The 63937-nt window shown below is 44.7% G+C and overlaps 2 protein-coding genes across 2 annotated transcripts; one reads left to right on the plus strand and one right to left on the minus strand.

Moving 5' to 3' along the window:
• Positions 1-30200: 30200 nt before the first annotated feature.
• Positions 30201-34945, plus strand: LOC123098462 (cell number regulator 13). The gene is made up of 8 exons (XM_044520449.1): positions 30201-30522; positions 30645-31322; positions 31883-32301; positions 32558-32664; positions 33078-33149; positions 33410-33516; positions 34130-34223; positions 34606-34945. The coding sequence occupies exons 2-8, from the start codon at positions 30924-30926 to the stop codon at positions 34653-34655; spliced, it is 1248 nt and encodes a 415-aa protein (XP_044376384.1). The 5' UTR covers positions 30201-30522; positions 30645-30923; the 3' UTR covers positions 34656-34945.
• Positions 34946-36247: 1302 nt separating this feature from the next.
• Positions 36248-43069, minus strand: LOC123098463 (ABC transporter G family member 22). The gene is made up of 9 exons (XM_044520450.1): positions 42058-43069; positions 41729-41946; positions 38865-39020; positions 38589-38772; positions 38195-38515; positions 37821-38108; positions 37415-37699; positions 36898-37005; positions 36248-36747 (listed from the first exon to the last, which is right to left on the minus strand). The coding sequence occupies exons 1-9, from the start codon at positions 42703-42705 to the stop codon at positions 36526-36528; spliced, it is 2430 nt and encodes an 809-aa protein (XP_044376385.1). The 5' UTR covers positions 42706-43069; the 3' UTR covers positions 36248-36525.
• Positions 43070-63937: the final 20868 nt, after the last annotated feature.

Here is a 63937-nt window from a genome sequence, read left to right on the forward strand (position 1 = left end):
ACCATATATTGCGCTACTCGTACTACTACCTCCCTCCTGGTTTACTGGTCCGCTTCGTAATTTGTGTCAAATTTTGACCATAAATTTCACTAACTAAATGTTAATGCATGTCACAAAAAATTATATCGTTTTATTCATATTTGAGCATAGTTTCCAATGGAATAATTTTTGGTGACATGCATTGACATTTTGTTAGTTAAACCTATGGTTAAAATGTGACACTAAATACGACTAGTAAGTAGTACAGTAGCAGTACTAGTATAGGTCGGTCAAATTATTCATCATGTCCTCACATTGAATTGGCATGACAACATGCTGCACGTGAGGTGACACAAGAATCCCGACGGCGTGTTCGGGTATTGTGGACTTCAGATTTGGAGTACTACCACTTATCTGTCGAAATCTTTCACCATTCACTTAAAACAGTCGATTGATCATACATTGAGTACCATATAACTGAAATTAACCGATGCAACTCCAAGAAGGATTGGCCGGTGCTGCCGGCTGGCGTCAAGTTCGATCCCACGGATCAGGAGCTGATCGAGCACCTTGAGGCCAAAGTGAGTGCTGACAGTGTGAGATCTCACCCTCTCATCGATTTGTTCATACCAACCATCGACAGCGAGCACGGCATATGCTACACCCATCCTGAGAAACTTCCAGGTAAGACACCGATCGGCCATCTACTTGCACAAACATATTCCTTTGTTTATAGCTCTATTTTTCTTTTTAGACGCAGACCTAGTGAAGCAATTACAATTTGACAGTTAATAAAAAGTGAAACAAGTGACTGCAACATGCTAAAGATGTTACGAAAATGCCAACTACGTACACTAAAACCTGTATTCGACAATACTGCAGGTATCACACTGAGTGGCCTAAGCAAGCATTTCTTCCAGCGCAATTCCAGGGCGTTCAAAAGGGGCACGTGGACGCGTCGCAAGATACAGTCGGAGTGCGGCATGCACGCGATGTGGCACAAGACCGGCAATACCTTGCCGGTGATGGTCAATGGCCGGCAGACGGGCAGCAAAAAGGTTCTGGTGCTGCACACCAACAAGAACTTCGACCATTCCCGCAAAAAAAAGAACTTCGACCAGCAGAGGACCAACTGGGTGATGCACCAGTACCACCTCGGGGACCTGGAGCAAGAGAAGGAGCGGGAGCTGGTCCTCTGCAAGATTTTCTACCAGACGAACACTAGGGCCAGTCTAAAAAGATTATAAGTTAGTTTGGTATTGGTACTTGTACTACCTTGTCGTCCGCAAGTTGGTATTGCTGTTAACGATCTTTCGGTATGAACTTGGCATTTGCTTCCAACCATCATGCCGAGGGTCGACGTGGATAAAGCTGAATCATTTGTTTCGAAACGAATTTTCAGGCACCTGATTTTTATTTGATGGGTAGCATAAGCACCTGCCGTTCGAATTCCCAGTTCTCCAAATTTTTCGAAACAAGTGCATGCACTTATTATCACGATGAAAAAACAATATACCTGCTGCATCCCAGTTATCAGTCTGTACTTGCAGAATTCTCTCGTTTATTGAGCAGGTATATTGCTTTTTCAGGTCGAGCAAGTTTCAACTGGGCTGTAGACTGCCCAGGCTTGGTTTTGTTTTTCACAGGCCTAGCCCATGACGACAACAGGGCACAAAGATCCAGCAGGTATCTACTGGCCTCTGGCCCGCTAGCATTAGTTATATTTTGTCTTACAACATCCGGAAGCAGTTTTTTTACTAAATCAAACACACAGCCCAGTTCTATTTTCCTCTTGAAACGCCATGTCCTACTTCCGTTTTCTAATCTCTACCTATAGTTTTACTAGTTCATATACACGTATCATTATATTGAAAATACATAAAGTTCCCTTTTCATATTTACATCCTTATTTTTGTTGTTGTTTTCCCTCCCGGCGCTGTTTTTTTACCACTGGTTTTCCCTTAAACCAACTCAATTGTCCCACGTCTTGTTTGCCTACAAAAACAAAACGATTTTTTTGGCAAATCAATAAGTTCTTAAAAAAATGTTTATCAATTCGGGATTACAATAGTTCAGACTCCACCGAAATATGCAAAATAAGGTTGAACTGTTTGACCGTGGTCCTGGGCAGAAAATGGGTTGTAATAAATTACTTAAGGATTAGCAAATGGGCTACAAATTATTAAAAAATAGCAAATGGGCCCTATGTTGTCTGCCACAGATTTGGAGGCTGACTTGTGGGCCTACTAAGTTCATGCGTACACAAGGTTTCTCAAAAAAAGAAACTTAGTCAACAATCGACTCTACCAGCGTCAGACCGTTAGATGTCAATCTAATGGCAATCGTGCTTCTTCAGTCTGTGATCTTCCTGCTCCAGCCGCCCAAACCAGCGCCGGCGGAACCACCTGCTCCCGCCTCCCGTGGTCGGCTGTGCTGCTGGGCAAGCCTCACGGCCCCACCATACTTGCATCCCTGGCCTGGCTATCCCTCTACTCACCCACACCTCCTGTTATTTTTCAGTGACGGCAGCCGAACCAGTCAACCCTCATACTTCCCATCGCGTGGGCAGCCACTGCCGTGTCTTCCCCGGCTCTGTGTCGTTCCCTTCGTAGGCCTCGCCGCCGTCCACCGCCCTGGTGCTCTCGGCGCGGCGTGGTCGACGAACGACATCCATCGGAAGTGGACTGTACGTGGAGAGGCTGACAGCTGGGTCCACGGCCGCACACAAGGAAATGCCTCCTTATTATGCGCAAAATAATGATTCCTCCACCTGACATCTGGGACCAACCGAAAGGGCCTCTGTATTTCGCGAAAAAAATGTTCCCGCCGCTGACAGCTAGGACCCACCAGCTATATCTTCGCACGCAAGGAAGTGCTTCCTTATTACGCACAAAAAATGAATACTCCCCCTGCTAGCTGGGACCCACCATATGGGAGGCTGACTTGTGGGCCTACTAAGATGACAGGGACGGAGGGCTTTGTCAACTTAGTCAATATGAATGATTCTAGCTCCAGTGACCGTACGATGTCCATCCAACGGCCGTAGTGCTTCTTCAACCTCTGGTCTTCTTGCTCCAACCGCCCAAACAAGCGTCGGTCGTGCCGCCTGCTCCTGCCTCCCGTGTCCGGCTGTGCTGCCACAGCTAGCCATGCCATCCGTCTATACTCACCCACACCTCCTATTATTCTCCGATGACGGCAGCCTCACACCGCAGCCGAAGCAGTCAACCCACGTACTCCCCTCCGCGTGGGCATCCACTGCCACGTCTTCCCCGGCTCCGCGTTGTCCCCTTCCTAGGCCTCGCCGTTGTCCACCGCCTTGGTGCTCTCGGCGCGGCGTGGTCAATGTGGTCAACGACCGACTTCCATCGGAAGGGCAATGTACATGGAGAGGCTAACAGCTGGGTCCACGGCCGCAGCAAGGAAGTGTCTCCTTATTACGCGCAAAATAATTATTCCTCCACCTGACAGCAGGGACCCACCGGACGGGCCACCGTATTTCACGAAAAAAATGTTTCCCCCCTAACTGTTGGGACCCACTAGCTACATCTTCACACGCAAGGAAGTGCGTCCATATTACGGGCAAAAAAATGATTCGCCCCCCTAACTGCTGGGACCCACCAGCTACATCTTCGCACGCAAGAAAGTGCGTGACATTCAGGACCCACCTGGTCGAAGCGTACATAGTGTTGTTATTCTGGTCGCGAACGTGTACGTACATACGTTCGGTCTGTCTGCAGGCTGCAGCGATGAACCGTGGGCGTGTAAGGAAGGGCACGTGTCATAGTAGAGGCGCGCACGTGTCGTAGTAGAGGCGCGCACGTAGCATATACACATACGTACATCGGCCAGGGTGCAAGAAAGTAAATACATCCACGTACATACATATGGGTGGGGTCTCGAACGCCTACTCGTGCATACGTACGGCTAGGGCTCATGTACATGGTTGGGTCGGAACGGAGAAACTGCATCGTTGTCATGTTCATGGGGAGGCAACGGAATGCATCGTGTTCATCGGGAGGCAATGGAATGCGTGCTGTTCATCGGGAGCCAACCGGCTTGGACGGAACAGCCGATGGAAACGAGGCCAGGCGTACTGCAGAATGGAGGAAACGGCCTTGTGTTCAACCGGCCACGGTCGAAATGGGGTCCTGTTCATCGGGAGGGGTCTGGCGTACCACAAAACGGAGGAAACGGACCTCCTACAGTGGAAACGGGGTCCTGTTGATCGGGAGGGGTGTGGCGTACCGCAAAACGAATGAAACGGACTTGTGTTGGAGCGCTACGGTTGAAACAGGGGTCTTGTTGCGTACCGCAAAACAGGACTCCACGGGATACTGTTCATCTCCACCGTCGACCTGCTCCAGCCTCCACGGGCTACTATTCATCCACCGTCGACCTCCTCCAGCCTCCACCTGCGACTGTTCATCCACGGGTTCCTGTTCATCCAGCCTCCACCGCGCGCTCCTCCACCAGCTACTGTTCAACCAGCCCTCTCCATGGGGTCCTGTTCAACCACCCCTCCACGGGCTACTGTTCATCCAACCCTCCACCGGCTACTGTTCAACCAGCCCTCCATGGGGTCGTCCTGTTCATCCACCCCTCCACGGGGTCATGTTCATCCACCGGCTCGATCGATCGGGGTCCTGTTCATCCAGCGGCAACGGCCCCTACTACCACGGGGTCATGTTCATCCAACCCCCCACCGGGAACTGTTCATCCAAACCCCCCCAACAATGCTCACTGTTCATCAAGGGAAGGAGGCAGCAGTGTTCGATCGGCTTCAGTTAGCAGAAGTAGTGAAGGAATCACTCGGGTTCAGTTAACAGCAAGGGATTGATCGATCGCTCGGGTTCAGTAACGCGTAGCCTGCAGTGCAATCGCTCGGGTTCAGTTAGAGCCCAACGCCTCGCTCGGGTTCAGTTAGAGCCCAACGCATTGCACACACGCGCGTACGTACGAGAGAAACGTGCATCGCTCGGCCCCCGACCACCCACCATAACCGGGAACTCCCCGATATTTTCCTCGCCCTCACTTCTACCATAGTTTTTTCCGTCATGGACGGCCCAAAGAATGTGATGCATCTGCGTCTCCGGCCCGCCCAGGATGAAAAGCCCATTTTTTGTCATGATTTTTTGTCATAGAAGTAGGAGCCCACCACATCTATGATAATACCGGGTTTTGTCACAATTATCGTCATGGAAGTGTCATAAGTATGACAGAAAAAATTTCGTTTGGCCCAAAATGTCATGGATGTGTCTTTTTTTGTAGTGATTGCATTGAGAATCAAAAGAGAGAACAAACCATCCAGCTACTGCCTACTGACCCGTAGGTGTATGGTGAACTACTCATGCATCATCAGAGGAGCACCAATGAGGATAATGAACCCCTCTGTGATCGTGTTCCCCTCCGGCAGGGTACCAGAATAGGGCTCTAGATTGGATCCTGTGGTTCTAGAACTTACGACGGCTGGAATTGTGTTTTGTCGACTCCCCTAGGGTTTTTGGAATATTTGGGAATTTATAGAGCTAAGAGGTGGTGGAAAGGACTCCAGTTGGCCCACCACCCACCTGGGCACGCCAGGGGCCTCTGGCGCGCCTCGGTGGGTTCTTGGCCCCACAGGCGTCCCTTCTGGTGATTCCTTGGCTCCCAAGTTGTCTTCTGGTCCAAAAAAATCTCCAAAAAGTTTCGTGGCATTTGGACTTCGTTTGGTACTGATATTCTGCGAAGTAAAAAGCAACCAAAAAACAACAACTGGCACTGGGCACTATGTCAATAGATTAGTCCCAAAAAATGATATGAAGTTGCTATAAAATGAATGTAAAACATCCAAGAATGAAAATATAACAGCATGGAACAGTCAAAAATTATAGATACGTTAGAAACGTATCAATATCTCACCCAAAACTTGAAAACTTCAATCACACAAAACTTAACGGAACTTCGTGAAATGTGTTAGTATAATAAAACAAATCATTCACTTGGGTACTATCAAGACAAGGTTCATCATTGTTTCCACATAATTCCTACTTTACTCCAACATTTCCACAATTCATATTGAGCAATATAAGCCATAGAAACTATAAAACAAGCAAACTATGCATTGAAAAATGAATCAATCGAAAAAAGAACAGTATATAATGATATGAATAAGCACCATACGTATGCAACTCCAAAAATTCTAAAAAAATTAGGAAAACGTAGAGAATGTGGATATAAATCATGTGTAAAAAATTTAGATCAAAATCATGTTCCAGAAAAATATAGGAATTTTTGCACTGAACGCAAAAGTTTCTGTTTTTCACAGAATCGAGTCAACTATCATCCACACTATCCCAAGGGCTTTAGTTGGTACTTTATTGAAACAAAAGCTATAAAACATGATTGCTATAGTATATTAGTCATGTGAACACGCAGAAACAGTCAGTAAAAGTATTGGGTTATCTCCCAATAAGAGCTTTTCTTTAATGCATTTTTAGCTAGGCATGATGATTCCAATGATGCTCGTATAAGAATAGTAATTGCAACATGCAAGAGAGCATCATGAATCACGTGGCAAACACATTTAAGCCTAACCCACTTCCTATGCATAGGGATTTTGTGAGCAAACAATTTATGGGAGGAAGAATCAACTAGCACAGGAAGGCAAAACAAGCATGACTTCAAAACTTTCAACACATAGAGAGGAAACTTGATATTACTGAGATATGTAAAAGCATATGTTCCTCTCTCATAATAATTTTTAGTAGCATCATGAATGAATTGAACAATATAGCTATCACATAAAGCATTCTTTTCATGATCCACAAGCATAGAAATTTTATTACTCTCCACACAAGCGAATTTGTTGTCATTCATAGGAGCGGGAATATCATATGAAACTAGAATACTATAAATTGTTTCCACATTAAAAGAGTATTGTTCAGTAAAAGGGTATTCATAATTATAAAAGTAATTATCACTACTTTTCATAATATAAGTATCATCAAAATAATCATCGTAAGTAGCAACTTTGTTCTCATCATAATCAATTGAAACCTCTTCCAAGATAGTGGAACCATTACTAAATAAAGTCATGACCTCTCCAAATCCACTTTTATCATTGTAATAAGATTCAACACCGTCCAAAATAAATATTGCAATCATCATTAATAGGAGGCATGCAATCATCATAACAAATTTGATCATTAAAAGTAGGGGGCTAAAAAGATCATCTTTATTAAGCAAAGCATCCCCAAGCTTGTGGTTTTGCATATCATTAGCATAATCACTCTTTCCATTAATATTATGAATAGCGCCAATAGTAGCAATTCTGTCATCATAATTTTCCAAGTTGGAGCAAAAAACATTCTCAAGATTATAAGAAGTGTCACTATCTTTCCAATCATAATTATCACAATTAATAATAGGCATAACAAAATCATCCTCAATAGTTCCTTCGGACATCGAGCCATAGGACAAAGAAGCAATATCATCATCAAGTGTATCATCTTCCACAATTATATTTGATTCATCCTCATGAGGTGCAACAATAATAGGAGCAACTTTATTTGGGAGAGATACCTTTTTACCTCTACTTTTTCATGTTTTCTTCTTCTTCACCACATCGTGTGTGGGTTTAATCAATTTTTTCGAGCTTCTTATTGATGAGATTGGTTGGATAGGAAGCTCCTTCTCGTCACCTGTTTCATCACGAGAGACAATAGGAGGGAAAGTGGAAATCTTTACCCTTTCATTAGCATTCATTTTGTATTATATTGGTTTTCCTGTCTTTCTATAGTTGGCAATATAAGCATTCTCATTGCAATTTACCACACAAAACATATAGATTTCTTGTAGACTAGTTTCAGTATAGTCTTGAAAATGAATGCTTCAAGCCAACTATTCTTATGTGTAAATTCTTCACACCCCAAAAATAGACAAAGTTCATTATAAAATTCAAGTGTGATCAAGTTATTACAATATTTGGCCACGATTCGATCATGAAAAAGTACGCATTGGAAATTAAAATGACCAACCCTATTGCAAAGTTCACAAGCATGGGATGAACAGAGCATAATTTTGTAGCAAATTCATCTATCACTCTAAGCCACCAATTGGTTTTATCATGTTTATGCTTCTTACAAAATCTATCATCCCTATAAGGCATGTCTTCACAAACTTTATGCACTCCACAAAAATTGACATGCTTAAAAGAAATCTTTTTCTCATGACTAGTACAATCATCATTAGTATTATGGATATTCATAGCAAGCATAATAACAGCATTGCAATCATGCTCATCATTCAAAGTATTTATTCCAAACATTTTATTGAATTCTTCTTCTAACGCTTTGGCACAATTTTCCTATCCATCATTTTCAAGAAACACATCATAAAGATAAAGAACTTGATGCAACTTCTATTCCATTTTCTTGTAGTTTTCTATTATAAAACCAAACTAGAAAATAAACAAGAAACTAAAAGATTCAATTGCAAGATCTAAATATATACCTTCAAGCACTCACCTCTCGGGCATAGTTTTGTAGGACAGTAGCAATTTTCCCTCAAGTGGATGACCTAAGGTTTATCAATCCGTGGGAGGTGTAGGATGAAGATGGTCTCTCTCAAATAACCCTGCAATCAAATACAAGAAATATCTTGTGTCTCCAACACACCCAATACAATGGTAAATTGTATAGGTGCACTAGTTTGGCGAAGAGATGGTGATACAAGTGTAGTATGGATAGTAGATATAGGTTTTTGTAATCTGAAAATATAAAATAGCAAGTGATAAAAGTGAGCACAAGCGGTATTGCAATGCTTGGAAACAAAGCCTAGGGTTCATAATTTCACTACTGCAATCTCTCAACAGTGGTAACATAAATGAATCACGTAACGATCCCTCAACGTGTGACAAAGAATCACTCCAAAGTTCTTATCTAGCGGAGAACATAAGATAAAATTGTTGTAGGGTTCGAAGCCAGCTCAAAGTTATCTTTTCCAATCAATCTATTGGGCCATCCCTATAAGTGTCACAAACATCCCTATAGTTCGTACCAAAATAACACCATATGATACGCATCAACGAACTCTAATGTCACCTAGATACTCCAATGTCACTACAAGTATCCGTGAGTTGATTATTTCATATGCATCAAACAACTTCAGATTCAGAATATTCAATCAGACACAAAGAACTTCAAAGAGTGCCCCAAGGTTTCTACCGGAGAATGTAGGACGAAAACGTGTATCAACCCCTATGCATAGATTACCCCAATGTCACGATAATCTGCAAGTTGAATACCAAAACATATATCAAGTGAATCAATAGAACACCCGATTGTCACCATGGGTATCCACATGCAAGACATGCATCAAGTGTTCTCAAATCCAAAGAAGTATTCAATCCGATAATAGTGAGACCTCAAAGGTAAAAACTCAATTCATGACAACAAGATACAAAAGGGAGAAACACCATATGATCCAACTATATTAACAAATCTCGCAGAACATCAAGATCATGTCATTGGGATGATGAAGATGGCCTCCGGTGATGATTTGCCCCTCCGGCAGGGTGCCGGAATAGTGCTTCGATGGAGGTCGCTTTGGTACAGAGACTTGCGGCAGTGGAAGAACTCATCTAGGTCAAGTTTTGGAGTTTTTGGAATTTATAGGAATATTTGGCGTCGGTTTCACGTCAGGGGGGCCCACGAGGGAGCGACAAGCTCAATAGGCGTGCCCACCAAGCTTTTCGCTTCCTCGTGAGGCTTCTGGTCCTTCCTCGAAGCTTCGGGGGTCTCTTTTTGTCCATGAAAAATCACTGTAAGTTTTCATCCCATTCCGAGAACATTTATTTCTGCACAAAAAACAACACCACTGTAGTTCTGCTGAAAACAGTGTCAGCCCGGGATAGTTCCATTCAAATCATACCAAAACCATATAAAATTATTGTGAACATGGCACGAATACTTCATAAGTTATAGATACGTTGGAGACGTATCAGTGTTCACTTAGACGGACGTGCTTTGAAGGGACTCGGCGAGGTTGCTCCTGTCATTGATGGATCCCTGAAGACTGTAGATGTCCGAGTAGTGGTGTTGGCTTCTTCTTGTGGTGCTTCCTCTTGAGACTGCTCTTCTTCTTCATTGATAGTGAGTTATGCTTCATCAACTTGTTCTAGTTCAGCGGCCTCTTGGTCATGCATAATCATCGATCAATTGTTGTAAATGTTGTCTAAGAATTGCTAGGCTTGTGAGTGTGATTGCAATTTACAACCACACTAAAAAGCTGCTCAAACTTTTTGTACGTGTGAAACTGCGGAAAACGAGGTAATCACCATGCGTCTTGAGAATAATGCTAGGACGTATTGTTTTGCATGTTCATCTAATGCCACTGATACAAGAATTCGAACTAACCGGACTAAATTCATTCAAACACGACCATATTTCATATAAAGATGCCAAATTTCATTACATTTCAGACATTCTTCAACTAAAAAGCGTTGCTCGTCCAGCTCTGTAGGTATAATTAATTAACCTAATCTATGATCTACGGCGCCCATTCCCCGTGTCCGGCTGAGACCCGAAAACTAAAGCTTCTTCTCCAGCTCCACCTCGCCGCTCTCCAGCTCCGCCTCCGGAGCCATGGGAAATGAAGCTGTCCGACTCCACATTGCTGCCAAGCAGCTAATCGGCCATTGATATTCAACCCACCAGGCTTGGCTCAACCTGAGGGGAGGAGCGGTGGCCTTACTTGGACCCGAGTGGCGGCAACCTACCGTCTTCTACTCTTCCTCGTTTTGTGTGTGACACGGCCTTGTTACTAGCGGGGTGGGACCTTGGCGGAGCTGGTGATGTCGTCTGCCTCGTTGCCGGTGGCGCATGGCCTCGGCGGAGCTGGCAATGTCCTCCGCCTCGTTGCCGGTGGGGCGGGGCCTTGGTGGAGCCGGCGATATCCTCCGCTTCGTCGTAGGCCTCGCCAAACAGCGACTCGCATGTCTCGTCGCCCTCCTTGTAGGCGGCTGCAACGTCAACCACACGTTGGCGGTACCGCCAGCGTGCGAGGCGGCTCTCATGGGTGGAGCGGTACGACTCAAGCAGCGCCTCCTGCTCCTCAGCGATCTGCTCCTCCGCCTGCAGTTACTCCTGGAGGAGCTGGTGATTCTAGGCGGCGTCGGCTTGCGCCTCCCGGAACTACTCCTCTTGCTGATCCCTCACCATGTCCATGTATTGGGCACGGGCCTCACTGATGGTCATGGTGCAATGCACCGGCGAGGATGGCGCGGAGGAGGAGGTTGGCGCCAGCTTGTCGACGACCACGTTCTCCATTGGGACGTCGTCATTCTCCGGCTGCCTGCCGGCCAGCCAGCCAGTAGCAATGTCAGACATCTCCTTCTTCCGGTCCGTCGTCCGCCCGTCCCGGAGAGCGGTGGAGCGCGAGGAAGCCACGGTGGGAGTGGTGTGGCGAGGAGAAAGGGAACAAAGGCAGATGACTGCGGCTATGGCCATGGCAGCAGTTTATATAGCAATGGTGGGCCGTAGAGGGACAGACGGGTGGTGCCGAAGCAGCCGCCTTAGCAACCGCATGTCATTAATGTGGACGGCGGATGGGAGACAGTTGTGTCATTTTAATGTGGAGCAGTCACTTGCACCGGGAAGCGACGTTGACCGTTTTGGACGGGAAGCACACGCGGGCGAGGAGGGGGTTTGGGTGGGCCAAGGTGGTCAGGTCCAGCAGTCGAACATGCTGACTCGCCAGCAAGCTCGCCGAGCTCAGCGACGACTACCAGACGATGGACGAGGCTTCCGACCAGGAGCCGGCGCCACCGCCCGCGTTGGTTCATGACGTGTTACCATAGAGCAAGTGCGAGCGCACTTCGACGCCCTAATGGCAGAAGAGCTACTAGCGCTGCCAGAATCGGTGTTCCAGCAAGCGCGGGAGGACCAGTGTTCCAACGAGCACCGGCTCGCGGAGGGATAAATTGCCGGTGAATAGACGAACGACAATGCCATCGCGGACATGGGGGCGATGATCCTAACTTCCTAAATGAGCAGCGGGTGCTGTACCAGACCATCTGTAGGGCCTGCGAGGTCCTCTCTATCATCCTCCGCCTTGTTGCGCTTGTCGTGGCGCCGCCGTCTCATGTTGTCAATATGGTCAGCAAACGAGAGGAATTAGGAGATGACTGTACGCGGAGAAGATGACAGTAGAGACCCACCACGGCCATGACCGTACGCAAGCAAGTGCCTCTGTTACTACAAGAAAAAGTAAAACTTCCTCCTAATGGTTTCATGACATCTGGGTCCCATCCCATTGTCAACGTAGTCAATAAAGGAGAGAATTGCACAAGGAGTGGCTAACAGTAGAGACCCAGCAGCTCGTGCAGTTTTTTAGCGATATTTTTCGTTCCTGAGATGGAGCAGGGTATCAACTAAGTTGTGCGGTGGTTGTGGCCCGTGTAGCCCGGGCTATTATTTTATTTTGACCAAATAACCAGCCCAGGGTTTTTTTCCTTTTTGAAAAGGCTAGCCCAACTTTATTTTTTCTTGACCGAATACCCAACGCAGGCCAACTTGTTTTTCTTCGCTCGGCTGGGTTGCAAAGATGAGGAGGGATGCATTCGCCTTGCCCAGAAGATGGACTTTAAGTAATAATAAATGGGTTGTAAATATAAAAAAACACAGCAAACTAGTAATTAGTTTCAAAATTTATTTTTTATGGATTTTGAGATTTTTAATTTCATTACATTTTTGTTGCGCGCACAAAATATCATTGGATTTTAACCTAATATAGATTTATTTTGAAATTAGATTGAATGTGACTCAGAATTCTGGGATAAAAATAGCTCGGATCACACCAAAAAAATTAACCCTGGTCCTGGCTAGAAAATGTGTTGTAATGTTAACAAACAGTAAATGGGCTGCAGTAAATTTCATAAGAATTAAAAATGGGTTGTAAATTATTAAAAATAGCAAATGGGTTGTATGTTGTCCGCCACAGATGTGATGCTGACTTGTTGGCCTACTAAGTTGACATGTACGCAAGGCTTTGTCAACTTATATTCAACACACGATTCTAGCAGCAGTGGCCTTGCATGTCCATCCAACGGCTGTCGTAGTTCGTCAATCTCAGATCTTCTTGCTTCAGCCGCCCAAACCACCGAAGGTGAGACCGCATGCTCCCGCCTGCCATGGCCAGCTGTGCTACCGCACAGACCTCACATGCCCACCCTACTCCCATCGCTGTCCAGGACATCCCTCTACTCAGCCACACCTCATGTTATTCTTCAGCGACGGCAGCCTCACACCGCAGCCAAACCAGTCAACTCCCGTACTCCCCTCCACGTGGGCATCCACTACTCTGTCTTCACCGACTCCTGGTCGTTCCTTTCCTAGGCCTCACCGGCGTCCACCGCATTGGTTCTCTCGGTGCGGCGTGGTCAACATGGTCAACAAACAACAACCATCGAAAGAGGGATATACATGGAGAGGCTAACAGTAGCGATCCACATGGTCCATGGCCACACTTGCCTCCTTATTATGCGAAATAAAATGATTCCTGCCCCTGAGAGCTAGGACCCACGAGCTACATCTTCGCATGCAAGCAAGTGCTTCATTATTACGTGGGAAAAACAAGCTTCCTCCACCTGATAGATGGGACCCACCAGACATATCTTTGCACGCAAGGAAGTGCCTCCTTATTATGGGCAAAAAAATGATTCTCCACCTGACAGTTGGGACCCACCAGCTATATCTTTGCACGAAAGGAACCGTTTCCTTATTATGCGGGACAAAAAAAGCTTACTCCCCATGACACTGGGACCCACCAGCTGCATCTTCAGACGCAAAGAAGTGCCTCCATATTATGCGCAAAAAAAGATTCCTCCCCTGATAGTTGGGACCCACCGCCGATATCTTCGAACGCAAGAAAGTGTTTGCTTATCCCCCTGACAGTTGGGACCCACCAGGTCCAAGAGTACGTACCATTATCTGTCTGGTCGCAAATGTGTACGTGCATACTGGTCGATCGGTTTCTATGCAACCATGAACCGTGGGCGTGTAAGGAGTGGCAAGTGTCGTAGTAGAGCCCCCGACGTAGCAGTTCAAGTAGCCCCATCTAAATCGTGTACACGTACGTACAGTCACGCTGCAAAAAATGCAACCACGTACGTACATACATGCGGGGTCTGGAACGCGTACTTGCGCAACGTATGGCTAGGGCTCAGTACATGGAGAGACAACGGACGGCAGCAATGGCATCCTATTCATCGGCAACCAACCGGCTAGGTCGAAACGGAGAAACGGCATCGTGTTCATCGGGAGGCAATCGACTAGGCCAGAATGCGTCGTTCATCGAGATCCAATCGTCTTGGACATAACAGCCAAGGTCATGTTCATCGACTCGGGGTCTGGCGTACCGTAAAACGGAGGAAACAGAGTTCTCTTCGACCACCTACGGTCGAAACGGGGTCCTGTTCATCGGGAGGGGTCTGGCGTACTGCAAAAAGGAGGAAACGGACTTCTATTCAACCGCCTACAGTCGAAACGGGGTCATGTTGATCGAGAGGGGTCAGACGTAGCTAGCCTATGGTCGAAATGGAGTTGTTCATCGGGAGGGGTGTGGTGTACCATAAAACGGGACTCCACGGTCTAATGTTCATCCACAGTCGACTTCCTCCAGCCTCCACCAGCTATTGTTCATCCACCATCGACTTCCTCCAGCCTCCACCGGCTACTGTTCATCCAGCCTCCACGTGGTCATTTTCATCCACCACCAACCGGCTGGGATGTGGTGGCCTCCTCGGGATCCTGTTCATCCAACGCCAACCGCATACACGGTTGGGGTCCTGTTCATCCACAACCAACCAACCAGCCAGACTCACCACACGTCTCGACTGGTTTTATGTACGTATCTGGTGCGCGCAGCAACATGCACTGTTCATCCAGAGGCAACCCAAAAGGCTAGCTACGTCTCGCATGGGGGATCGATAAGCTTCAGTAAGCAGCGAGAAGGATCGATCAGGTTCAGTTAGCAGGGAAGGAGTCGGTCGGGTTAAGTTAGCAGCGAAGGAATCGTTCGGGTTTAGTTAGCAGTGAAGGAATCGATCGATCGGCTTCAGCACATAGCAGTGTGATCGCTCGGGTTTAGTAAGCAAACGCCTCGCTCAGGTTCAGTTGGCGAACGCCTCGCACACACACACGTACAAGATAAACGCACAAACCACACTGCATCGCTCAACCCCTACCACCCAGCGTAACCGGGTACTCACCAAAAATTTCCTCGGCCTCACTTCTACCATGATTTTTTACGTCATGGACGGCCCAAAGAATGTCATGCAGGTCCGTCTCCGGCCCGCCCAGGACAAAAAAACTCATTTTGTCATAATTTTTTACCATAGAAGTAGGAGCCCACCACATCTATGATGATACATGTTTTTGTCACAATTATCGTCATAGAAGTGTCATAACCATGAAAGAAAAAGTTTTCGTTCGGGCCATAATGTCACGGATGTGTCTTTTTTTGTAGTGCTAGCAGGCCATACGACCACGCATACGAGCGTGTGTGGTCATATGGAACGTCGTCTTTTGCGTTGGCTCTTCGTGTGCGCCTCCCACTTGATCTCCTCTATCTCCTCTTTACTCCTTTCCATGTCTTGACTTGATTTCGTCCAGAAAAAACCCATTTCATGTGGAAACTAAAAAATAGGTTATTTGGATTCCTTTGCATTCATTAGTCATTAGTAGCAATATCGGAGCGAATATCTTGGTTTTTATGAAATATCTCTATGTAAACTCGGGTTTGATGAGCTTAAAATAACAGTCATCAGTTATATAGGCGAAATATTCTGAGGACCTAAATAATAGAGAGCTCTAATATTGATTAAGAGGCCCGTAGAAATTATGTTGGGGCTTTGGGCTAAAGAAAATAATAAAGGCCTAATAGGAAAATTTATTGGGCCCAATTGTGGGAGGCACCTCCTTACGGCTTGTTGGTCAAGCTAGAGGGGAAGGGGAGTTGGACGAGGACTCCTCGCCCTATGCGGTTCTCTTCCTCCCTCCTCTAATTCTTTGGTGATGCTGAACTCTGGACGACGAAGCTCTGCCGGATCATGAAGCCCGTATGCATGCAATCCGTACAGAGGTCGTGCTTTCGGTCTTCGATTCGAGGGATCATCATGGATGGACCGAGGGACTTCAAGAACGGTCTACACCAACTCTTCTTCCACTAAACTCGAAGTTAGTAACGATCTGATCTAACCTTGTGTGCATCTTCATAGTGATCCGGGAGTATGATCCGTATGGACAAAAATATATTTTCTACTACGTTTTCCAAAAAGCTACATGTAGATCCTGCATGGGCATGTGAGGACTTGCCCATGCAGCTCATATCGGCCACCACGTGCTCCATGCCGCCTCTCTATTAAAGAAACATGGGATGCCTACTACAACGCCCACGCCTCGGTTGTCTACCTTGGCAAAATCTTAACGCATACCTACATCGAAAAGGTGTTGTGGGCAGAGAGCGGTCGTGCCATCTGCCACCACTACGAGGAGAAACAAGCAGAACTGGTGGTAGAGAGGGGATTAAGATAATTAAGTGCACTCATTTTAAAAAATACCTACATAAAGAAAATGTTTAATGTGTATTTTTTAAAAATGTTAAGTTTGTGTTAAAAAATCCTTGTCTTTTTAAAAAGCATTCAGGTGTATTATAAGATGTTCAGCATACATGGAAAATTTTGCTTTATGACAAAATTATTAATAACTAAAAAGTGAGAGCAAAACATAATAAACAACAAAACTAAAAGGGAGCAACTGAAAAACCAACAAAAAAGGAAAACCAAAAAAGGAAAATAATAAAAATAACTGAAATTGAAAGATAAAAGAAAAAGGGAAAACACAAAAGGGGGAAATAGAAACATCGGGGAAAACCCTACAAAAACTGATTGAGAGAAAAATACATGGAAAACTGGCTGAGAAAGCAAAAAAAAAACTCAGGAAAAATAAAAGAGACTGGAAATTTGTTCACATGCTAGGTAACAGGAGACGACGAACTTGGATGGAGCGAGCGCTGATGTGCATAACTCTGTCTATTTGACACTCCACCGTCCATAAAAAAAATTGACAACCCACCAAGACTCTTTAAAAAAAATAGTACAGGTTTTTTATTAATAAATATGCACAAATTACAGTCCTTAAAAAACTACAATTACACATAAAAATACAACAACCTACTTACAAAAAAGCGCAACCAAGAGTTTAATTATTATTTTTCCGTGCCACCGTATACACGGTATAATTGCAAAAATAAATCCCGATAAAGAATCCTTTCTGTCATTTTCTAGAACTTCATCCGTTCTACCTATACTCTCGGATAACCCATAACATTGGTTTTCTTGAAACCCACTATCTAATCCAAGTTTTCTTGAAACCCCAATCCCAAAATGTAAGACGCTTTTTGATACTATCACAATCTCAAAAAACGTCTTATATTTCAGGACGGAGGGAGTAGTATTTTGTAAAAAAAAAATTGCTCACCAAACCCAACACAAAACCATAGGAGCTATATCTCACTAAGTGCAAGTGCTCCTTCCGTCTCGCCTGAATCTCCGTCTCTGTACTATAGCTACTGGGCAGCCCATTTCGTGTATTTTATTTCATTCCCTGTGTTTCGTTCGGGTTCGCGGGGTTTAGTTCGTGGTTTTCTTTTGTTTTTCTTTTTGTGTGGGTTTCTTCTCCAGTTTTTGCCTTTTCTTAGTTTTTGCTGTGGCTTTGTACTTTCTTTGGGTTTTTATTTCTTCGCCTTTTTTCTTTTTCTTTTTTGCTTCTCTTGTGTTTTCTCCTCTGTTTTTTGCACTGTTTTTCTCCGGTGGTCTTGTTTCCTTTTTCTCTTTGGTTACTTTTGTTTGATTCTTTTTTACTTTTTCATTACCTTTATTTTGCTTTTCTGTTTCTTTCTTAGTTTCATCAGGTTTCTTTGTTTGTCTTAGGTTTTGTTTTTCTTTTCCCTCATTTTTCTTCGTTTTCTCATGGGTTTCATGGTTTTCTTTAGGTTTTTCATTTTCTTTCTTTTTGAGATATTTCTTTCGTTTCTTTCTTCCGTTACTTTGGTTTTCATTGTTTTTTCTACATTTTTCATACATTAAGAACACTTTTATACAGGTATGTGTGTGTGTAGTATTTAAAATGTATATATGGGAAATATTTGTTTTTCTTTTGGTTTTCATTTGTTTTTTGTATATATCGGAAATATTTTTCTGTACATATTTAATTTTTTTTAATAAATGGTTTATAATTTCTAAAAAAATTAAAATGTATTTTTGTAATATATATGTTTAGAATATTTAGAAGTATAAAAAAGTAAAATCAAAAACAAAAAGGAAGAAAAAAAAGAAAGTGGACGCCTGCGCACCTCGGCCAACCCGGTATGCTGTTCTCTTTAGGCGAGGCTACCATCGAACTCGTGTCGAGCGACGTATAGGCACGCCCACTGTCTTCTTTGTATATGTTGCTCTCTTGGACCAGTATAGAGGACTAGAGGTCCATCAAAGCACATAGAGAAAAAAAATACCGCGAGGATGTCTTCCTTACTGCAAGAACGATCCTCGTCTCATCGATGGCGCTCCTCTAATGAGCCGACGCAATATTGTAGCGTCCTGTGAGTGGTTTTTGGAAGTTTCTGTCGACCAGTTTGAATCTGTTTTAGAAGTTTCCGTGTGGGATTTTTCTTCTTTATTTTACATGTTTAGTATCGATTTCTTTGGGATTTTTTCTTTTTTTTTCAAATACATGTTGAATTTTTTACATAATATATATTTTCATATACATGTTAAACATTTTATAAGTTCAGGTTAAACATTTTTTATTCGAGCAAATGTTGGAAATTTTGTGTTCTTATATGCAGGTTGAACATTTTTCAGACCCACGTTGAACATTTTAATTTTCCTGTTAATTTATTTTCCAAATAAATGTTGAACATTTGTCAAATGCACATGGCACATTTTTTTAAATACATGCTGAACTTTTTTAGAACACACAATGAACATTATTCCTAAATGCCATGGACATTTTTTGAAAACATGCAAAATATTTATCAAACGCATATTTTACAACAAATATTGTACATTTTTTGTAAATTTTATGACCATTTTAAATAATGCGTGAAACATTTTTTATGTACAGACTTCTTTTTAATGGTACAAAACATTTTTCCAAAATTAGGCTAATAGTTTTTTACATTGTATAAACCATTTCTAATGGGCCAGGAAGTTATTTTGAAAACACAAGAAGTTTTAAGTATGGTGAATAATTTTTCGAATGATATGATTTTATGTTTGACAAATCAATAAAACATGTTTTACATTACGTAAAAAAATTATGTATGGTAAAATTTTCTGAAATTATGTAAAGTCAATTAGTAATATATATAGGGTAAAGCTATTCCAAGCGTGAGTGTAGAATAGCTTATTCTACACCCCAGTAACGTTATGTATAAAATATAGTAAAACATTGTATAAAATGTATTAATTCTGAAGAAAAAATTACTGTCCAAGTTTTTAATTTCCTACATTGTCAACAAAATTACTATATTCTGTATGCTACGTTACTATATTTTGTGTAGAGCATTACTATTTTACACCCACGCTTAGTTTAGTTTAGTGTGTGTGTGTGTGTGTGTGTGTGAGTGTGTGTGTGTGTGTGTGTGTGTGTGTATATATATATATATATATATATAGAGAGAGAGAGAGAGAGAGAGAGAGAGTATTTCCGGTTATAAACAAAAGGAAAATAAAAAACAAAAATAAAGGAACGAAAGAAACCCGCCGCTGTCGACTGGTCCGGCCCATTCAGGGAGTCTCTTGAGGCGAATGGTTCTACGTCTCGCCTATTGCAAAACGTAGACGCTCCAGAAATATACACTCTTTTCGTCATTTCAACTGGGCCCAGTCCGAGAGAATAGACCATCCCCACCCACCCCCCACTACCCCACCCCCGTCGAAATCCATAGTTAAGCCCTTGCTGTAGCAAAACTAAAAAAGTCATAGTGTGACTTATATCTCTGCAATTTATGAGTGACATATTTGTCGAAAAGCGACTCTTGAAACTCGAAAATGGAGCAGTCTTTATTAGAAAGATGTTATTGTTCTAGCTTTCATTAATATCAAATCTTTAGTTAGTTCATGAATCGGCCCGAGCTGCTCCTCTTGACGAATCCGCGTTCAGCGATCAACAACTCGTAGCTTCCCACAACAATCCATGCTCCGGGCAATGCTAATGCACGCAGGTCACGAGGCCACCAACAGGCAGCAAAAGTGATCAAGGTCCAACACCGACTTGATTTGCAGGCCTGCCAATTTGAGATCTGGGAAGAGCAGACAACCGAAAAATCCAACGGGATTATTAGGATTGGTGCACGACACTCCCACCCTCGTACAATCACGTGACATGTACTGCCAGTGTCAGGCCCACTCTGTCAACCGTGTATTCTTTTGAATTGTTCATACTAATGCAATAAAATAAAACTTGTAAAAAAATCCATTTTAATAAAAAAATGAACAATCTTCGTTTCTTAGATTAGGGGTCTGTTCTATATGGTCAATATCTAATCACATTGATTATTCATCTATTTATTCCAAGGCACATATAATAGATTTTATCCTATTCTACGTTCTTGCCAAATAAGCAGGTGAAATAGACACAAACCACATGAGGCACATATAGGGGCTATCCAGGTGTTCCAAAAAGCCCGAAGAATACTCATTGTTTTTCTTATAGAATATAGCTACAATTGTCACATTGATCTAACATGGTATAGCAATTCTTTGATCTGTTTATTGGATACAAAGATGTAGTGCGGCAAAAATGGCAGATATACCTATGAATCTACCATAGTAAAACATCAGCATGTCAGTCTGGTAGACACTCTTCTTATTGATATAGCACTTACTCCAAAGAAGCCTCGGTTGAACGGATTAAGAAAGGCAATCATTCACGTTCATCTTCCCAAGTGTACCTAAAGAGATCACAGTAAATATACCATCTTTTTTAGCTAAAAAAGAAGCATATATTAGAATTTTATAAAAGAAAAACATCCTCAAAATTCTCACAAAAAAGCAAAACGACAATTCGTCTATGAGGTACATCCTCCTTTTATTTGTAACATTGGATATCAGTGTCCGGCTTAAAATGATCGGGAGTGCTAAAAATTCTGACGTCTGGCTTTTAAGTATGGAAAATTGAACATTTTTATGGTGATTTTCTTTAGCCACAATTTTTGTCAGGGTTTGCCATGCTTGCTAAAGGAAAATACCATCCTTACGACAACATAAATTATTGCCATAGAAACATTTGATTTGCCATGCTAAAAAATTTGATGTTCGATTTGTAACAAAACACTAAAAAGATACCGACGGTGCAATGAGATTGTAAAAATTATGTTGGTAAGGACATGAAACAGTAAAAGCATCACCTATTATGATGTTAATATTTGTATTGACTTCATTGTATTAATTTCATTAAGCAATATATTCCCTTTTCCAAAAATACCATATAAAATAAAATGGTTCGCTAGGAACCAACATAAATATTAATACAGTGATGTGTGGTTTTAATTGTTACGTTCCGTGACTCAAACTATATACAGCTCAAATATTTTCATGGCATTGCATGTTTATTTTATAGTAAAGTACGCTCAACCAAAAAAAGAGAATGAAGCTAGAAGTCCCATATATTATTATTATGAACAACCGACAACCTGAATTTTGCCTTCATAAACCATTTTAAGTCAGATGTGTACTAATCTAATGTCACGTAGATACAACACATATGGTTATAATTATGGTGTTCTTTTTGGAAATGAAACATTATAATTATGCTTCCGCAAATTAAAGCTGATCAAATATAGTTCAATCAAATGGGATTAGAACCATTCTAACCGTGTAATATGAATATTATCACATTATGATTTAATTTTTATACACTTTTGACACATTTAAGATGATACCCTCGCAACCTGGTTAATTACACATAAAATTGCAACTACCTACTTCTGAAGAGTGCAACCAAGAGTTTGCTTTTTCCTCGCCACCGTTTACATGGTATAATTACATTTTTTTCCCTTTTCCATTCGTAAAGCATCCTTTCTACCTTTGTTTAGAACTTGCATCCTATCTACTTATATACTCTTGCATGACCAACGACAATGGTTTTCTTCAAGCCCGCTATCTAGTCGTGACTGTTAGAGTAGTCATTATGGTATACGACTTCTAGTCCAAGTCAGTTTTGTACCCCTACCTCAAATCGGTTTGTACCCTCTTATATACTCTTGTATGCCGCACCAAATCATCAATAAGCAACAGTTTTATTCAGCTTTCATGGTATCAGATACCGGTCCCAGGGTTTAGGGTATGGCTCCGCCAACGCCACCGCCGCCGCCGCCGCCCGGCTACTTCGAGCGCCGGGCCGCACTCATCGCCAAGGCTGCCAACGCCGCGGCCGCTTCTCTCTCGGCCTTCACCATAGCTCCACAAAACTACCCTGCACCCATCCTCGCCGCACCAATATCTCTTACTGACACAATCTCCGACGTCAGCCCCTACATCCCCATAGTTCTTGATCTCGCCGCCCACAACTACTACCATTGGAGACATCTCTTCGGTCTCCACCACGGCCGCTGCAACCTGCGCTCGCATGTCGCCGCCAACTGTCTTCCCCGCCCCGACGATCCGCAATGGTTGAAAGACGATCTCGCGATCGTCCAGTGGTTCTACACCCGCATCACCACCGAGATCTTCAACATGCTCGATCACGACGCCGCCACCGCTGCCAACATCTGGCACTCCCTCCGTCAGCTCTTCCAAAGCAACACCGATGCTCGGAAAAACGCTCTCCACACCAAGCTTCGCAATATGGTGCAAGGAGACGCCCCGGTGAACCTGTTCTGCCAGCGCGTTAAGACCATTGGTGATGAGCTCCGCGAACTCGGCGATACAGTTAGCGACTCACAGCTAATCAATATCGTCGTCGTCGGCCTCAGCGAAGACTTTGACAAGCAAGCCTCATTCATACCGATGATACGGCCCCCTCCTACCTTCGCTGAAGTTCGTTCCTTGCTACAACTCGCGGCGGAAACACAAGCTCGCAAGGACTCTCGCCCCAAGGTCTTTCATGCTGCGGCTCATCCTCCTCTGTCGTCTACACCAGCGCCGCCGGGCCATCCGCATCGTCATCTGTTCAACCGCCCCCAGGCTGGCGTCCTAGTCTGAACTACCGCGGCAAAAACCCTATCTACAGGCCGTCGTCGACTCGTTCGGTTCCGCCTACGACATCACCAGCACCGAGTCCTGCACCACCCACCAGTGCTCCATCTGCGGTTGCATGGCGGCCTCCTCATGATCCTTGGACGGGGCTTGTTCAAGCATGGCCCATGCCCTGGTCCGCTCCGTCCACCCTCGGTGCTCCGCCGGCATACTCAGGTGCCTGGCAACCCGGCCTTCGGCCGCCTACTGGTGCTCCCGGGGTTCTCAACCCCCGACAGCCGGCCAATGCCTATCACGCCGCCCCGACGTATGCTCCTTATGGTCATTACACCACCGAGGGCGGCGCCTACTACACACCTCAGCCGGCCCTGCTCCCGACGCCACCCCCACCACAGCCGGCCAATGCCTACTACACTCCCCAGCCGGCCCTACTGCCTTCACCATCGTATCCGCCGGCACTGCTTCCGACGCCACCCTCACCTGCGACGCTGAGCTGGGATCAAGCTGCCTTTCTCCAGGCCATGAATAACTTTGCTGCACAAGGAAACTCAGGTACGGATTGGATCTTTGATTCAGGGGCCTCTGGTCATATGTCTGCATCTAGTAATTGGTTATCTTCTTGCACTAAATCTCCTTTCCCTTCCATTATCCTTGGAGATGGATCATCTATTCCTATATATTGTGTTGGTCAGGCTCAACTTCCCTCTTCCACCAAACCTCTTTTACTTCGCGATGTTCTAGTTGCACCCGCCCTCATTAAAAATCTTATCTCTGTTCACCAATTTACTTGCGACAATCTAGTTTCGGCTGAATTTGACCCTTTTGGTTTATCTGTGAAGGATTACCTGACCAAGGCCGAGATCGCTCGCTTCAATAGCTCCGGTGATCTTTATTCTCTTAATGGAGTTCCTGCCGCCACCCCTCCAACATCCATGCTGGCCTCCGTCGATCTCTGGCATCGTCGCTTGGGCCATCCCAACCCCGCCGTCTTAACTTCTATGCTTAGTGAATTTACCATACCATGTAATAGGGACTCCATAATTCTGTGTTTTGCGAGTCTTGTCAATTAGGCAAACATGTGCGTCTTCCCTTTAGTTCCTCTAGTTCTTGTAGCACTTATCCCTTTGAATTAATACATTGTGATTTATGGACCTCTCCCATTGCAAGTGTTTCGGGTTTTAAATACTACCTTGTTATCCTAGATGATTTCACCCACTTTGTCTGGACTTTTCCTCTACGCAACAAATCCGAGGTCCATTCTCTTTTTCTTAATTTTCAACGCTATGTGTCTGTTCACTTCTTCCTCCCAATTCGCTTTATCCAATGTGACAATGATCGCGAGTTTGATAACATTAAAAATTGTACTTTCTTCTTACAACATGGCATCCTGCTTAGGTTCTCATGTCCCTACACATTCCCTCAAAATGGTAAAGCAGAACGCTCTCTTCGCACCCTCAATGATATAGTTCGCACTCTCCTCATTCAATCATCTATGCCTCCCAAGTTTTGGGCTGAAGCCCTACACATGGCCACCTTCCTTCTAAATATTCGACCTTCTAAAACTAAACCCACCACTACTCCCTATTATTCCCTCTTTCTTTCCCACCCCGACTACTCCGCTGTTCGTGTTTTCGGCTATCTCTGTTTTCCCAATGCCTACGCCACTTCTGCAAATAAATTGTCACCACGCTCTATCCCATGTGCTTTTCTCGGCTTCTCTGACGAGCACAAAGGCTATCGCTGTCTCGACCTTCACACCGGACACGTTCATGTCTCTCGTCATGTTACGTTTGCTGAGCATATTTTTCCTTTCTCACAACGCACTACTACACCATCCAACACCCCTAGCTCCGCAAACACCCCCTCTCCCCATCCTTTCCAACTATATACTCCCCTACCCGCCGAACACAACTTATCACCACCACCATTAACACCCACCATAGCCAATCCCAACCATACACTCACCCCACCCGAGACGTCCCCAACACCCCGGCCCTGCTCCCTCCCCAACACCCCGGCCCCTGCTCCCTCCCCAACACCCCCGGCCCCTACTCCCACTCCACCACCCAGCCCTGCTCCCACTCCACCACCCAACCCTACTCCATCGTCCGACTCTTCCGCTGCGCCGGACTCACCAGTACCCACCTTACCCCCTCGTGCTATTCCTACAGCAGCCCCGATTAATGATCATCGCATGCGTACTAGGGCCAAATCAGGATTTCATCAACCCCAAGACCGCCTAAACCTTCATACCTCCGTATCTCTCACTTCTCTTCCAAAGAATTACAAAACTGCTCTACTTGATCCCAATTGGGCCGCTGCCATGCAAGAAGAATATAATGCTTTACTTCAAAACAACACCTGGCAACTTGTTCCTCGTCCTCCCAATACAAATATTGTTTCTGGCAAATGGATTTTTCGCCAAAAGTTCCACTCCGATGGGAGCCTCTCACGATATAAAGCCAGGTGGGTTTGTCGTGGCTTTTCTCAGCAACAAGGAATTGATTACGAAGAAACCTTCTCTCCTGTTGTTAAACCTAGCACCATTCGCACCGTTCTTAGTGTTGCTGTCTCCTCTTCATGGCCCATTCACCAACTTGATGTTAAAAATGCTTTCCTCCATGGTTCCCTTCAAGAAACTGTCTACTGCCAGCAACCTCTGGGTTTTGAAAATCCATCCTTTCCAACTCATGTATGTCTTCTTCAGAAATCTCTCTACGGTATTAAACAGGCCCCACGAGCTTGGTTTCAACGCTTCTCCTCCTTCATTCAAACAATAGGCTTCACTCCATCTCTCTCCGACACCTCTCTTTTTGTGTATCATCAAACTTCTGACACTGCCTATTTACTTCTCTATGTAGATGATATCATTCTTACCGCCTCCTCTCCAAAGTTCTTAGATCATATTGTCTCTCTCCTTAGATCTGAATTTTCTATGACTGACCTAGGACTCCTTCATCATTTCTTAGGCATTGCTGTTGTTCGAGATTCCTCCAGCCTTTTTCTTTCCCAACGCCAGTATATTCTTGATCTTCTTAATCGTGCTGGTATGCTTGACTGTCAATCATCTCGCACTCCTGTCGATACTAGTTTTAAACTTTCGGCTACCGGTGAACCCTTTTCCGATCCTACTCTCTATCGTAGCCTAACAGGTGCTCTCCAATATCTCACCATTACTCGTCCTGAAATCTCTTTTGCTGTTCAACAAGCATGTCTCTATATGCATGATCCCCGGGTTCCTCACTATAATCATGTTAAACGCATGCTTCGGTATTTAAAAGGAACTCTCAATCATGGTCTCCACCTCAATAATTCTTCTCCAAACTCGCTTACCGCATACTCTGATGCAGACTGGGCTGGTTGTCCTGACACTCGAAGGTCCACTTCCGGTTTTTGTGTTTTTCTTGGTAACAATTTGATTTCTTGGTCTTCGAAAAGACAGGTTACAGTCTCACGTTCGTCGGCCGAGGCTGAGTATCGCGCTGTGGCACATGCCGTTGCAGATACAATCTGGATTCGGCAGTTACTCTCCGAGCTACACAGGCCTATTGAGCAGGCCACTATTGTCTACTGTGACAACATATCAGCAGTCTACATGACCAGCAATCCAGTTCAACACCGACGCACAAAGCATATTGAGATTGATATTCATTTTGTTCGTGAAAAGGTTGCTCTTGGTCAGGTTCGGGTGCTTCATGTTCCCTCTACGGCTCAGTTTACTGACATTTTCACCAAGGCACTGCCTACTAAGCCGTTTCAAGATATCTGTTTCAGTCTCAACGTCGTCGAGCCTGCCGTTGATACTGCGGGGGGATGTTAGAGTAGTCATTATGGTATACGACTTCTAGTCCAAGTCAGTTTTGTACCCCTACCCCAAGTCGGTCTGTACCCTCTTATATACTCTTGTATGCCGCACCAAATCATCAATAAGCAACAGTTTTATTCAGCTTTCAGTGACCAACAACAAACATCTTTTGTATTTTTTTGTTTGTTAACTATAGCCAACACGAAAGGTTGTCTTGTCTGTATATGCAGCTCACTTGGTCCAGTATAGAGGACTAGAGGTCCATGGGAGCACACAGAGGGAGATACATCACCAGGGCTATGTCTCGCTTACTGCGAGACATGGCGCATCTAGGTATAGCTTTATGCGAGAGCTAGCGTAGCCTCGCCTCAAGAGATATGCTAGTGGGCTGGCCAGTAACGCGCTTTCATCACACCTTCGGAAAATTTCCATGGACCTTTAAAGACATGTTGACAACATTAATGAAATGTTTGTGCCTTTGGAAATGGTTTACATACAAAAAATGGCCGTGACATATTCTCAAAAAATTATACAATGTAAAAAATGTTCGCGTAATTCAAAAAAATATAGTTCTTCCTATTCAAAAAAGTGTGTGCCTTTCAAAAAAAAGTTCACACGTATAAATGTGATATTTAAAAAATGTTTATAAAATGATCGTATAGTTTAAAAAATTCACGCCATTAAAAAATGTACAGTGTGCATTTGGAAAATGTTTAACATGTATTTTAAAAAGTTCAAAACAACTATTTGAAAAATTCTGCATCGTGTATTTGAAAAATGTTCAGCGTTTATTAAAAAAGGTTCCACGTGTATATGAAAGATGTATAATGAGAATTGAAAAAGTAGACGTGTGCCCATAAAAGAAAACGGAAAAGGAAACAAAGAAACAAAGGAAAACGAAGAAGAAACACATAAAACAGAAAAAGAATAAAACCGGGTTGAAGCATCTCAAACCAGTCGAAACTTGACATAGAAGCTTCCTAAAACCGCTTCCCAGTACCGTCTCACAGTAGGCGAGACATAGTATTCGCGGTGAGATGTACCCTCATACCACCTTCGGCGCTCCTATAACGGGCCGACCCAATATTGTAGCTTTTGGGGAGTGATTTTGAAAAACTTATGTGGACAAGTTCGAACTGGTTTTCGAAGCTTCGGTGCGGATTTTCTTCTACTTTGTTTCTATGTGTTTTTGTATTGGTTTTTCATCGATCCCTTTCTTCTTTCTGTTTTTTTATTTTTCTTTGTCTTTTCTTCTTCATTTTTTTCAAATACACATTGACTTTTTAAAAGACAGATTGTACATATTTAGTCTCCACATTAAACATTTTTCATATACACATTGAACAGTTTTTTATTCGAGTCATGTTGAACATTTTGTCAAATTCCCATTGAAAAAGTTGTGTATGTTTTGACCACTTTCATATAAATTGAACATTTTTCAAATACTCACTGAAAACTATTCTGATATATGTTGAACATTTGTCAAGTGCACATTGAACATTTTTCAAATACATGGTGAACTTTTTTTGACACACATTGAACATATTCTTCATAAATGCCATGATTGTTTTTAAATGAGAAACATTTCTTAAGTGTTAAACATTCGTCAAATGCACATTGAACAACTTTAAAATACATGATGATTTTTATCCTAGATGAAACATTTAAAAAAATCCATGAACATTATTCAAGTGTCAAATATTTCTAAAAAGTCATAGAATTTTTATAATTGCTCGAAACATGTTTCCAAAATTATGCAATTTTTTACACTCTGTAAACATTTTGTAAAAATGTCACGAACATATTTCTGAAACACACAAACATTAAAAAACTGATATGAACAATTTAAAAATCATTTGAATAATATTTTTGACGTTGCATGAACATTTTTAATTCATAGTGAGTTTTTCAAAAAGTTAAGTAGTGTGTGTTCTTTTTTTTTAAATATACCTTTTCATTATTTCCACGGGGTCCTATCCGAGAGAACAGATCCAAACCTTATTAGGCGCCTTAAGTGCTCTTAAAGTTTATTTGGCAAACCGACGCACAAACACCCTCCACCTTGGTCTTGGCCCATTTATTTATTTTTTTCTGTCCTTCGCGGCCGTAATTTTCGGTCACTTCGTAGTGCAAAGAATGGATCAGCCCATGTAAGCGGTCGCTCTCTTGTTTTATTCCGAAACGTTCTCAGACAATGTTTTCAGTTTTTTCTTTTTCCATTTTGCTTTTTTGGCAAACTTTTTGCAAATGCGTTTTTCTTCAAATTTGTAGCCATTTTAAAACCCGCGAACTTTTTTTCAAATCCACGTATATTTCTTGAATGCATGAACTTGTCCAAATTTGCAAACTTTTTTTAAAATTTGTTAACCTTTTAAAAGTTCGTGAACTTTTTTAACAAATCCCGTGAAGTTTCTTCAAACTCATAAACTTTTCCAAACGCGCGAACTTTTTCTTGAACCCGTGAGTTTTTATTCAAATCCGTAAACACTATTTTTCAATTTATAAGTTTTTGAAATTTCCAAATTTTTTTCAAAAAGTCAACGGTCAACTACGAACCGAAGCGATTAGGAACCGGGAGAACCGGTGCGTCGCGGGCGCCGGGCGAGCTCATACATTACGTGGTGGCGCTTCACGTAAGTGCGCGCCCGCCCGCCCGCTCGTGCATGCTGGCCCCGGTCGGTGCGGTGGCACTTCACTTCCACATCCACAGCATACATACATTACGCACCCGCGGACAAAAACTGGCAGTGCGCCTCGCCTCGGCGGCAACGGGGCGTAGTAAAGTGCAGCACCACCGAACGAAACCACGAAACGAAAGCAGCGGCCAGCAATTACCAACCACCAGCGCACCTCGCCTCACGGGCGCTTTGGCCGGTCCTGCCATGCCATCCATGCCGTGGCCGGTCCTGCGAGTGCGTCGTCGCAGCGCACAAGCTCCGAGGCAGGCAGCAATTAAACTACTATCCCTTTGTCGACACCTGCCGCAGCCCGCTCCCGCGGCGTGGAGACCGGAGACGGAGAGGAACGCTGCGCCGCACCAGTCCACCACACCCGCACCGGCACGTCTCGCGGTGACCCAGAACTGCACCGTGCACGACACCAGTACAAGTAAAGTCGCCCGCCTGTCCAGTATAAACGCGACTCCGGCTGACTGACACATCGGGTGGTTGGCTGTTACCGGCGGTCCTAGAGTGGAGAGTGGAGAGTGGAGTGAACGAGCGAGCTCGTCCAAAAGCCACCCAGCCAGGGTCTCCTCTCCTCGTGCCAGCTACCGCAGTAGCACCCACCACCCAAGAAACGGAGAGAGGCCACGCTGCCGCCCCCTCCCTCATCCTCCCTACGCCTGCCGCCTCTCCCACTTGCAGCGGCATTGCCTCCGCTCTCACTCCAGTCCTCGCCCCTCCCCTCAGTCGCGCCGCTCGAGGGAGATAGCGTCGCGTGCAGCTCTGCCACTCCTGCCCGCTTAATTGCTCGCCGGAGGAGGTAGCTAAAGAAAGAGGTAAGAATTGACGAGCTTTTCTTTACCGGTTTTCTTGGCCACACTTCGCCGTTTCCGGTGCAAATTCTGCGGCGCAACCGGAAATCTCTATCTTCTTCATTAATTTCTCCCCGTCCTTGCAGCCGCTGTGGCAGGCGACGAAAAGGGGAAAACCCACCGACCATGGCAAGGCGGGGAATGCTGGCGCGCCGGCGCGAGTGAGCGATCTCGCAGATCTACGCCCGCCGCCGCACAGCGTCTGCTCTCCCAGAATCTCCAGCCGGATCGTCTGGGGCCGCCGATGGATAGTACGATCTTCGCTCCGCGCGCGGATTAACGAGCCCGGCCGCATTCCGCTTCTCCGCGCCACCAAGGAGATCGGGTGATTCGTCGGGGGGAAGGGAGAAACCGGTGCCGCAGCGATGGCGAACGTGGGGGACCTGGCCAACATCGCGCAGCTCACGGGGCTGGACGCGGTGCGCCTCATCGGCCTCATCGTCAAGGCGGCGGCCACGGCGCGGATGCACAAGAGCAACTGCCGCCGCTTCGCGCAGCACCTCAAGCTCATCGGCGGCCTGCTGGAGCAGCTCCGGGTGTCGGAGCTCAAGAAGTACCCGGAGACGCGGGAGCCGCTGGAGCAGCTCGAGGACGCGCTCCGCCGGGGCTACCTGCTCGTCAACTCCTGCCAGGACCGCTCCTACCTCTACCTCCTCGCCATGGGCTGGAACATCGTCTACCGCTTCCGCACCGCGCAGACCGAGATCGACAACTACCTCCGCCTCGTGCCGCTCATCACGCTCGTCGACAACGCCCGCGTGCGGGTCGGTAATCAGTCACCTCTCCCAAACCTAATTGTTTGTTTACTACACTCTACTACTACTTGTGCTATAATAGTGTTATTAGACACCTAGATTGGTGCTAGGCTTTTAGGAGATGTTGATTTGTTATGTATTGATTCCATTCTGCTGGGATATACTCCTACTTACATGCTGGTCTAGAGAAAAAGGTGGTGTGCCTTTTGAGATTTGGTGGAATATGATTGAATTGGTGGCTTTCCTGAGTGAGTGCTCTGGTGGGGTGTCTTGTTTTCTGCCGACTGTCTAGGAAGTTGCTGTGAACCAAAAGATTCTATTGTAGAATGTTTCCTTCTCTCATTTCATTTGAGTAAAGACTAAAAACATACCGGCTTTTTGGCGATCATCGTTTTCATTGTTTATGTATCAATATGATTGAATTGCTACTAGGAAGTCAGGCCATGAGGTCTGGTGGGTCACTGAACATGTGACCTTGGATTAGTCCACTGTTACCATCTTTTGCCGCTTCTCCCTGTATCATTTTGGCTTCAAGGCCTATTTTGATCATCATTTTTCTCTTATCTCAGGAGCGAATTGAGTACATTGAAAGGGATCAATGTGAATACTCTCTTGACGAGGAAGACAAGGAGGTCCAAGAAGCTCTGTTAAACCCTGACCCTAGTACAAATCCTTCGATAGTGCTCAAGAAGACCCTGTCCTGTTCTTATCCAAACTTGCCATTCAACGAAGCCCTTCGAAAGGAAAGTGAGAAGCTCCAGGTGGAGCTTCAAAGATCACAAAGCAACATGGATATGGCCCAGTGCGAGGTTATTCATCACCTGCTTGGAGTTACCAGAACCGTGGAAAGTTCTATTCCAGATGAAAGTACCGATGCTAAGGTGACCAAGAAAACCAAGTCAAAGTGCACAAAAGTTAATGAAGACAGTGCAAAATCATATGATGATGACTCTCCAAAGAAGCAAAAAGATGCCTATGTTGCACCACGGTTAGTAAGTTTAGCTAGACTCTCTTGGTGCCTGTTTATGTATGATATCGTTTCAAAGAACACAGAAGTAATTAACCATTTTGGGAGTCATGAATTCGTGTGCCTGGTTTAAAATTTGAAAATCTGTTATTTGGTGCTTCAATTTGTCTGATCCGATAGAAGATAACTGGGCTCTTTTTTATGATGTTTTGAAGGTTACCCTCCACAAATTGAACTTCCATATTATAAGACCCTTGATAGTTTTCATTGTACGCAGGAGTTCTTCACCTGTTCCCTACAACCATGATCTGGTCTCGAGTACAGCATCATACAGTGATGAGTGGCATGCAGATTTACTTGGTTGCTGTTCAGAGCCAGCTCTGTGTATGTCTACTTGTTTTCTCAGTGTATAAAGGAAATTTAATCATTATGCTCAGCACTGAGTTTTTTTTATCTTTGTAGTTCTGTACATCCTATCTCAAGCACAGATATTCACATTTGTCAAATCACTCTCTAACATACTGATAACCACAGAGTTTATGCTTGATGGCGTAGTTCGGCACTCTATGTTGAGGCATTTTAATCTGAACACAACATTGAAATCCATGCAGTGGAATGCATATTAAACTGAAAAAAAAACATAAATGGCTATAGGATGTTGCTATTCTTAACACTTCTTCAGATAATGCCGTTAATGTGTGAAAAACAATATGGGAGGAGGTATACTTGATGCTTATGAGTGATCGCAATGATTCTTACATATTTTTCTTGCTGTTTGTCTGCTTGTGATAACACAGGTCTGAAGACCTTCTTTTTTCCATGTGGAACGTTCTCAAGAATTGCTTCAATCGCAAAGAACAAGCCCATGTGTAAGAAAATTCTCTTAAACTTATCACATCACCTGTGCAGAGTTATGACAAGCAAATTCCCACGCACCTATTTTTTATCAGTTAACCATTTGCCAAATCTTCTAATGTGCTGAGCATCTTATAAATCAAAATTTCCATGGCAACAAAGATCTTATACTACATTAGGTCTACTTCCAAAAATAATGCAGTCACAACTTATGTGAGCCTAACTACCCTGTAACTAAAGACTGATTTACATAGTTACTTTGTGTTGTCGTCAGCTTCCGGAGAAGCCTGCAATGATATTATGGCGTACTCCCTCATATTGTCTTGTTGCTGTTACACTTGCTGTGTAAGGAGAAAGCTTCGTCAAAGGCTAAATATTGCGGTAAATATTCCTGGACATCTAATTTATTGCTACCAGTTGATTTATACCCCCTCCCCGAAACACACACCAGGGACTGTCCATGTTACATGTGCAGTTTTTTTTTTTTTTTTTTTTTTGCGGGGGACAACACATAGTTAACTGATTGCTACCAGTTGATTTATACCCCCTCCCCGAAACACACACCAGGGACCTGTCCATGTTACATGTGCATTTTTTTTGCGGGGGACACGGCATAGTTAACTGAATTGCCAAACTAGATTAATGTTAGGGAAACATCTGGTTTATGATTATTAATAGAGTAACTTAAATAATACTCCCTCCGTTCCTAAATATTTGTCTTTCTAGAGATTTCAACAAAGTGACTACATACGAAGCAAAATGAGTGAATCTACACTCTAAAATATGTCTACATACATCCGTATGTGGTAGTCATTTGAAATGTCTAGAAAGACAAATATTTAGGAATGGAGGGAGTACTATACCTCTTTGTCCAGTGCCAGTGTCAGACGTTTGATATAAGTCCCTAACACTACCTGCCAGAGTGTTCATATATACTATCGAACTCACAGCCCTGTATAGTACCTGAACTTCTGACTTTGTATGCTGCTGACAGGGAGGGTGTTGTGACGATTTCCTTTCACATGTAATGTGCTGTTGCTGTGCTCTTGTTCAAGAATGGCGCGAAGTAGAGATTCGTGGTGCATACGGTGAGTTTCCTATTCCCATGCCCACCAGTGAACCATGGACTATGATCTTCAGTTCTTACTTAAGCATGCGATAGGAGTTAGGACTGATATAGGAGCTCGGTTTTAGCCACTCTGTGAAAATGAGCTACATGCTGTTCCGCTCCGCTCTTTTGACTCCGTGGAGTTGGTGCGTTCGGCGCCGGTCCGTCCGCTTCAGGAGCGCAGTTGAGCGGAGAGGATCCAAATAGACACTAGCATTGTTTCAAAATGTGCTCTTGACAAACTTATGACAGAGAAAAATTTATATATAATCAAGCTGATACAATACTGAAGTCTCATTGCTTAGGATAGAAACAATTCAAATTGCTTTGTTTTATGGAATATTATTTTGAATGTCCCGCAGGAGGGAAGACAAAGATAACCCCGCCGGCACACCAGTACATGGAGCACTGAGCAGCTACTCTGCGATCCCTAAAAAAAAAGAGCAGCTCCGCGAGAGGCCTGGACTCCTGTAAATTAAAGATATTGACCTAAAATTGTCAGAAACCGTACTGCCATGGTAGTGATACCCGTCCAACATGCTCTACTGTTTGTGTTGTATTTATGCGTCATCTTGGTATTATGGGTCTTAGAACTCGATTAATTTGTCAAAAGTAACTAAACTCTTCAGTCTCAGGCCGGTTAGAGTCGGTGTTAACATTGCCATTGTTGTCTATATTTCGAAGAGGACGTGGTTTTCTGCTCGTGTTTTCCCCTTCTTTTTCCGAGCAACCTGCCTTACCATTTAGTTGAAACACAATTGAACATTTAGCAAGGAAACTGGCTAAAAACCATGTTTTTACCTGAATGACAATACTTCCTTCGATTTGTACTAAATCAGCAACAAATAATATGGGTCAGAGGGATTTGAAGAAAATCCACTGCTCACAGTTTGGAATGTTCATTCTAGTCAAGAGGGGATTTTGACAAGAAACATAACATGATTTAATTGCAAAGGGTGACCACACGTGAACATTTGTACTTCTCCAACACATAGGGCGACCAGTCATGTAAGAGCATTTACAGCCCCATACCACAAAAATGATGGACACGGATCCTCTGACGTAGTCAATCCTGCCTTTCACTGCCTTTCGGTCGCTGATAGGTGGGCTCCGCGCTTGATGGGACCAATGTGTCAGTCTCTCAATGGCAGGACAACCCACGTCAGGGGATCCTCGTCCAAAAAGGACACGGATCCTCTGACGTAGTCAACCCTGCCTTTCAGTCGCTGACAGGTGGGCTCCGCGCTTGATGGGACCAATGTGTCAGTCTCTCAATGGCAGGACAACCCACGTCAGGGGATCCCTCGTATGTCTGGGCCTCTCCGTTGAGAGGACCTGGTCACCCATTATTTTTGGTCTGCTACAACACATACATCAAATTTGACACCTTAAGTTCATGCAACACTAAAAGCTATATCCGTTGTTCCTAAATATAAGGCCTTTTGGCAGTTCAATTTAAATTGCCAAAAGATCTTACATTCAGAAACAGAGGTAGTAAGTTTTTGAACTTGCTGGTGTAAGTTCTAAAACTTGTCGGTGCATATGTTTTGTAACTTGCATCTGCGCCATCCATCTCTGATCCTACGGCTCAAGTTAATTTTTTTTCGATTCTTTCACCACCAAGGCTGATTGTATTCTAGTACTAGCTAAACCATGTTCTTGCTATGTTGGCCTCCCTAGGACAGTGTTTGAAAACAACATCATATCAACTCTATAAAACTTCCCGTCAAAAGTAAAACTGTGCAAAAGAGTCTATATACTGGTTTTGAAGGGAAGGGGCCATCAAAACAATTATAGGCCTAGAGCAAGCGTACATAGTCAGACTGCCTACTACAACTTTTATGTATTTTTCATGCTACATGGAGCTCACTTGTCGGTGTGTTGCCGGACCTCGGCGGCTACCTCTGTGACCAGGAGAGGTAGAGCCGCCACCATGACCGAGGGTTTGCGGCGGCGGCGCTGGGCGCACGGAGGTCATCGGGCTTTGGATTTGAAGTCGCCGGCTTCACTGTAACATTCCAATAATCACTTAAAACATGTGGTGTCAACATTCAGAAGACAGTTAATGGCTAGCACTTGCTACCACTTCTCTAATCTGTTCCACGAGTTAACTAGCAACAGGCAGTACATTTCTCGCGCTCTGGACGTAGCAGAAAGACAGAACAGTGGGGAAAAAAAGATCCATCTTCTCGTGGCGCAAATATAAATACAGACTTCCCTACATGCAATCAAAAACAGCCGGTAAGAACTAGGAGCTAGTGCCCTCCGGTTCACTTGACCTGCTAGCCGTTCGAAGCCTTCACTCGCCTGAGGGACAGGTAGGCCAGCACCCGGTACCCGATGATCATCGCAACCAGGGCTCCGACTTCTGTCACGCCGTTATCCAGAGGTACGGAGGTCATCAGGATGTCCGGCACGGGGTCGTACTGCACCTTCAGCAGCAGCCTGTACGTGTGGTAGTTGAAGGACAGGTACCGGAGCCAGGATATGAATGGCGGAACTCTCTGCAGATCAGAGGGAAAAGGAGGGCAAATAGCCAGATTGAAGACATGTGTTTGTTCAAGAAGCAATAATTCAGCCTTGCCCCTTCCATACGTAGTAGTAATAATTCAGCTTTATATCAGTTGATAGGTGTGAATGGTACTTGCTCTCACCTTTACAAAGAACCCTCCTGCTAGCATGAATGTCATGACTGTGACTGAAGCTAGAGTTGTTGCCTTCTTGATATCCAAGAGGGTAGCTCCAATTGCCAGTCCTAGTCCCTGCATACAACTTCCTTCTTGAGTCATAGATTTCAAATCACTGTTAATGTTCTTTTGAGGCATCGTGTAATATTATCATGTAGATTAGGAAACATTTTCCTTTACTTATAAGCAACACATCTGATGAAATGATAGACTAGAAAACGGTGTGCTTCTTTCCGAGGAAAAAAATAGCTTGCCATCTATTTATTTCGAGGCCTACTATTTAACATGAATTTGATGTTCGTTTTGTTTTATTAATCCAAAATAAAGTCTTTTTTTAACTAGTGCATGTATGGTGGCCACGTGGTTAAATAACAGAAAAAACTTTCAGAATATAAAATATCTAGGTTTACTTAGTTCACAAACAGCAATATAAGAGATGTCATGGGCATTGATTGTATGACTGAACCAGTTTTGACTGCCATACCTGAGCAGCAATGATGCTGAGAAAGACAGTCAACATGCTAAGAAAGAAACGCATGGCACTTGCTTTGAGGCCTGCCATGAAGTAGACAATCACCATAAATATGACTGGGAGGAAAAGGTCTAGTGGCAGATCACTTGTCGTTCTGGCCAAGAAGTATGCACTGAGCTTGTACATGTCAGCTGCACGCTCCTTGTTCAACATTGCCCTCTCTTGAGGGAATGTGAAGATGGCAGTAAACACAGGAAAGAAACCCCAAAACACGGCTATGAAAAACAGTAAGCCTGCCTGCATAGACGAGAGGGCAGTATCTTATGATGGTACATATCCTTAATTAGTTGTAGAAGTATTAAATTGACCAATTTAATTATCAATTACATGTATCAAATAATTATTTGTGTGCATATACCTGATCTTGTAGACCTTTTGGTGTGGTGGGATCAGAGTGCCACCAGAGCAAACCTAAGATAATTGATGTAGCTATGACCTGGGTGATTCTCATCCAGCTCAAATAATCATGCCGTCTTTCCTTGAGACCTCTACAGAAGAGGATGGAATACTGCTGGCACCAGTTTGTGCCCCACTCTCGTTTCGAAGATGTTATTGTTGCCTTCATATCATCACTGATCGGAAGTGGTGCTAGAAGCTTCTTCTTCTCCTTATATGCCACTCGATGCTCATAAGCATCAACAAGGTACTGCATGAAATCACATACAAATTATTCGTACAGATCTAAAACGATTTGTCTACTCACACACAAGCACATTGCTTTCATGTCTTCACCTCATGAACATCTTGTGCTGATGGCCTTAAGTTAATCTTGGAATTAGTATCCTGCAGATTCTGATTTTCCATGTGCACCTTGTCATCTAATTCGGAAGGAACAGAAACATCATTAGTGTTGCCATTGGCAAGATCCAGTAGAAACTCTGCTGGGTTCATTGCGATGAGCGGGTTGCATCCAATGGATGAAAAGTAGGGCATGGCTTCAGCTGTCTTCCCAAAGTAGAGCAAACTTCCTCTGCCCAGGAGGATAAGCTTGTCAAACTTATGAAACAGCCTGCTGGATGGTTGATGGATCGTGGTGATCACTGTCTTCCCAGTCTGCATCAAATAAACATAATTAAAGTTCAACTGAACTGTTGGGACAGCCAATGCGTAATTACTTTCATGTTACCTCAGCAATGTCATGTAGAAGTTGAACTATCCTAAGTGCTGTAGTTGAATCCAACCCGGATGTCGGCTCATCAAGGAAAAGCAAAGATGGATTGATTATAATCTCATTGCCGATGCAAACTCTTTTCCTTTCACCCCCTGAAACCCCACGCACAAAAGATCCTCCAATCATAGTGTCCTGGCACCTTCAAACACGCTCACACGATTAACCAAGCTGCCTTGTGAGAAGAGAAGAGCGATATGCATATAAACCAAAGAAAGTATATGCAGTATATACCTCTCGAGGCCCAGTTCATATATGATGTCCATTGCCCGTTCTTTCTTTTGCTCCCTTGTCATTGTTCTTGGGAGACGAAGTAATGCTGCGTATGTTAGTGTCTCCTTCACAGTAAGATGAGTAAAGAGAACATCATCTTGAGTCACAAATCCAATCCTGCAAGCCAAGTATAATTCCAATTGTATTATGTCAGAACAGCAATGGCATCGCAACTCGAGAGACATCCAAGCCTACTGCTAGCCTCACTAATCCTAATCCTCCAACAAAGAGTGCATGCAATGACGACAAGCAATATACTGTAGTTGGTTTCAGTCGACAACCAGAAACCAGGAGGACTATGGAGCACTGAACTGGGTCAGGAATTTTGCCGAACAGATTGTAGGCAGGTGGGTTCGCCGCGCACTGCTCGACCAAGAAGCAGGTACTTGATCTAACTCACTATCGTGACCGAATGAAGCACAGTCCTGAGCCACCGATTAAACCATGATGAGCGGCGCCCAAGAGATCGTCGTCGGTCGTCTTGGCATTTGTGGTGATGGGTAGAGCCGTAGAGGAGAGAGGACCCGGCTAGTGGTGGCAACCAAGCTTTCCGACAGGGTCATGACACGATGGTGAAGGGAACACGAAGAGACGAAGGATCGGGACACTAGGGGAAGGCGACGGCGAATGTCCTGATGCCGGAGAGATGCCTACAGAGTCGCCGGAGTTTGAGAAGACTCGCCGGCTCGCCGAGCAGGCCTCTCGCGCGTTGCCTGGCCCAAAAGAGGCCCAGCCACAGGGGCCCATACCCTTACTTGCCAAAGTTGCCATCACTGGCTCTATTTACCATGTTTGTCTAAAACAACCTTACCATTTTTTTTAGAATCCCATTCATTTTTTTAATAAAAAACCTAGCTATCTAGGCCGGTGCTAGGCGTCATCCGGCTGATTTCTTCAGGAAATCCGTCGGGTAGGTGGCCGTCCGATCTATCCCGCCCAAGCCGTTCGATGGGTCAACGCTTCGTCGCTTCCTTCCTCCCCCGAGTTCGTCGGTCCGTCGCTTTCTTCCTCCCGAGCACACGCAGCAGTTCGCTGCTACATTGCCGACGGCAGCAAACGCCGGTGAGGGCTGCATCGCAGCACAAGACAGCCCACGACGGATGTTACATCGCAGCACAGGTGGCCGGCGACGGATGTTGCATCGCAGCCCCGGCGAAGCTCCAATGCAGCGCAGGGGTGCAGCAAAAGCTCCAAGGGAGGCCGGCGAAGCTCCATTGCAACGCCATGGCCGGTCCGTCGCGGTCGTCGTAGCAGCACCGGCGGAGCTCCATTGCAGCGCCGGAGTTGCAACTGCCATGGCCGGCCCGTTGCAGCACCGACAGAGCTCCATTGCATCGCCGGAGTTGCAACCGCCATGGCCGGTCCGTCGCGGTCGTCGTAGCAGCACCGGCGGAGCTCCATTGCAGCGCCGGAGTTGCAACCGCCATGGCCGGCCCGTCGCAGTCGCCGACGCAGCACCGGCGGAGCTCCATTGCAGTGCCGGAATTGCAACCGCCATGGCTGGCCCGTCGCGGTCGCCGACGCAACACCGACGAAGCTCCATTGCAGCCCGATGACCGTGCCAGCGCTCCAATGCATCAACGGCGAACGGCGGAGCTCCGCTGTAGCCTAATGACCACGGCGGCGCTCCAATGCATCAACGGCGGAGCTCCATTGCAGCCTGATGACCGCGGCGGTGCTCCATTGCAGCCCCGGCGAGCGACACAACGCAGCTGTTGTAGCACCGAAGAAGAGCTGCATCACCGCGCCCCTGTGCCTCTCTGCAGCGGCGTCAGTGCTGCATCGCCGGTAGTCATCGGCGACCCCCCATCGCGCATCACTGACGAGCGCTGCAAACGCAGCGCCGGGAAGTGGGCTTGGACAGCTCGCGTTGCAGCCGGGGGTAGCGGCGCATTGGCAGCTTGGGAGGCGCATCGATTTGGAGCTTGGGTGCCGTTGCTTGGAGCACATCCATGGCCGCGGGAGTAGAGACCGTGCGGTGGTGGCGGCGGCCAGAGCAGGGAGCGGGCGGTGGGGACGAGGAGAGAAAGGGGATCGACCGAGTCAGGTGGAAGAGACGAGAAGATAAGGTTGATCGTGGGCGGGCCTGACCGGGACACGTGTCGCTCGTAGCGAGCGGTTTAAGCGAGGCAGTTTTCATCCGGTTGATAACAAACGTTTTCCAGCTATTTACCGAAAAGGAACCCTAAAAAACTGCACCAAAAATAAGCTCATAAGGAAAGAACTCGTCAACTCAAAAAACGGGAAAGAACTCGTCACTCTTTTTTCCAAGATGAAGAAAAAAAAACTGCCACTCTAGTCACACAGACAGGCACAGACACAAGACACAGACAGCACGTAGTGACAACCTAACTACTTAGAAAAATAATGCAACGGTAGACTGACAAGTCAAGCTACTTGCAGCCTCTATCTCAAAAGAAAAAAAGAGTCTTCACTTAATTAGACAAGGCAGCTGGAGGCCACCTTTTATCTTGCCGGCAAGCGAGGGAAGAACAAGAGCCACGAGATCGACCAGGACAGATTAGCAGGATAACCGTGAGTCGTGCCTAGCTAAGGCTCCTTTATTAGCCGATCGACACTTCTGACAGGCAACGGCCATGCATGGGCTACACGTACGTGACGTACCTGTAGCATGGGCTACACGTACCTCATGCACCTCCCATGCATCCATCGTGTTAAGCCACGCCACGCGATTTGATTATTGAGAGATTATTCGTCGCAGGGCCTAATTAATGAGAGGTAAACTAAGCATGCCCTACTCTAGCTTTGGCTAGCTACGATTGCTAGGGTTAACTGGGTAGATAGAACTGGCTATGTGAAGTTACCTGCGCTTGAGGGACTTGCCGAAGGGCTCGTCGTTGTAGGAGATGCAGCCGTCGGCGGCGGTGGCCCTGCCGCCGAGCATGCTGAGCAGCGTGGTCTTGCCGCTGCCGGAGGGGCCCATCATCGCCAGCACCTCGCCGGGGCTCGCCGACCCCGATATCCCGCTCAGTATCTCCCTCGGCGTCCCCTTCACCGCCACCCTGTACTTCACCTCCGCAAACTGCATGCATGCATGGCAATGGCCGCCCCGGCGTACTCAGTTTAGGAGTCAGTTGTATGTGTTTGTTTTTGCTCTGCTTTGGTGTACTAGCAAGTGGAGTACTGTACGTACCTTGAGGTATATGGGCAGGGTGGGCTCTGCCATGAGGCTCTTGCGGCGCGTGGTGTCGGCGGCCTCGAGGTCGACGTCGTCGTCGCTGAAGGGCGCGAGCTCGGCGGAGGACATCATGTCCTGGGGCGGCGGGGTGAAGCCGGTGAAGGTGAAGGAGAAGCCGAGGCTGGCGCTGGAGGCGCGGCTGAGCGCGGCGCCGCTGCTGACGAGGTCCTCCATGTCCAGCTTCAGCTGCGCGCTGCGGGACTTGCGGATGTGGCTGCGCCCGTGGCTGTTCCCGCCGGCGCCGCTGCCGCCCGACGCGGAGCGCTTCCCGAAGCTGGACTTGCGCGACAGGCTGGCCACGTCGGCCGTGCTGAGCACCGTCTCCGCCGACGCCGTCCGGCTGAGCGACTGCGCCGTGGACGCCGACGCCGGCGCGGGCGGCAGCTGGTCCGACTTGCTCCGCCCGATCGTCCCGCCGTTGCCGTCCACCATCGGGCGCTCCATGATCGAGTCCATCGCCCGACCAACCTCGATCACCAGCTCGTACCACGTACCAACGTACAGGCAGAGTAGAGGACGTGTGTGTGTCGTAGACACTCTGACAGACAGACAGGTAGGTACAACTGTAGCTTTTACAGGAGCCGTGAGAGGTGATATATACATACATACGGGCAGGGCAGGGCCGGGCTGGGGAGCGCGAGCGATAGACGAGCAGCTGAGCTGAGCTGCATGCTCGGCGGGACGATGGGGAGGGGGGAGGGCGACGTGCGGGAGCGGGCGGAGGCAACGGAGGGGCGGAGGCGCGCCAGCGCAGCGCCGCGCATTGATGGCGCGGGAAAGTGGGGGTGTGGCTGGGCGCGCCCGGGCTGCCACCCTCCGCACATGTCCCCCCTCACGACGCCGTATCTCCCAGGGCACCCATCGGCCCGGCTGGAGGCGCCGCGCGTACCAGCGGCGCCGCGCGATGCGACGGGGTAGGGCCGGGGCCCGTCCATCGCCCGCCGGCCCGCCGTCGCCGTCGCCGCAAGCGCCGAAGCCAATCCGTCTGGCTGGCCTATCCTCGTGCGCGTGCCTGCTGCTTTTTCATGGATGGATGGATGGATCGGCTCGTCCGGAGCAGTAATTTGCTAACGTGGACGCACGCACGCATGACGTGCCAGGTGACCTCACGGACGGCTCAACCAGCCGGGCGGTACGCATCCAACAGTTGCACGGCTGACCCCAGTTCAGTCGGAGTCCAAGTACTTCACAGTTCACACTCACGTACAGTACGTAGAACGTACGAACGCCCCTGGCTTTATGCTTCCCATAATCATCGCACGTACAGCGCAATTAATCGGTCATCATGTGGGCTGCTCGTACGTACTGCACAATGGTGGACGATATTGATCGATCGTGTTTCCATCGATCGGCACCGAGTTTTCTCACTCACCTTCACTGTCTTGTTACGTGCTGACGAAACTGATTTACCAAGGCACAGTTGCATCCTAGCAGTGGCTAGACTGAGGCCTTGAATTTCATCCTCACAATGAAGGTCTTGGTCATGGGGAGGAGGAGTACGCTAAGTTTTGTTAGATTACCCCAAATGACAAGTACGTACGCGCTTTTGTGCTTTCCATAGTCAGACACACAACTCAATTGTTCATGTGAACTTCAACTAGTAACAATATATGGACTGAATGGTCGAGAATGACTTGGGCGCAACCCTAGCCCCCGCCACCCCGTCCCATCTCCTCCTGCCTATCTCGTCGTTGTCGGAGAAGCCATCAAGCTAGGCCAGTCGGGCCGCCGCCGACGGTTGGCTCGTCCCCTCGTTGCGGGGAGCCCTGCGGCTGGCGAGCGGCTTAGAGCATCTCTACCAGACCCCTTGTATTGCGCTGAACTGTAAAATAACCGTCACTTTACAGTTTTGGGCGGAAAAAACGGTCCGAACACACACCTTAAACGCCCCTCACCTTTAAAAATTTTGACGGGCGCGGTAAATCCCCCCCCCCCCCCCCGACCCGTGAAAACACAGCCCCCCTCCCGCCCTGTCGATGCCATGTATATTGCGAAAGCAGTTGGCAGGAGGGACATTTCAGCCCGCGCGCGTTCCCTCCCCCCTTCTGCAGCCCCGCCGTCATTGTCGCCCACCCGCCGCCTTCGATTCCGGCGCGCTGCTTCGCCGCCGCCCCGGATCCGCCGCGCCCAGCCGCCCCCGGGTCCCCGCCGCCCCATATCCGTCGTGCCCAGCCGTCCCCCGGGTCGCCGCCGCCCGCCCCGGATCCGCATGTGAGTCCTTTTCTATCCCTTCAAGTTTGATTTAGCGAAGGACTTCCGTTCATGCGAACCCGTTGCGATTTGTAGATGGATTTGAGCCCTTGCGAGGAATTTTTACTTGAGGATTCATCCTCGACTCAGACATAGAGACGCTACTCGAGAACAACCGGCAGTAGATGGTGGTGGCGGTCCTCACCGTGAAGGAGCTCGAGGATAGGAACAGAAAGAGACGCGGGAGGATCGACCGTCGGCCGTCTTTGCATCCCTCGCATCCGCCATCTCGGGAACGAGGTGCTCATGCAAGACTACTTCGCGGCGTCACCTACGTATCCGCCGCACCTCTTCCGGAGAAGGTATCGAATGCGCCGATCCATCTTCGTAAAAATAGTACAAGCTTGCGAGGAATTCTCGGTTTTTTACCCAAAGGAGAAACGCCGTAGCCGAAGGGTTTTAGCGCATATCAAAAAATCTCGGCAGCTATATATGCGGGTGATTGCATATGGCATTCTGGCTGACTGACTATGCCGACGAGTATCTTTGTATTGGCAAAGATACTACAATTGAGTCAGTGCGTAGGTTGGCCAAAGTGATCATCCGTGTCTTTGGTTCTGTCTATCTTCGGGCACCGAACGAGGAAGACACTAAAATGTTGATGGCAACAAATGAGAAGCGAGGTTGGCCGGGCATGCTAGGAAGCGTTGATTGCAAGCATTGGACTTGGAAAAACTGCCCGAAGGCATGGCACGGGCAGTATTGTGGCAAGTCACGTGATGCAACAATTGTGCTAGAGACCGCTGCATCCGAAAATTTATGAATTTGGCATTGCTTCTTTGGTTTGCCGGGTACTCTCAATGATATCAATATGTTGCATCGGTCTCATTTGTTTGCTAGACTTACTAATGGCGATGCTCCTGCTTGCAACTACGCGGTGAATGGGCATCAGTACACAAATGGCTACTATCTTGCTGATGGTATTTACCATTCTTGGTCTACATTTGTCAAGTTCATCAAGAAACCCAAAACTAGGAAGGAAATTGAATTTGTAAAGGTACAAGAGGCCGAGCGAAAAGATATTGAAAGAGCCTTTGGGTTTTTGCAAGCTAGGTTTGCCATTGTTTGTGGTCCTGATCGTTTTTGGGACAAGCGAACCCTGAAGAACATCATGACATGTTGTGTGATTCTTCACAACATGACCATCGAAGATGAGAGGGATATGATCTTGGAGTTCTTCTATGACAATGTCGGTAGCCGTGTGAAGCCATCCAGAAACCCTGACCGCATACAAGCATTTCCTCAGACATACCGGGAAATTGAAGACTCAAACACCCACCACCAGCTTCTGGGCGATCTCATTGAGCACCATTGGCAAAGGCATGGGTAGTAATAAAACCTGCCATTTTAAATTCATTTAATTTAATTCATGCGTGATTTGTATCTTGTTGTATTCGGGACAATTCTTGTATTGATTATAAGTTTAATTCTTAGATTTGAATAATTATTGTAATTTGGATGACTGTTGTATTGTAATATTCAGATTTTAATTTGTGTTTTATTTGTCAAAATCGCAGTCAATTGCTTTGTGTGGTTTGAGGGCCGAAATCGGCTGCGTCGGAACAGCGCCCAGAGCCCGGGTTTGCGGGCTCTGTTCCGCCGCAGCCGATTTCGGCCTTTAAACCATGGTTTTCTCGGCCCTTATCCGGGGTTTAAGGGTCGTAGCTTTAAGGGGTCTACTAGAGATGCTCTTAGTGGAGCCCGGACTGCTGGGCGGCGGCCCATGTGCCTATTGGTGGTTGTCGTGTCGCCATGGGCCATGGCTACAGGGACAGGGTGCTGGCAGCGATGGTGGTGGATCTGACCCTATTCCAATCCACAAAGGCTGGGGACGGAGGTTCTGGTTGACCGACAGCGTGATGCCTTTTCACATTTTGATCGTCGAGAGGGTTGGAGGGGCAGGGAGGACTAGATCATGACCTGGTCTGGTAAGGGCCAACCTCCCGTACATCGTCCACGTCTCATTCTTCATGACCCCTTCGACATAGATACACACAGTGATGCGACCGATGGAGCCGGTGGTTGTGGAAACTTAGCCGAAGAGGCTATTGGAGGTGATACATGCGATGTGGCCATGTGTCCCCGCGGGGTAGTCTCCCCCGCTTCTCGCCCATACGATGATGAAGTCTAATGAATATCTGTTGTATTTCAGTGATAGTTCGGGTGTGCTATGTATCGCCACAAGTAGATCTGGCATCTCAACAATTGTTCGATGTGTCGGTTTCATCCTATTCCGCGACTCTCATGCTAATCGGGACATCGTAGAAATATTATTTTGTGGCAAGATGGTGGCAACAACTTCGTAGGCGTTGTTTTCGTGACGCTATTTGAGTACCGGAAACTCGTAGGGTATGTAGGTGTAGGGCCACACACCTGCCAAGCCGTGCCAGCCACCCGATTGCCTCGCGATCCGCAAAGTCGTTGGATTTCGCATGAGGGCACAATTAATTTTAAGTTTTAGTTTCTAAAACTTATCATTTTGTCGCTAGTAGGTTCCGAAACTTACAAATTTATTGGTTTCTCATACTGTTTTAGAAGTTGAAACTTAAAGAAGTTTTAGAAAACTCATCAAAATAGATCTCATTGAAAGCCCTCGTCACCAGAAACACGAATATGTGGACAAAACTTAATTTGAAGCTTTTTGTTCTGAAGATATAAAATATTAAAATCAAAAGCCAAAATAAAGGGGGAGGGGGAGCGCGTGTCTCCGTCCTAGCATGCTACAAACCCCCCCTCCCCTTCGAGTACCAGGCGTAAACTTTCCGGTGAAAATGTATGGACCAATTTCTTGACTAGTTTTAGATATCGTGTCATTCTAGAGACGGTGTGTAATCCATCCGATTCAGAATATGTGCCGTGGTTTTATCATCTCACTTACTTTGAATCGGGCTGAGTAATTAGTATCAACTTGATATTAATATGCTCTCTTCGTCCATGAGTAAAAAATGCATTGGTGCACCCATCGTATCTCTTCTTTTTAATTACCCCACTCTCAATACTAGAAAACTAAATGGACATAGAAAGTGAGGAAGCCATGTGTTTTGGTCTTGATTATCGTGTGATAAGAGAGATAATATTTTTTTTACTTTAAAATGCATTGGGAAGATAAAACTACACTCTTTTGTGGACAAATTTTAAATATCGCATGTACATTTATTCATGGACGGATGGAATATTACCTTTTATCATAAAAATATGGATTGAATGGTCGATTTGGCACTGAGTTTTCGTAATCACATTCACAGTGATCACAACTTTTTCCTTTTGATAATACAAAATGATCACAACTTGTCTCCTCACGTACGAACTGACGAGACTGAAAGAACGAGGGAGGCACTGCCACTTCCACTGTCGCAGTGGCAAGTTGTGTCGACAAGAGCGGTCCCTTCCACGAATTAATGTGTACGTTCGGTACCAACTGAAAAGGAAAGTGTTGTCTTAGTAGGAAAAAAATGGTCTCTCATTAGTCAAGACTTGGAGCTCCATTGAAAAACAAAGACTAGCTTGGAGCAAGCACGCACACAATTGGAAAATGCAGTTGGCATGCCCACGAGGGTACACAAAAATTCCTATGGTCAATGGCGACTGCGTCGTAATTTAGTAGTTGGAACGACTTGGAAGAATATTTCTTTCTGAAGACTTCTGAGTACCGGTTCTTAGCTTATGGTGTCGTCAAAATAATGGATGTGACACTTCCCTGAGGTAGAGCGGAGGAATTTGTACTGATATGTAAATGCTATGAAGAACACTGGCGTACACGTTCTCAGGTGCAATTTACCATAAGGCATAAGGGCATCAAAAGTGTTCTTGTGAGCTCGAGCTCACATGCACTCTTTGCTACAGTAAAATCTGAAAATTTATAAAATATTCAAAACAATTTGAATTTTTTGACAACATACATTGATGTATTTTTCACATGCATGCAAATTTACACGGTGAAAATGACGTTCATGCAACTTTTGGCACAAAAAATATCAATGCTTCAAAATGCTTCCAAAAACAGTCAACATCAAGTTTTTTTTTCTGCCAAGACCCATTGTAAAAAGTTACACGCATGTGAAACACACATCAATGTTTGTTACCACAGAAAATCAGTTCTTTCTTGAATTTTTTAGCATTTTCCAGATTTTATTGTAGAAAGAGTGCATATGAGCTCGATCTCAAAAACTATTGTCTGGTTATCATTTTAAATTCTCAGGTCTTTTATGTTCAAGATCATCGGGTTCTCATTCAAATGGGGTGCAACAGGCAAAATATGCACATACACATAGCTTCACACTTCTTACCAATGCTAGGAGCGCGGTCTCCCTCCTTATACTCATAGCTTCAGCATTGGTAGTGTGAGATGAACATACCGCTCATCGTCAACTAACCAAAAAGGTCATACTTTTTTAACATAATACATACACAGACACTCATAGATATGTATATACACGTATCCCTATTGATGCACAGACGCACGGCAAATTTGACAAATTTGACCTGTGGACAAAATCAAATCACAGAATGAACTGCCCGTGAAACTATTTCACGCGGCTGACCTTTTTGTGTGACGCCCGACACAAAGGCGCCACACTACATTATGCAACGCCTCACAGGTAGGCGCTACACGCCTGGCCAGCGTTGCACCCCAGACTGCCTAAAAATTGCTAAGTCATTGTGCAGAGCCTAAGAGCTAGGCGCTGCACTGTATAGTGTGGCGCCTAGCTCTCAGGCGTTGCACTAGTGGTTGCACTACAAAATGAAGCAACCACTAGTGCAACGCCTAGAAGCTAGGCGCTACACTGTATAGTGTGGCGCCTAGCTCTCAGGCGCTGCACACTGACTTAGTAATTTTCGGATCACACGGGTGCGACGCTGGCCAGGCGTGTAGCGCCTAGCTCTCAGGCGCTGCACACTGACTTAGTAATTTTCGGATCACACGGGTGCGATGCTGGCCAGGCGTGTAGCGCCTATCTGTGAGGCGTTGCACAGTGTAGTGTGGCGCCTTCGTGTCGGGCGTCACACAAAAAAGTCAGCCGCGTGAAATAGTTTCACGAACAGTTCATTCTGTGATTTGATTTCGTCCATAGGTCAAATTTGTCAATTTTGCCCAGGCACACACCCTTCCCTATAAGTACTTTCGAGAGACTAAGTCAGCATATTATCTTGAGATTGACGAAGTCGCTATAAACATCTTCGTAGTTGATGAAATGTCTCCTCTCACTAAATGCCCGTCGTCGAAAGGCCTGAAATAAATTCTAAAAATGCGAGCATCGATTTCAAATTCAGGACTTGAGTCTGATAGGCTGGAGATACCACTGTCACTTTAACCATCTAACCACATGTTGATTCGTTGGACAACTAAATCCACGACATTAATTTTCTCAGCGTGTCTCCTCACGTATGAATCGACGAGACGAATGCACTGCCACTGTTGCGGCGGGCCCTTCGCAGTGAGCAACTTGTGTCGACAAGAGCGCGGCCCTTCCGTGCATAGGTACGTTCAGTACCAACTGAAAAGGAAAGTGTTGTCCCAAGAGGAAAAAATGGCACCTACTACTGCACCAGTATCTCAATATTTTTGACCGAACTGTACCAGTATCTCATTAGTGAAGACTAGCTTGGAGCTAGCACGCGCCAATTGGAAAAATGGAGTTAGCATGGCCATGAGGGTACACAAGAAAGTTCCCACAGTCACTTGCAGGCGCTCATCAGTCGTAATTTAGTTATATTGCAGCGACTTGGAAGAATATTCTTCGTATGATTCAGACTTCTGAGTACCCGTTCTGGCTTATAGCGTCTGCAAAATGATGGATGTGATCACTTTCCTAAGGTACAGCCGAGGAATTCGTACTGACATGTATAGCCGAACAATAACATTGAAAGGAAAAACACGGAGGTACAAGTTTTCAGGTGCAATGTAGTGTGCAGACATGCAGTAATGCACGACAAGGATTCCAGTCCTTGACGTTTCCACATTCCAGTACCATGCATGGCATGTTGTTTTAGAAGGGTGATGGCAGTTAGCTGGCTGGTACACGGTCTCGTAATGCTCTGAAAGGCTCACAAACAACCTGACGTAGACCATGGAAGTTTCTTTCGTTACTTTTTCCGAGTTAAATTGTTCTGATTGCAGGTCCTTCTAACGCTCAATGCACCCTTTTTTCTCACATTATTACTTCAATTTTACCCTGGTCGACAAACGATTTCCACCGATTGCATGTATACTTATCCAAAAACAGGGTGCCTAGGTAACACATGACCTGTCGATCAATCCCGGCGAGATTAGAGAGACATAACACATGATATAGCGGAGGAGTTTGTACTGACATGTATAGCAACGAAATATCAGATGAACACGGAGGAGGTACAAGTTTTTCAGATGCGATGTACCATATATATGGACTAAAGGGCTATTGAACAATTTGCTGGCTGATTTGTTTTCGAAAATGTTAAGGAGTTGACATTCTTTGGAAACATTTTTTTTAGGGAACACCCTCTGGTGCATTCGATCCCGCACACGAATCTCAAAGCAGCGACACTTCCTTTTGTGGGAGTGACACATAGGTTCCCTCCCATACACCATCCCGAGCAAACGACCTTGTGTATATCATGATAATTACTGGAGCATGTGTGGCAAATTCTCTGTGTATCATGGTAATTCGCCCTGCTGTAGGTTGTAGCATGGCAGTTCCTGAACATATGGGCAACTTTTTATTTTTCTTAGCCTCACAATTATCTCTTCTGCAACATGGCAAATCCCTGAAATGCAAGGCAATTTTCTCCGCTACAGCATGGCAAATCCATGCTGACAATTATCTCTTCTTAGCATGGCAAATTTCTCTGTTATAGCACGACAAATCTTTCTGTTATAGCATGTCAATTCCCGAACGTCCCCTGTGTGAGTATTTTTAAGAACGTTTGCTCGAATGATTCTCCCTGAGGAAACTTTTTCGCACCAGGGTCCTCCAGTAGGGAACGTCAACTCCCTATTGGCGTCCTTTTTTTTTATTCTCAGACTTTTTTGGCCCGATCATCGGGTTTGCATCCAAATGTCGGTGTTTTTCATTTCTAGTCCGTGTTTTGCTTTCGATAAACATGGATGGTTATTGGGCTGACTCAGTATGCAACTATGGATCTGCCTTTTAGTAGAGATAAACCATGTCTAAGGAAAAAAATCTACTATAAAAAAAAGCAATGCCGAATTATAATTTATCTATAGTATACCAAATTTAAGGAGTAGTTTTGCCTCTAAAAAGAAGCAAAAGGGAAAACCACAAAAACATTATATAAAATTTGCACCCTCTTTGTGCAAAAGCTGCACCTCTTGTATCATGGTAATTCAAGTTAAAAGTAGGGCAAGTTTCAAATCCAATACCTTTGAGGTGCTCATGTACCAAAATAAGGTACTCCCTCTTATTCATATTAATTATCGCTCAAACGGATGTATCTACACGTATTTCAATGCTAGATTCATCCGTTTGAGCAATAATTAATATGAATCGGAGGGAGTAATACTTGTCACATGCTTCCTCCGTTCCAAATTACTCGTCGTGGTTTTAGTTCAAATTTAAACGAAAACCATGACGAGTAATTTGGAACAGAGGGAGTAGTACTTATAATGATAGTGATGTGCAACCTCTCAGAAGAAGTTCTTTTAAGTTCCATGGGATGGCCGGCCCAATATGGTAGTCGTGTCGATTCTTTCAGTAAACACATGGAATTTCATCGTTTATTATTTTTACCATTCATTTTTCTTTCTTTTTCTATTTCCCCTTTTTTTGACACTCTTCTATTTTCCCTTTCCCTTTCTCTTTTTTGTAATTTATTTCTCCTTTTTGTTTGTCTTTCTTTTTGAGAATTACATAACATTTCAAAAAAATGTATGACCATATATTCTGACACGTATGCATATATACTTTCTTCTTGAAAAACATGATAGTGAGGGGGGGGGATTTAGACTCATTATATATTTAATTTAATATTTAAATTAATAAATGATTGGTAGCAAGAAGACATGTGACTAGTATGCCCTAGGCGCGCCCACCACCCCTGGGCACGCCCTCCACCCTCGTGGCTCCCCTTACCGACTTCTTTTGCCTATATATTCCCATATACCCTAAAACCTTCGGGGAACAGAATAGATCGGGAGTTCCGCCGCCGCAAGCCTCTGTAGCCACCAAAAACCAATCGGGACCCTGTTCCGGCACCCTGCCAGAGGGGGGAACCCTCACCGGTGGCCATCTTCATCATCCCGGCGCTCTCCATGACGAGGAGGGAGTAGTTCACCCTCGGGGCTGAGGGTATGTACCAGTAGCTATGTGTTTTGATCTCCTTCTCTCTCGTGTTCTTGATTTGGCACGATCTTGATGTATCGCGAGCTTTGCTATTATAGTTGGATCTTATGTTGCTTCTCCCCCTCTATTCTCTTGTAATGGATTGAGTTTTCCCTTTGAAGTAATCTTATCGGATTGAGTCTTTAATGATTTGAGAACACTTGATGTATGTCTTGCCGTGCGTATCTGTGGTGACAATGGGATATCACGTGATTCACTTGATGTATGTTTTGGTGATCAACTTGCGGGTTCCGCCCATGAACCTATGCATAGGGGTTGGCACACGTTTTCGTCTTGATTCTCCGGTAGAAACTTTGGGGCACTCTTTGAGGTTCTGTTGGTTGAATAGATGAATCTGAGATTGTGTGATGCATATCGTATAATCATACCCACAGATACTTGAGGTGACAATGGAGTATCTAGGTGAAAGAAGTATGTCAGGGGAGCCACGAGGGGCCCACGAGGGTGGAGGGCGCGCCCAGGGGGTGGGCGCGCCCCCCTGCCTCGTGCCTTCCTTGTTGCTTCCTTGACGTGGACTCCAAGTCCCCCGGGTTGCTTTCCTTCAAAAAATAACTTCTCCAGAAGGTTTCATTCCGTTTTGACTCCGTTTGATATTCCTTTTTCTTCGAAACACTGAAACAAGGGAAAAAACAGGAACTGGCACTGGGCTCTGGGTCAATAGGTTAGTCCCAAAAGTAATATAAAAGTGTAAAATAAAGCCCATAAACATCCAAGATGGATAATATAATAGCATGGAACAATCAAAAATTATAGATACGTTGGAGACGTATCAGCATCCCCAAGCTTAATTCCTACTCGTCCTCGAGTAGGTAAATGATAAAAACAGAATTTTTGATGTGGAATGCTACTTGGCATAATTTCAATGTAATTCTTCTTAATTGTGATATGAATATTCAGATCAAAAAGATTCAAGATAAAAGTTTAATATTGACATGAAAACAATAATACTTCAAGCATACTAACAAAGCAATCATGTCTTCTCAAAATAACATGGCCAAAGCAAGTTATCCCTACAAAATCATATAGTCTGGCTATGCTCTATCTTCATCACACAAAATATTTAGATCATGCACAACCCCGATGACAAGCCAAGCAATTGTTTCATACTTTTGATGTTCTCAAACTTTTTCAATCTTCACGCAATACATGAGCGTGAGCCATGGACATAGCACTATGTGTGGAATAGAATGGTGGTTGTGGAGAAGACAAAAAGGAGAAGATAGTCTCACATCAACTAGGCGTATCAATGGGCTATGGAGATGCCCATCAATAGATATCAATGTGAGTGAGTAGGAATTGCCATGCAACGGATGCACTAGAGCTATAAGTGTATGAAAGCTCAAAAAGAAACTAAGTGGGTGTGCATCCAACTCGCTTGCTCACGAAGACCTAGGGCATTTTGAGGAAGCCCATCATTGGAATATACAAGCCGAGTTCTATAATGAAAGATTCCCACTAGTATATGAAAGTGATATCATAGGAGACTCTCTATCATGAAGATCATGGTGCTACTTTGAAGCACAAGTGTGGTAAAAGGATAGTAGCATTGTCCCTTCTCTCTTTTTCTCTCATTTTTTTATTTTTTATTTGGGCCTTTTTCTCTTTTTTTATGGCCTCTTTTTTTTCGTCCGGAGCCTCATCCCGACTTGTGGGGGAATCATAGTCTCCATCATCCTTTCCTCACTGGAACAATGCTCTAATAATGATGATCATCACATTTTTATTTACTTACAACTCGATACTTAGAACAAAATATGACTCTATATGAATGCCTCCGGTGGTGTACCGGGATATGCAATGAATCAAGAGTGACATGTATGAAAGAATTATGAACGGCGGCTTTGCCACAAATACGATGTCAACTACATGATCGTGCAAAGCAATATGACAATGATGGAGCGTGTCATAATAAACGGAACGGTGGAAAGTTGCATGGCAATATATCTCGGAATGGCTATGGAAATTCCATAATAGGTAGGTATGGTGGCTGTTTTGAGGAAGGTTTATGGTGGGTGTATGATACCGGCGAAAAGTGCGCGATTAGAGAGGCTAGCAATGGTGGAAGGAAGAAGAGTGCGTATAATCCATGGACTCAACATTAGTCATAAAGAACTCATATACTTATTGCAAAAATCTACAAGTTATCAAAGCAAAGTATTACGCGCATGCTCCTAGGGGGATAGATTGGTAGGAAAAGACCATCGCTCGTCCCCGACCGCCACTCATAAGGAAGACAATCAATAAATAAATCATGCTCCGACTTCATCACATAACGGTTCACCATACGTGCATGCTACAGGAATCACAAACTTTAACTCAAGTATTTCTCAAATTCACAACTACTCAACTAGCATGACTCTAATATCACCATCTCCATATCTGAAAACAATCATCAAGCATCAAACTTCTCTTAGTATTCAACACACTCATAAGAAAGTTTTTACTAGTCTTGAATACCTAGCATATTAGGATTAAGCACATTACCATGCTGTTTAATACTCTCAAAATAATATAAGTGAAGCATGAGAGTTCATCTATTTCTTCAAAATAAAACCACCATTGTGCTCTAAAAGATATAAGTGAAGCACTAGAGCAAACGACAAACTACTCCAAAAAGATATGAGTGAAGATCAATGAGTAGTTAAATAATTATACAACTATGTGAAGACTCTCCCATTTAATAATTTTAGATCTTAGTATTTTATTCAAACAGCAAGCAAAACAAAACAAAATAAAATGACGCTCCAAGCAAAACACATATCATGTGGTGAATAAAAATATAGCTCCAAGTAAAGTTACCGATGGACGGAGACGAAAGAGGGGATGCCTTCCGGGGCATCCCCAAGCTTAGGCTCTTGGTATCCTTGAATATTACCTTGGGGTGCCTTGGGCATCCCTAAGCTTAGGCTCTTTCCACTCCTTATTCCATAGTCCATCGAATCTTTACCAAAAACTTGAAAACTTCACAACACAAAACTTAACAGAAAATCTCGTGAGCTCCGTTAGCGAAAGAAAACAAAACATCACTTCATGGTACTGTAATGAACTCATTCTTTATTTATATTGGTGTTAAACCTACTGTATTCCAACTTCTCTATGGTTTATAAACTATTTTACTACCCATACAGTCATCAAAATAAGCAAACAACACACGAAAAACAGAATCTGTCAAAAACAGAACAATCTGTAGTAATCTGTAACTAACGCAAACTTCTGGAACTCCAAAAATTCTAAAATAAACAGGTAGACCTGAGGAATTTGTATAGTAATCATCTTCAAAAAGAATCAACTAAATAGCACTCTCCAGTAAAAAGTTTTAGCTAATCTCGTGAGCGCTAAAGTTTCTGTTTTTTACAGCATGATCATAAAGACTTCACCCGAGTCTTCCCAAAGGTTCTACTTGGCACAAACACTAATTAAAACACAAAACCACATATAAACAGAATCTATATGGATTATTTATTCCTAAACAGAACCAAAAAGCAAGAAACTAAAATAAAATTGGGTTGCCTCCCAACAAGCGCTATCGTTTAACGCCCCTAGCTAGGCATGATGATTTCAATGATGCTCATATATGACATAGGAATTGAAACATAAAGAGAGCATCATGAAGAATATGATTAGCACATTTAAGCCTAACCCACTTCCTATGCATAGGGATTTTGTGAGCAAATAATTTATGGGAGTAAGAATCATCTAGCATAGGAAGGAAAAACAAGCATAGCTTCAAGATTTTCAACACATAGAGAGGAAACATGATATTATTGCAATATGTAGAAGCATATGATCCTCTCTCATAGTAATTTTCGGTAGCATCATGAATGAATTCAACAATATAACCATCACATAAAGCATTATTTTCATGATCTATAAGCATAGAATTTTTATTACTCTCCACATAAGCAAATCTACTCTCATCAATAGTAGTGGGAGCAAACTCAACAAAATAACTATCATGTGATTGAAAATTAAGATCAAGATGACAAGTTTCATGGTTATAATTATTCTTTATAGCATACGTGTCATCACAATAATCATCATAGATAGGAGGCATGCTTTCATCACAATAAATTTGCTCATCAAAACTTGGGGGACAAAAAATATCATCTTCATCGAACATAGCTTCCCCAAGCTTGTGGCTTTGCATATCATTAGCATCATGGGTATTGAAGGAATTCATACTAACAACATTGCAATCATGCTCATCATTCACATATTTTATGCCAAGCATTCTATGTAATTCTTCTTCTAGTACTTGAGCACAATTTTCCTTCCCATCATTTTCACGAAAGACATTAAAAAGATGAAGCATATGAGGCACCCTCAATTCCATATTTTTTTGTAGTTCACTTTTATAAACTGAACTAGTGATAAAACAAGAAACTAAAAGATTCGATTACAAGATCTAAAGATATACCTTCAAGCACTAACCTCCCCGGCAACGGCGCCAGAAAAGAGCTTGATGTCTACTATGCAACCTTCTTCTTGTAGACGTTGTTGGGCCTACAAGTGCAATATGGATGGTAGATATAGGTATTTGTAATCTGAAAATATAAAAACAGCAAGGTAACAAGTGTTAAAAGTGAGCACAAACGGTATTGCAATGCTAGGAAACAAGGCCTAGGGTTCATACTTTCACTAGTGCAAGTTCTCTCAACAATAATAACATAATTGGATCATATAACTATCCCTCAACATGCAACAAAGAGTCACTCCAAAGTCACTAATAGCGGAGAACAAACGAAGAGATTATGGTAGGGTACGAAACCACCTCATAGTTATTCTTTCCAATCAATCCGTTGGGCTATTCCTATAAGTGTCACAAACAGCCCTAGAGTTCGTACTAGAATAACATCTTAAGACACAAATCAACCAAAACCCTAATGTCACCTAGATACTCCAATGTCACCTCAAGTATCCGTGGGTATGATTATGCGATATGCATCACACAATCTCAGATTCATCTATTCAACCAACACATAGAACCTCAAAGAGTGCCCCAAAGTTTCTACCGGAGAATCAAGAAGAAAACGTGTGCCAACCCCTATGCATAGACATGGGCGGAACCCGCAAGTTGATCACCAAAACATACATCAAGTGAATCACGTGATATCCCATTGTCACCACAGATACGCACGGCAAGACATACATCAAGTGTTCTCAAATCATTAAAGACTCAATTCGATAAGATTACTTCAAAGGGAAAACTCAATCCATTACAAGAGAGTAGAGGGGGAGAAACATCATAAGATCCAACTATAATAGCAAAGCTCGCGATACATCAAGATCGTGCCAAATCAAGAACACGAGAGAGAGAGAGAGATCAAACACATAGCTACTGGTACATACCCTCAGCCCCGAGGGTGAACTACTCCCTCCTTGTCATGGAGAGCGCCGGGATGATGAAGATGGCCACCGGTGAGGGATCCCCCCTCCGGCAGGGTGCCGGAACAGGGTCCCGATTGGTTTTTGGTGGCTACAGAGGCTTGCGGCGGCGGAACTCCCGATCTATTCTGTTCCCCGATCGTTTTAGGGTATATGGGTATATATAGGTGAAAGAAGTACGTCAGGGGAGCCACGAGGGGCCCACGAGGGTGGTGGGCGCGCCCAGGGGGGTGGGCGCCCCCTGCCTCGTGCCTTCCTCGTTGCTTCCTTGACGTGGACTCCAAGTCCCCCGGGTTGCTTTCCTTCCAAAAATAACTTCTCCAGAAGGTTTCATTCTGTTTCGACTGCGTTTGATATTCCTTTTCTTCGAAACACTGAAACAAGGGAAAAAACAGGAACTGGCACTGGGCTCAGGGTCAATAGGTTAGTCCCAAAAGTAATATAAAAGTGTAAAATAAAGCCCATAAACATCCAAGATGGATAATATAATAGCATGGAACAATCAAAAATTATAGATAACGTTGGAGACGTATCAATGCCTCACATGATAATTATTTTGTTGAGTTTGCTCCCCTATTATTCATGAGAAGAATTTGCTTATGTGGAGAGTAATAAAATTTCTATGCAAGTAGATCATGAAAAGAATGCTTTATGTGATGGTTATATTGTTGAATTCATTCATGATGCTACTGAAAATTATTATGAGGGAGGAATGTATGCTTGTAGGAATTGCAATAATATCAAGTTTCCTCTCTATGTGCTTAAAGTTTAAAAGTTATGCTTGTTTTGCCTTCCTATGCTAGTTGATTATTGTTCCCATAAGTTGTTTGCTCACAAAATCCCTATGCATATGAAGTGGGTTAGACTTAAATGTGCTTGCCATGTGCTTCATGATGCTCTCTTTATGTTTCAATTCTTATCTTTTATGTGAGCATCATTGAAATCATCATGCCTAGCTAGGGGCGTTAAACGTTAGCGCTTGTTGGGAGGCAACCCAATTTTATTTTAGTTCTTGCTTTTTGGTTCTGTTTAGGAATAAATAATCCATCTAGCTTCTGTTTAGATGTGGTTTTGTGTTTTAATTAGTGTTTGTGCCAAGTAGAATCTTTGGGAAGACTTGGGTGAAGTCTTTATGATCATGCTGTAAAAAACAGAAACTTTAGCGCTCACGAGATTAGCTAAAACTTTTTACTGGAGAGTGCTATTTAGTTGATTCTTTTTGCAGATGATTACTAGACAAATTCCTCAGGTCCATCAATTTATTTTAGAATTTGTGGAGTTCCAGAAGTATACGTTTGATACAGATTACTACAGACTGTTCTGTTTTTGACAGATTCTGTTTTTCGTGTGTTGTTTGCTTATTTTGATGACTCTATGGCTAGTAAAATAGTTTATAAACCATAGATAAGTTGGAATACAGTAGGTTTAACACCAATATAAATAAAGAATGAGTTCATTACAGTACTTTGAAGTGGTGTTTTGTTTTCTTTCGCTAACGGAGCTCACGAGTTTTCTGTCAAGTTTTTGTGTTGTGAAGTTTTCAAGTTTTGCGTAAAGATTCGATGGACTATGGAATAAGGAGTGGCAAGAGCCTAAGCTTGGGGATGCCCAAGGCACCCCAAGGTAATATTCAAGGATAACCAAGCGTCTAAGCTTGGGGATGCCCCGGAAGGCATCCCCTCTTTCGTCTTCGTTCATCGGTAACTTTACTTGGAGCTATATTTTTATTCACCACATGATATGTGTTTTGCTTGGAGCGTCATTTTATTTTATTTTGTTTTGCTTGCTGTTTGAATAAAGTATCAAGATCTGAAATTATTAAATGGGAGAGTCTTCACATAGTTGCATAATTATTCAACTACTCATTGATCTTCACTCATATCTTTTGGAGTAGTCTGTCGTTTGCTCTAGTGCTTCACTTATATCTTTTAGAGCACAATGGTGGTTTTATTTTGAAGAAATAGATGAACTCTCATGCTTCACTTATATTATTTTAAGAGTCTTAAACAGCATGGTAATTTGTTTAATCCTAATATGCTAGGTATTCAAGACTAGTAAAAACTTTCTTATGAGTGTGTTGAATACTAAGAGAAGTTTGATGCTTGATGATTGTTTTGAGATATGGAGGTAGTGATATTAAAGTTGTGCTATTTGAGTAGTTGTGAATTTGAGAAATACTTGTGTTAAAGTTTGCAAGTCCCGTAGCATGCATGTATGGTAAACGTTATGTAACAAATTTGAAACATGAGGTGTTCTTTGATTGTCCTCCTTATGAGTGGCGGTCGGGGACGAGCGATGGTCTTTTCCTACCAATCTATCCCCCTAGGAGCATGCGCGTAGTGCTTGGTTTTTGATGACTTGTATGTGAGTTCTTTATGACTAATGTTGAGTCCATGGATTATACGTACTCTCACCTTTCCACCATTGCTAGCCTCTTCGGTACCGTGCATTGCCCTTTCTCACATTGAGAGTTGGTGCAAACTTCGCCGGTGCATCCAAACCCCGTGATATGATACGCTCTTTCACACATAAACCTCCTTATATCTTCCTCAAAACAGCCACCATACCTACCTATTATGGCATTTCCATAGCCATTCCAAGATATATTGCCATGCAACTTTCCACCATCCTGTTTATCATGACACGTTCATCATTGTCATATTGCTTTGCATGATCATGTAGTTGACATAGTATTTGTGGCAAAGCCATCGTTCATAATTCTTTCATACATGTCACTCTTGGTTCATTGCATATCCCGGTACACCGCCGGAGGCATTCATATAGAGTCATACTTTGTTCTAGTATCGAGTTGTAATCATTGAGTTGTAAATAAATAGAAGTGTGATGATCATCATTTTCTAGAGCATTGTCCCAAGTGAGGAATAAAAAAAAGGCCATAAAAAAGAGAAGGCCCAAAAAAATGAGAGAAAAAGTGAGAAGGGATAATGTTACTGTCCTTTTACCACACTTGTGCTTCAAAGTAGCACCATAATCTTCATGGTAGAGAGTCTCTTGTTTTGTTCATATACTAGTGGGAATTTTTCATTATAGAACTTGGCTTGTATATTCCAACAATGGGCCTCCTCAAGTGCCCTAGGTCTTCGTGAGCAAGCAAGTTGGATGCACACCCACTTAGTTTCTTTTGTTGAGCTTTCATATATTTATAGCTCTAGTGCATCCGTTGCATGGCAATCCCTACTCCTTGCATTAACATCAATCGATGGGCATCTCCATAGCTCATTGATTAGCCTCGTTGATGTGAGACTTTCTCCTTTTTTGTCTTCTCCACATAACCCCCATCATCATATTCTATTCCACCCATAGTGCTATGTCCATGGCTCGCGCTTATGTATTGCGTGAGGGTTTATAAGTTTGAGATTACTAAAGTATGAAACAATTGCTTGGCTTGTCATCGGGGTTGTGCATGATAAGAGCATTCTTGTGTGACGAAGATGGAGCATCACTAAACTATATGATTTTGTAGGGATGAACTTTCTTTGGCCATGTTATTTTGAGAGGACATAATTGCTTAGTTAGTATGCTCGAAGTATTATTATTATTATGTCAAATATTAACTTTTATCTTGAATCTTTCGGATCTGAATATTCATACCACAATTAAGAAGAATTACATTGAAATTATGCCAAGTAGCATTCCACATCAAATTTTTTGTTTTTATCATTTACCTACTCGAGGACGAGCAGGAATTAAGCTTGGGGATGCTGATACGTCTCCAACGTATCTATAATTTTTTATTGTTCCATGCTATTATATTATCCATCTTGGATGTTTATGGGATTTATTAAACACTTTTATATTATTTTTGGGACTAACCTATTGACCCAGAGCCTAGTGCCAGTTCCTGTTTTTTCCCTTGTTTCAGTGTTTCGAAGAAAAGGAATATCAAACGGAGTCGAAACGGAATGAAACCTTCTGGAGTAGTTATTTTTGGAAGGAAAGCAACCCGGGAGACTTGGAGTCCACGTCAAGAAAGCAACGAGGAAGGCACGAGGCAGGGGGGCGCGCCCACCCCCCTGGGCGCGCCCTCCACCCTCGTGGGCCCCTCGTGGCTCCCCTGACGTATTTCTTCCGCCTATATATATATCCATATACCCTAAAACGATCGGGGAATAAAACAGATCTGGAGTTCCGCCGCCGCAAGCCTCTGTAGCCACCAAAAGTCAATCGGGACCCTGTTCCGGCAACCTGCCGGAGGGGGTGTAACACCCCGGATGTAACTTTCCATAATTGTAACTCCAACTCTTGCCATTTTCGGCTATGTGTTATGATATTCCCTCCGTGGTCAGGTTTTGTTTTTCGTTTTGCATTTTGTTCATGTCATGCATCCCATATCATGTCATCATGTGCATCTCATTTACATACGTGTTCGTCTCATGCGTCCGAGCATTTTCCCCGTTGTCCGTTTTGCAATCCGGCACTCCCACCTCCTCCGGCGCACCCCTCTTGTTTCTTTTCGTGAGCGGGTGTTGAACGTTCTCGGAATGGACCGAGGTTTGCCAAGTGGCCTTGGTATACCACCGGTAGACCACCTGTCAAGTTTCGTGCCATTTGGAGGCCGTTTGACGCTCCAACGGTTAACCGGGTAACCGCAAAGTCCTTTTGTGTGTTACAGCAAAACCCCCCCTCCAAACAGCCCAAAACCCCTCTAGGTTACTTACCATGCTCTAGGTCGTTCGATCACGATCACGTGGGCGAAAACCGCATCCCGTTTGGACTCTCCTAGCTCCCTCTGCCTATATATTTGCACCTCCCCCCGAAATTTCGCGGATGAAACCCTAGCCTCCTTCCACCTCGCGCCACCGGACAAAAACCTCCCCGCCCGGACATGTCCGCCCGTCAACTGCGCCGCCGCCCCCGCCCACTCATGGCGCGCCATGTCACCCCGCCGCCGTCTTCCACCGCGCGCCGCCGCCAGGGCCCGCCAAGCCCATCGCCAGCCCGCCCGAGCCCATCGGGCCCCGGACGAGCCCGCGCACCGCCGCCCTTCGCCGTACTCCGCCACCGCTCGCCCGAGGTGCCCGCCGCCGCCGTCTTGCCGCGCCGGAGCGCCGCGCCTCTCCCTCCGCGTCCCCGCCGCCTTCGCCTCCTCCGCCGACGGTCGCCGTCACCTCTCCCTCCGCGCCGCCGCGCCGGAACCGCGCCGGCCCGCGCCTCTGCCTCCGTCCTCCGGCGAGCTCGAGATCGAGCTCGGCCCGATCTGGATCTGAGACCGCAAGGGTTGACTTCTCTCCCCTCCCCTCGATTTCTCCAAGTCCTTTATTTTTTTTGCATAATATGCCTCTGTTCATTGCATCATATCTCTCTGCATATAGCTCCGTTTCATGCGTGTAATATATCAAAATGTTCCTCTCGAGATGCTCTTCATTTTATTACATTATGCTATGTTCATTTGAGTCCATCTTGATGCCCAAATCTCTGGTGCAAGAGTGCTAATTGCTGTTAACTGCTGTTACTTATCAGAACTTGAGGATTTGTTATTTTTGTTGCTTTTGATGTGTGCATCTTATGGGCATGAGCTCTACATGTGTTTTGATGTATGCCATGCCATCTTTACAGAGGTGTATGCCATGTATTTTTGTGATCTCTGTGGTGACTAGCACAAGCATGCAAATTAGGCTTCGTAATGTTTTTGATTTCAGGGACTTAGTAATTTTACTGTCTGTGACTGCTGTTATTTTGTTGCTATGTATCCATGTGGCTACAGAGAGATCCATGCTTATTTTGGTGATGTTCAGTAAGGATGTTTTGTAGATATTGTTGAATTTGATCCATCCATGCCCTTGTTTGCAATTATGGAGTGCCATAGCATGACTCAATCTTGCTCTACTTCTGCTATAAAA

This window comes from Triticum aestivum, chromosome 4D, assembly GCF_018294505.1.
Source record: "Triticum aestivum cultivar Chinese Spring chromosome 4D, IWGSC CS RefSeq v2.1, whole genome shotgun sequence".
Lineage (NCBI taxonomy): Eukaryota > Viridiplantae > Streptophyta > Magnoliopsida > Poales > Poaceae > Triticum > Triticum aestivum.

What these genes read in the sequence shown, in the direction of transcription:
- LOC123098462 (XM_044520449.1), top strand. Translation starts at nt 30,924, where the DNA reads ATGGCGAACGTGGGGGACCTGGCCAACATCGCGCAGCTCACGGGGCTG. An exon ending in TCGACAACGCCCGCGTGCGG is followed by an intron (nt 31,323 to 31,882) that starts GTCGGTAATCAG and finishes CTCTTATCTCAG; the next exon opens with GAGCGAATTGAGTACATTGA. An exon ending in CTGTTCAGAGCCAGCTCTGT is followed by an intron (nt 32,665 to 33,077) that starts GTATGTCTACTT and finishes GTGATAACACAG; the next exon opens with GTCTGAAGACCTTCTTTTTT.
- LOC123098463 (XM_044520450.1), bottom strand. Translation starts at nt 42,705, where the DNA reads ATGTATATATCACCTCTCACGGCTCCTGTAAAAGCTACAGTTGTACCT. An exon ending in CAGCACAAGATGTTCATGAG is followed by an intron (nt 38,109 to 38,194) that starts GTGAAGACATGA and finishes GATTTCATGCAG; the next exon opens with TACCTTGTTGATGCTTATGA. An exon ending in TCAGCATCATTGCTGCTCAG is followed by an intron (nt 37,006 to 37,414) that starts GTATGGCAGTCA and finishes AGTTGTATGCAG; the next exon opens with GGACTAGGACTGGCAATTGG.